Raw genomic sequence first — 51,708 nt, forward strand, 5'->3', positions numbered from 1 at the left:
TAAGAATCGTAGCTTAACTGAGGTCTACTAATCAATCTAACAGGAAAGTAAGATTAAGGATCATCAGTCACCGAGTCAATGCTGTCATCTCCAGAAAACGAATGGTGCATGGCAAAAAAGCCATTAAGTGCTAGCTGTGACTGCTTGTAATCAAGAAATCATAAGTTATTAGCACTTTGCGCATATGATAGCTCTAGATGACAAGAGGGAAGAACATGTGTGCTATGTTTGAGTGATGAAGTGGGCTAGGGTTGGTGTGACCCCACTAAGACGAGAGTGGCAACACCTTGCATGTTGACGTTAGCCGTAAGCCTCACAGGCACTCTCAGGCCACCCCATGCATGAATGTTTTTTTTATATATTCTTTTTTTTGCAGCGCTAACTCACGCACCAACAAACTTTAGAATCAATCCATCATTCCACGTCTCTCACCAAGAGCTGGCAGCCATCTTGTCCAGAAAGAAAGTCCACAGTGGTTTACTGACGACAGCAGGAGGCGCCTATTGTCATATAGGGTGCCTCAATTAACCAAATGTGTGTTGTGTCTGAGCGCAAAATGTACCGACGATGGTAAGTCTTTGGCAGAAATGCACTGGTCAGTACATTTCCATGGGCGCCGTTACAATAGCTAGCATCTATCTCCCTTACAACAGCCCTTCGTGGAAACAGACTGCATAGACATCAGCTGCAGTCGCTGTGGTTTGGCCGCTGACTGGTAATTGTTTGTCAACGCGCTGGCTGTTTCGTATTCAACGTCTCTTTTGGGCAGAGCATTCCTTTTTAAGCAATCGCAGTAAACAAATCCATTACATATCAATAATAACAATGGGTCTGTTTCCCAACTTGTAAAAGCATGCTAATAAATGACAATGATAAGGTTTATCCCCAACTTGTGGGTGGCACTACCCTGGCATGCTCCTGGCCACACTACCTGAACGCAGCAGACAAAAGCACAACAGGGAGGAAGGTTCAGTCAATGAGATGAACTCATCACGTGAAAGGCACACATTTTTGGAAACGAGAAAATACTGGAAGGATGGAGAAAAAGGTACGACTGGTCCAATGATGAAGCCGGTCGACTTGAACTAAAAAATTGAAAAACCGTTGCTAGCCATGAGTGACCTTCAGAGGCCGAGTAAATGGCCAGGGTCACAGAAAGCAAAAAAGCAAATGGCAAGTTTTGCCTCAAAAATATGGTTTACACTGAAACCGAATAGAAATCGGAAATCTCAGGATTTCTCATTACTAATTCTCATCAACAAACTCTCTACTAACCGAGAATCCTTGCGGGTATCTCTCGAAAGCCGAGAAGAGAACACCGTCCTCAGATCTCCATCCCAATCCAAATTACTCAGCCGACTGCTCCGTAGACGTAGTACCCCAAACAGCCACTCAATAGCTTGTTTGCGTTCCTCGGATGGTAGCCCCATCACAAATCCTGTCAACATAGCAGACCATCTGAACTCTTACTTCGCCAGCTGCTACTTAGCCCTCCCACCCAACTCCAAACCCTTACCCACCGCTGTTTACCTCCAAAGTGTGAACGGTCAGGGAAACCACCCTACTCTCAGTAACGTCACAATCTCCCTAGCTGATGTTTCTTCCCTTCTTCTTAAGATTAAGGACTCTGTTTTGCCAGGGGTCGACGGCCTTCCACCCAGTATTCTGAAACAAGGCGGCCGAGATATTGGAATACTTGCACTAAATCTTTTCACCCACTCCATAAACTATGGAGTCGTCCCCTCCCAGTGGAAGAAATCTGTAATCCGCCCTCATTTTAAATCCGGATCTAGGCAAACTCCATCTAACTACAGGGGAATCCATCATACATCCCTCCTTATGAGAACCCTTGAACGTCTGGTCAAAGGTCCATTAACCAAGTTTCTACTGACAACTAATGCCATAGATAACCGGCAGTATGGGTTCCTGTCTCAAAGATCCGTTAGTAGCTGCCAGCTCCACTTCTTCGAGACCATCACAGCAGCCTACGACGCCGGGAACTCCACTGTAACAATTTACCTGGATATTCAAAAAGCCTTTGACCAGGTCCCCCATGCATCTCTGCTGCACAAACTTAGTACCGCTGGCATCACTGGAACCTTATTTCAGTGGTTCGCCTCCTACCTATCTGACAGGACTCAAGTAACACAAATTGGGGACATACAATCATCACCACTATCGATCACTAGTGGAGTCATCCAAGGAAGTGTGCTAGGCCCCATCCTCTTCTTGCTGTACATCAACGACGACTTCGGTGCCGTATCCCATGGTAAAGTCTTCCTTTTCGCGGACGACATAAAAATAGCGTACACATTCCCCCCATCAACACCAGCTCTTACGTTTCACCAGATTCAGCAAGACTTAGACTCGCTGACTCGCTGGTCAAACGACTCCGGCCTAAGCTTCTCCTCCACGAAATCCTACATAACTTCCTGCCGCTGTTCCCTCCCAGCTGATGCTTTCATAATAAATGGAAATCCCATCACTCATTCAGCGGATATCAAAGATCTTGGCCTCAGATACTCCTGTACATTTAACTTCTCCTGCCAGGTGCAGTTTCAGGTTGCCCGAGCACGCAGGCCCAGTTTTTTAATCCTGCGCTCCTTTCACCTTCCAGACACAATGGTTGCAATTTACAAGCTATGCGTATGGCCAATCGTCGAATTCTGTCCCATGTTCTCCTCCTTTTATACTCAAAGCTGTAGGCTCGCACTTGAAAACGTCCAACGCTCATTCACAAAAAAGCTGTTCCCTCGGTCAAACCCTCTTTCTTACCGCTCTCGCTGTCAAACCCTTGGCCTCGGGCCTCTATGGCTCAGACGGTTTAACATAAATCTAACTCTCCTACACCGCCTGCTGCACAAAAAGGCCTTTATAGCAGAGGCTAGACCCAACGTTAACTCACGTCCTCGCTACCGATTCCGTAACTCCTACAACCTTTTAGTATCCCCCCCAGCTCGTACAAACATACGTCACTACTTCTTTTTAGTTTACTACGCTCGCATCTGGAACAGCCTTCCTGAGCAGCTGCGAAACATCGCGCATCATCACACTTTTTCTCAGTCCCTGGACAAATTCCTTACTTGTGAAACTGCTGCCGTCCTACTTAAAATCCAACTACCCCCCGACCCCCTATATGAAATAGGTCCAGTACACATTTGAGTATAGCGACGATAATGTTAGTAGGCAAGTAGAAGATCCAGTCATCCTACCTTCCCCACCTCAAGCCACTGCAGGACTTAAACGCTTACTTGATCTGAGTATGTTGTGTTACCGGCCTAGTTGTTTTTCTTTCTCAACCAACCTATACATCGTTCTAGTCAAATCCCTACCCCGGATTACCCTACCAGCTCTGTCTAGTGAGTGGTGCTGTCGGTTAAACTCTAACTGACAAAAACGAAACAAAAGTCAGCTTTTCCTCACTACTATGGCACATTGTACACCGATGTATTTACATCGAATCCACATGATGATTTGCTCCACAGTTCACTAAACACACACAACTACGCGGTACGCTTCTGCTAGACATGGTAGCTCACACCAACGTTCAGGCGCCGTTTAGCCATAGTGCACTCGCACTGAGTATCACTTTGCCGTCCCCACTGTCACATTGGCAACTGTCATTTCACTGCCTCCTCCGCGACTTGCCTCTGCCAGCGACTGTTTGCTGTCTGCTTGTCCAAATTGATTGAGCTGTTTTTACTGGCCTTGCTTTCCCCCGACCGAAAAAAATGGTAACTGGAGTAGTCTATTAATGCACAAAACCGCACTTTGACTGCTTGGATGGTTTTCCACCTTGCAGATCTGGTAGCATGCACGAGGGATGAAAACCTCGTGTGGTGGATGGGTACGCCCTGCAGAGAGGGTCGCTCTGTTACGTTGCACCATGGTGCGTTCGTATACCCACCACCCCTCCAGTAGCACGGGTGCATCGCCCATCGCCGGTGGTTCTGAGCCTGGCCTTTAAATTCGGGAAATAAAAAAAAGAGCACTGCTGTTTTCTGATTGTTACTGCTGGTGTTGGCCTCGCCTCGGTTGAGCTATTTGGCAATGCCATAAACAATAACAAAAACTGGCCTTTTCGCCTGTCCAAAAGTATTCAATAAAAAATCAATATACCTGGGATAGCCAGAAGAAACTCTGCGATGCCCATGGCCTACGTCGACGTGCGTTGCTGTAGCTGCCTTCGTCAATATCGAGGCTACACCGCGCCAAAACCTACCTCGTCAACCAAACAAAAATGACAAACCAAATTTGCTGCTCCCAGGAGTGGACACATACAACACATATAAACATACATTTAGACTCCCGACTCTCCACTATCAACATCCGAGGATAGCATCGAAAAATCTTCGTCACGCACCACTCACTGATTAAGGCTGATAGTAGTGCTTCGGGGACTGGGGACCTTCTCCCTCGCATCCACCTTCCTTCCTAGATTGTCCTAGTATTGTCCTTCTTACTAACAACCCCCAGGAATTTACACCCCCCAGTCGTTACGAGTTTGGTTTACCCTCACCACACCGCCTCTTAGCCCACATGCAGTAAACTGTCCTGTCTCAGGTAGTATAGTTATATTGACAATCTTAGCTTCACTCTGATGACTACACTACTGAGTACAGATTCATCCTTATCCTGTCTTGTTTAATCACCTGATGTCCTTCCATAACTGTGGTAGACGATCATTTTTTTCCCTATTAAAGGACTATATCCTGTCTGATAACCCCTATAACTCTCCAGACCCTATTGATCTCATCTCATTTCATTTTCTCCCCAAGCTTCGACCCGTGGTAATGCGCGCTATGGACTATCTGTTTGGCTGTTGTCAACTCCACCCGATTCGTGCATCACGAAGGAAGGGATCCCCGATCTGAAAATAAAAGGGAAAACAACAACAAGACTGCACATCTCAGCCTAACAACCTAATTCACGACGTCCACCACGGGGCTGTCCAGAAACCGAAGTACTTCAGTGCAGTGATGGTACGGCGCTGGAATACCCGGTTTGATAGCATACCCGCAATTGTTCCCCTCTTAAGTTTGTCCAGGCCCTCTCGCTCACTGGTTCCCATACCGACAACCACAATCAACCTTCATTGTTCCCGGCCACCACCGGAAGGCGTTCATTTCAATCTGCCGAACCTTCTGCCAGATGCAAAGATCTCGACGGCTTTTATTCGTACTCCTCACCGAATGAGTCAATTATTGCTCAGCTTGCGTGAACTCGTTTCCCAAGAAACTTTTACACTCGACCCTGCTTCATCTGCAACACTAGTGAGTCGCTTCACTGCACACTGTACTTCTGCGTTTCCTGCTACCGTTTGTCCGTAATACATTTTTACCCCACTACACCACCCCCACATACCTTTCCGTGGCCATCCGCCATAGCCCAAGGCCATGAAGCCCTAGTGACGGTTCCGGACTTTAGTTCAAACCGGCCTGCCATGTCGTGGCAGCTCTGCTGCATCTCCATATCCACTATTCCGGCCCTACACTTCCTGTAGTTTGAAGTTTTTTTGTTTTTCTCACGTTCCAGCCTGGAAGCTCTTTGTTATGCCCTCACTTGTATTGCTTTCTTTGCCCGCAACTTTTAAACCTCAACGTTCAGATCTCGTACAATTGATATGCTCTTATTATTATTATTATTTGCTGGGGTTGTTTTTGCAAGTAAGTAGGTTTATAGGGATAACATGATCGAAAGTTAGTTCTAATGCGTAGGTCAGAATGAACTCCGTAGATAAAATTGTTTAAATCTTGGAAGAAAAAAACTGAAATTGTGTTAGGAAACTAGTTCAGCTAAATCTGAAGGAACGAACTCGTCCCGTAGGCAGTTGGGCCGGCTGGAAAGTTTGCTCGTATTTGCGATTACAGGCTGCAATTAGTGAGAAATAACGGCCGAGGGTTGAAGAAAAAGAGCCGTCAGAATGCCATCATAATGGGCATGGCAGTAACGTGCCATAACTGCACTGAATTACCCCGGTTTTGGACAGCCTCGTAGTGGAAGTCAAGGTTGCTGTGGTGGTGGCTGTGTTCGGGTTGGACGAAATGACTGACGCGGCTAAAATCAGGCCTATGCAGAGTCACATGCAAGTTTTGTTCATTTGGAGGTCCACGCTGATACTAATCGCGTACTAGTCAAATTGAATGAACAGCGGTTACAAGATGCATTTGAAGCATCTACTGCCGAAGTTTGGAGTTTGGTGAAAGATGAAATGAGGAAGTGGTAGCATAAGGTCAGTAGCGTCTAATGAGTGCCGATAGGCTTCAGATAAAATGGCGTTCAACAGGAAAAGTCCGAAATGGGCTGGCAGCACGCCGAATGAACCTACAAAAGGGTTGATTTTTATGTTGGCTGACCTTGAACCCAAGGATTTGCTGAAGTTGCCGATGTGGTATGAGGACACAATATATCATTATTAGTAGGCTTACGCTCAGCGCGTACGCGGGGTATTTAGGCAACGATGCAAGAGGCTTACGTTAACAGTGAGGGTGGTGACACGTGTTCCCAACAAGCGCCAGTCGATTAGAAGACGTAAGGCCAGAGCTGGAGAAGTTGAGCAATTCAGGGAACGAGAGGGTAAATCTTGTGCGTTATGTATGGTTGATGAAGTGGACTTAAGTGACGCAACCGCAAATAAGACGAAGGTTGCAACGCTTTGCATGTTGAGGTTAGCCGCGGGCTGGCAGATTATCTTGAGGCTATCCCACGCATTTTTGGAATCAATAAATATGTGGTTCTCTGATGGTTTTATTTCTTGGTGTAGCTAGATAAACAACAGCCAGCACAATTCCAAACCAGCTACAGACATACAACAACGGTGCGCACTTATGTACTACCCGAATAAAAGGTCAGCCTCAGAACCACCAGCGTTGGGTGATGAACCCGTGCGATAGAATGGATAGTGAGCATACGAACGCATCATGGTGCAACATAACAGGACGACCATTTACGTAGAGTGTACCTGTTCATAACATGAGGTTTTTATCCCTTGTGCGTGCTAACGGACTCTCAGAGTCACAGTCTCCCAACCAGTGCTAATTTTGGCTTGTACAATGCTGATGACCTACATCGACCAAATATTTAATCTGGTAGAAAGGAGCCAAGCCAGCAAAAGGCTTCATTCACTTCGAACAAGCAAGCAGCAAATAGCAGCTGGAAGCGGAAAGTTGCGGGACAAATGAAATGTCATCTTTCTTTCCGGCCACTGGAGTAGAGTGAAGAATTTCGGAGTCTGTGAGCTGTGGTTAAAAGACAACGAAGCGCTGGTGCGGACCGCCTTGTCAGACAGAGGTACACCAAAATATTGTGTGCTCGTGAATTACTGAGCCTTGGAGCCAAGCAAGATTCTCGTAAATTGAGCATTTTCATTCTCAGTATTTGATATGCGAGCACCGTGCGTAATCCTACGTTACACAGAGCTGATAGTTATTCAGAGATCAGACCTGTCTGAAAAGAACGAGAAACAACGTATCTGGGCACAGAAGCTCAAGGGTGAAGTTAAGGGAATATAACAGGGTCAGTAGAGATGAGCATGAGAACTATTATGATGGTAGGCACTAGACACAAGTCAAGAGATACGCACTTCAGGGATCAGGTGCAGATTGGCCCTAAGGAGTGAAACTTTAAAGGCACTGCTAGCCACAAACAATGAGAACATTTGAAAGCCCTTAATGCAGGATATTACGTGCGCCCCAAAAATTAGATTGACAACAAGGGCGTTATACGGACGCCTGGAGATCACTTTGTGGTTTCATGGATTTACGGATTAGTACACAGGTTCGAGCCTTCGCCAAAGTTTCTCGGGTCGTTTTTGTTCTTGTCGTTCTGCGGCTGTCGTTCACCTAAAAGTCGTCGGTGAAAAAGGGTGAGATCTTTGAGTTCTCAGCGCTGGGCAGTATGCTTGCCAACGAGAGGACTTGGATAAAAAGTGTCTAGTAGGCTTTAACTGAAAAGTCGTCGGTGAAAAAGGGTGAGATCTTTGAGTTCTCAGCGCTGGGCAGTATGCTTGCCAACGAGAGGACTTGGATAAAAAGTGTCTAGTAGTGCTTTAACTGGGTTCTGGAAGGAGCGTGGACAACAGTCAGAGGAAGGTTATTCTACGCAGCTACTACCCGAAATGAGGGAAAAATTTGCCTAAAACATGTGCGCGCTCTGAGCCTGAAAAGCTTCTCACCATGTCCCGCCGTGTGCATGCTGGTTCAACGGTAAGAAACTTGCTGGCCAGCAGGTTGCATAAGTAAGAATTATGTCCCCTCACAGTCGGCGATACTCAAGGGGAAAGATGGCAAGCACCGCGGAACGGGTTTTGAAGTCCATGGATATAAAGCCGGCTAATATTTCCGTAGCAGCTCGCTGGACACGCTCAAAGAGGGTTACGTCGTTCGCGCGTCCTGTGTAGACTGCCTGGTTGGCATATTCAAGTAGCGTTCTGACGTAGGCCCAGGATAGCATTTGGAAGTCTATGTGAGTAACACGGGAGAAGGTGCGCCCAATCATCCGTAAAGCGGCGAATGCCTTTTGGGCCGATTTCTCGTAATGCAGTGAGAAGGACATGTCTGAAGAGAGCCAGATACCCAAATCCTTTTTGGTGTCCATCCTCATAGTGTCTTCTAGCTCCTCCTTACCATGCATGAGAGAAAATTCGCTGAGTCTCCTCTAAATGATACGTGGACACAATTTTTGTCATTCAGAGAAAGGTGCTAGTCCAGCGAATACTAGGTTGCAGCATCTACATCCATTTGGAAGACACTGGCATGGAAACTCCAGGATTTTAAGTCGCCCACAAAAGGAAGACATGAATTTTGGTGAACATCTGGAAGGTCGTTGGTGTATATCACAAACAGCAGTGGTCCCAGGACGGAGCCTTGAGGAACTCCAATAGAAACCGGGGCTGAATAATAGTAGGTCGAGTGCATTTTCACGCAGAGTGATCAGTGTGATGTGAGCACTTTGGTCCAGTGTAGGATCATCCCTTAAATCCCGTAAGACATTAGTTTGTGGAGCAGTGAGACTTCTGGGACTTGATCGAATGCTTTTGAAAAGTCAAAAATATGGCATCCGATATGAGTCCTTCGTCCTTGGATGGTCTTTCTGAAGCTGTGCTCAGAAACCGCCGAACTCTGGAAGGGTCAATATGTTAGATGCAAATCAAATACTTCCCACTTTTTATGATATTGTCCTCTTTTCGCGCAATCCCCACTACCCGTCAATCCCCCAGACATGCCTCATTCTGACTGCAAACGCATGATCATGCCAGACGGTATGCCACCCACAAGTTAGAAATAAACATTATTATTATTTATTCGTATTTTTGATTGGTACAACCGTTTGACCGAATAACGGCATTGAGTAGACAAAGGGCGATGTTGTGTCAAGAGCTTTTGGAATTGAAGCAATCCAATACACATAAGGCGCAAATACGGTTTCATCCAATCGGAAAAACGACATGAAATACACTTTCAGTGTTTAGCTCAATTAACGACAAAAGCAAAACCCAATATGCCACTCAGATCGGCAGTTGAATATGAACAGTTTAGTCGGTCCCGAGCAAAAGCGATTATTGGGTTAAAACCGCCCACTTTGACCTCTTTCCTAGAGACGAGGGGCCGCGTTACTTTCTGATGCATTAATATAGCTTCCAGCTCTAAGGGTGCATTGGGAAGTTGGCGCACCGCTATACCATACCAAATTTATAGGGGATCTATTTTGTACGCCTTTACTATGCCCCTGCGGTTTCTTCGAGTTAGTCGTGGGTCGTACCTGCTTCTAGCCCACCGTTTCAGCCAAAAAACTTTTGCTATTAAACCTATCTCAACGGGGCTACTGGCATCCTTTTTACTATGATGTGAGACGCAGCATTGATGACATCATCTGGGAGTTCGACTTAGCAGAGATGCACACAAAACCTCTTTGTAATATATGACGTGCAGGGGCAAACCACGCTCACCACAAAAGAGAAATCAGTGGTTTGGTTTTTAGCGGAAAATAATGTTTCCTTCGATTGGACGTACTCTTCATCTCCGTGCGTGCTTATTCTTGTCAAACAACAGGCTACAAAGTTCGGCTCATCGAAATTGCAAAGAACAAGTAACAGATGTTGATGGTGACAGCGAGAGGCCTATTTTCTCAAGATGAATAAGTTGAATCCGTTCAAAAGATTGAGTAGTTCTAAATGCACCCCCAGTGTGTTCCAGGGCCAAACATGCCCTGCCATATCGTGTGTGTTAACCGCTGGTTGACTGGATGCAGAAAATGGCCCCAATGAATTTCGCAATCATGAAGACGGCTTAATTCAGCCCGGGGAAAAACTCTCATCTTCCCTAACTTTCTTTTTGGGCAGATGTTTGAGAAAAAGCCAAGGTGAAGGAGTTCAAACGAAAGCTCTTCATTGATAGGAACATTTCAATGTTAAATGTGAGCACGAAATGAGTGAACTTTGAATGGTGCAGTCTACTTGTTGGCTTTATTGCTAGGACTAAGAGCAGGACCGCTTGGACCCCTGACCCCGGTTGCCTTGCGGTAATTGTTGGCCGTCTGTAAAATTAAGTTTGAGAAAACTTTACATTATAGCTCACATACAGTTTTGGATACGGAGGTATCCAACTATGCGTATTCGTCGTCTGACACGCACAGTCTCTCAGCCCACTCATTTTTACCGTCCTTCACTTCCAAGCTCTTTCACCGATTGATCGAAAACTGTCTGCTCTTGAACTGCTGTTTCTAGCTACCAAAGTATTCGGAACATAATACGGAAACAAAGTATATACGAGTTACATCGTCTCGTCCTCTGGGCCTATCTCGAGCAGATTATTGGCTCACAAACAACCTGATCGTTATCATACATCAACTTTGTAAACAGGCTGCATTTGCGGTGACCATGGATACCTAATTTTCGTGACCCCGAAACAGACTTTTCCCAATGGCTTGTTGCAAAGTACTGGAGTGTAACCTCGCCACACTATTGTTACCCTAATATATCACCGTTTTCGGCCGTTGGACTACATGAAGTGATCCTGGTCCAAAGCACAAATACTTAAACTTATTCCCAAAAAAAGCCGACAAAAGAGGGCATTTCCGTTTTCCTTCTGGCCCTTCAGCGGAGCAGAGCGATTCTGTCACAGTTTGTGACTGCTTCGCGTGTCCGAACCCTGTAGGCCCCTCCGGCCAAAGCATGACTAGGATGAAGTAAATAGTTTTAATTGGATAACAAGAATGTCAGTGCACTCTCCGTGTTTTATTTCATCCAGGTGAGTTGACCTGCCATTACCGACGTTTCTATGAGTATCATTAACTGTTTAATGCCGTTTTCCTAAATACCGTTCCCAAATTGGCATCCCTACGCAATTTTTTAAGTCACAGATGCATGGGCACCCGTGAAAATTCTCGCTCTGACTCTCTTCTTCATGGTCACGCTGCAATTTATTTGCCTCCAATGTACCTCCATTTCGAAACGAACTTCTTGAGTACATTGGGCTCATGGATACGCTGAATTAAAAGATTATTCAAGACTTCCTCCTAGATGTATAGCTTTGGCACGCTAACTGCCGCGCCGTCACCAAGTAGAAATGACTTCCACTTACCCTATTGGGGACAATTCTAGGGTCGCTCGCGGGATCTAGCAGCTTTTCTGCTGATTTATTCATTAAGCGTATTCATAAGTCAAATATGCCAAAGAATGCCTCATATTGAGATTTAGAGGGCAGTAAAGATAATGATTGTAGTTTAGTACCGTAAGCATGACTGCTGAATAGCCAGGACAACAAAATGTCTTTACCCCTCTTGGAACTCATTAAGAAGTCCTACTTCCCAGACCTTGAAAATAAGTAATATATATGAATTATTATGAACGAGAGATTAGTATGAATGTGCTCCCCAAGCAACACCGGTTTGACTTGAACACGTGGAGCCAACACAACCAGCAATTGATCTTCCGTTTTTACGATAAATGAGTTTTCTCAAAATGTGCCTGATATAAGAGAAACTGCCTTGGTCTGAGCAAAACCCATTTAGGTTTATAAATGTCTCCAATACACATACATGGCGTATGAAGTACATGAGTGTACCGTGTTGGGCATTCAGTGTCTGGTTGACACTTAGCTTCCATATTACTTCCCGTGAGATTCCGGGATAGAACAATACTGAAGGAAACATGCCACTCTTGCGAAACCCGCAAACTTCCTGATGCGCAATTGGACTTGAACTGACCCCTTTTTTCACGGCTCAAGCTCAGACCACCTCTATCCTTCCACACATCATGGAAGTCCGACTGGAGACACCATGCAACAAGACTATGACCTCTGGCCAACATCCCTAATTTCTTAACTATTCTACAGACCTTATTGTTTTCTGGATTCCCGAGGTCTCTAGAAATCTTCGAATGGGTACTGACAACATTGCAGGGGAAACTAGTAATCAGTGTGTTGTATTTTACGAAACAGAAGAATATATTGCTCGATCGATTCTATACTCTAGCGCCAGTTGAAATGAACTTGAGGTTGGATCAGTAGTTGTTTTACGAGGCTACGTAAATTCACCGATAAAAGGGAGCGGGGTAGAAAAGCGGCAATACAAACGGCTTTCAGTTTCGTCCAGAAACCCTGGCGGCTGGCAATATGTTATATTGAGTGCTCATAGAACCGTTTATCAAAATATTTGTGTCTCACGAATTTCGGACTTATATGATTCATACGTCGTATGATCATTAATCGATGCCTCTGGATATCATAAGCCGCACAGTCGAATTCTATGAGGGTGGATTAAGTACGTTGTCAGAACGCTTGAGAAAAAACTGGCTGCAAAAGCTGGATGCCGTTGACACACCCGATGATTCGCTGACAAATCTCACCTGGCTTTATGTAAGCGAATTTTGTAATTATGTCATTCATGGTCAGGATATGCATCCGGTTGGTTTGGAGTTAGATAATACTCAGAAGTCGTCTGAGTTCAATACAAGTACGTCAGTTTTTCTGTATAACGTTTCTGCGCGTAAAGATGCTACACTGAAATCTTCCGCTGGCACACAACCGTTTGCTGGAAGCCTGTGTGACCCCCAGGTTCGTATGGATTACAGGACAAAATGGACAGGAAAACCACCGTTCTCATATGCGACGCTGATTTGCCTTGCAATGCGGGAACTTGGAAAACCAAAAGTTACACTTTCGGATATTTATGGATGGATAATGAACAATTTTGCTTATTATCGTCATACAGATTCAAGTTGGCAGGTGAGTCTCTAAGGTGTTGTGCACCTTAGCCTATCAACTAAGACGGATGATCAACTCCCATTCGTGCGGTACGAAGCCCAGTCCTTTGGGTATGCCGATTTGGTGACTTTATAATATGGGCACCCTTCAGATTTCAGACCCATGACCGCAGTAATGGATATGATTATAGGTCATGCTTCAGTGACATATCAGCCTGATTTTATTCGCTGTGCCCTGGATAATTGAAAGACATTTAGGCACTTTTCACTCTTATATCTTAGTATGTAGCAGTTGGTGTTTACAGTAAAAGCGCTGAGGAAGCAAATTAATGAGTACAAAAAGCAATTCCTCATGAAACACATATAAAACATCGCCGATGGTGTGAAAAAAGGTCTGGAAAAGACTGGTGAGAAATGACGAGGGTTACTATGTTAGTGGTCAAGTTTGGGACAAAAACAAGGGTTAGTGGACTAGAAGTTAATAAAAACATCCTCCATTATGCTTGCATGTAGAACCAGTGATAAATGGCAGCAGTTTATGTGTTTCAAAACCTTGGCGTTCTTATAATATTGATTATCGAGTAAGTCAGGGGTTATAATGAGAATCTGTTACGGTGATGAAAATGCAGTCGCCTGAGGTTTGCCGAGATAGACATCACATAATGTAAAACCAATTTTTCGGTACGACCAACTACTGTTGATCTCAGGGATATCACGTTTATATTGCCAGCGTGCCATATACTCTACTCTGACTTTACTGCCGCGGTCTATCAGAGTTTTGGTGAATGAAACTGCGACCCGTGATAGAATTTTTATTCCAACAGCAACAAAAGCAGATGTTTAATGGCAGAAATATGCAGAAGAGGTACCTTTTTAGGTTCAGCGGCTAAGTTTTCTTGAAATTTATCCATAGACACAAACAGTACAGAGGGATTTTGAACCAAAGATGGCAGAAACAATTTGAGTGATTCAAAGCAAAAACAAGATAAATTGGTCTCCTTGCGGTAATTTAGACACACATCTAGTTACACTGAACACAGAAGTCTGGTACAAATTTAGAATAATGGCTAAATGTTGGGAAAGGTGTTTTAGGGTATTTTTTAAGCGCGAAATTGGGTCCCAAGAATTCATACTGATCCATTTGAGTTGTTAGTTGATCAGTCGCCAGTCGGCGTACAAGCCAGAAATTAATAGACTAACTCAGGCCAAAATACCCTGTAAATTTCAGTTTTTTTATTAACTGTGTTGCGTGTTGCGATAACAAGATACTTTAAAATAGTTATGATATGCACAAACCTTCCAGGATTACCTGACTCCGAAGTGAAAAGTTTCGACATGAAAACATTATTTGTGCTTTCCAGAATATGAGATGAAACGGATTAAAAAACTGACCAGTTTCATGTATTTAAGACACCTATAGTAATGCAGGAGGTCATCAAACTGATTGTTAATTATGCCCAATATTGTGGTTCATTTGTTTCAAACTTAACGAATCAGAATAGGCATCACAGCTTAGATGATATTATCCGGTGAGAAATACTGGTTCCTTGATGATGATGGAGCAACATGGTGTGATTTCATTTAACCTGTTGATTGTGTCTCCTTCCAACCCAGACACATGTAACGGATGAAACCGTTTAACAAGTTAAGCCTGTTGATCAAAGTAGAGGTCCATAGTAAACCAAGAACGCTATTCAGATTTAGTCCGTCAACCAAAAGATTCTATTGTACAGATAAGAAGATTTCAAACACAAGGGTGGCATCTATTAGTACGTATGCCGATGGATTCAGCAGTGGTTAAAATTCTGGATCTAGCTTATTTTTGCAGCTGTGGTGGTGCCCTTTAAACAAGGTGTTAGTATCTGGCAACCTTTCCACAAAGCACTTTCGTACTATTTGCCGCCAAAGGTTATGGTGCTGCAGACCAACAAAAGAAATTTCAGGGAGTGGGTCTCTGGCTGCCCTAAATCCCAATCAAACTGCTTACTTACTCACTTAGCTCGATGATGCTTTTGTGTCAAAAGCCAAACATTGTTCTGCAATAAATCGACCGAATGTTTGCCAAATCCCTCTGAAACAATGACTACCCAGTCGGTCCCAAACATTTTCCTGTTGATTAAAAAACGTATCCTCTTTGAAATGTGCCTATCTCAATGTTTTATATGTTGGACTTTCTTTTAACAAAAGCTACAGATAAGTAAGTGAAAGCAAATGACTACGTTCGTCAGGCAGTCAGCTTCGTTTTATGTAGACAAACTGACGCTTACCTCAACAGCGAATAATGTAAACTTGAACGAGGAGAGTAAGTCTTAATTCGTCACTTTATTGTCAGATAATAGGTCAGTGTTTGTTTTTAAGGATACGAGTAAAAAATTATCTCAATTTACGAACGTAAAAAGCTATGAATATTCAAATACTAACCAAGCCATGCTTGCTTCCTAGCTACATCCCTTTGAACTCCGTCTGCCCTTTTCAGTATTAACAAGATGTTCTGAATCAACGGCCATCTTTTCCGTGTATTTGTTACGTAAACTAAACGATAACTCAGAAGGAGTCGATTGCAAGTCGAATTTTTTCAATGATTTTCACCAACATTCAAAATGACAGTTATGATCAACATAGTTCATATGAAATATCATGAAATATAGTTCTTGGATCGTCGAGTTAAGACAAAAGCATGCACACTTGCGGTGACTAAAACAGCTACATCAGGGAAACATTTTCACAAGTTGACAATCTATGTGCACAGTTTTGTTTATCTTTTAAAATGCTGTGGAGGGATGTGCACGAATAGAGTATCCAAAACATCCTGTTTCTGGACAAAGTAAGGACCCAACAGCCTGACTCATTTGTATGAGAGCTAGATAATCCAAAATACACGATTTGACCTATTTATATTAATAAGCCGATAAGGTATAGTGTCTTTGGGAACCGCACTCACTATGCGCCAAATTAAGAAATGTCAATTAATAATCTACTACAGAAAACTACCACTAAAGTCAAACTGTTTTGTTTTGGAATCAGCTGGATCCCTCTCTGGTTTCAGACCCATTTAGGAAGAACTCTTGCTTGCTGCGTCTGGAGAGCTGGGGTAAGTGTCTGCGTATGGAACATGGGAGCTGATAAATTGGTGCATAAATACAGGTGGGGGGATTTGAAAGGGAGCTATGCGTTGAAGGCAATAGTTTGGATGCACCGGCGACGTTGAGGGCGCGACTGTGCTATATCTGATAGTGTGTATAACCACTGATATATCCCATCTTGTGATTCCCATCCAGTAAGATGGTGTTCCCATCAGACTCGGAAAATGGTTTGAAAATATTGTTGGTGGAACGCTAAAAGTGTTTCGACGTCCTCGACGCGCAGTGGCTAGGATATTGATCCGCATAGCAATATAAAGCGCACACGAGCATCGTAAACTCGACCCTTGACAGATAAGCTGATGTTAGGCCTACATCGCATGTAACGCAGGTTAAAAAAAGCTGCTTCAGTCTTCCGATTTGGCCAAAAGACCGGCAGATATCGTTTATTGATCAGTGATCAAAAATCTGTGATAGCCTGCTATTACGGCAACGACGCACTCAAGTCCCTCAGACGCCAAATAGCGAAGAGCCTAAGGAAAGATGGTGGACATCGAAAGCTTGAGAGATGAAGAAGGCTTTCTCTACGAGAAACAGCCATCCGTTTTATCAACCATTTATTAACGACTGACTTGCCCTAGTAATATAGCAGTAAGTGAAACTATAGCTGGAAATGATGGAACAATTATGAAGAATGACCGATATGTTCTGTGACTCGAGTAGCTTGTAGGACCAAGGAAACTCCTAAACCTAATCCATGCGGTCATTCTTACATGCTCCAAATGATTATTTAGATGATTTGACTTGCTAATAGAAATTTTGCTTATAGGCTGTTTCACTGTTTCATATCTAAAAGTAAACAGTGAAAAGGTGAACCGGTTCTCAGCAGTTTCGTCGGACATTATAGTGTTCCGTATATTGCTTGTCTGATATGGTGTGCTTTTGAAAAAAGGTAACTTGTGTGACATCCAACTCGAAGCAGAACTGGCCAGGTCCCTGAGCGATCTTGTCAAATAAGTTTATAATCCCAAATTTGCGCAGTTCACTTGACCATGACTACGATTCATCATCCTCCGTAAAAAACGCGTACAGTGGTTCCAGCTACCACATTTCGTTCACAGATGATTCAGAGAGGTGAGATAGGTAGCTGCGCGTTGAAGACAATAACCGACATAATTGATGCGGATATACAGGGTTGTCAGTGAACTTTACCTTGAGAAGAGTGGCAGGGACGCTGTGCATGAATGCCACCGAGGGTGCGACTGGGCTGCCAGAAAATGTGTCTACCCATCGATGTGTCTTGTTTCCGGGTGCCGATCCACGAAAACGACAATGACCGATGCAACTATGTTTTCTGGTATTTACCTTCATAATTCTCTGCCAGGTCATTGTTTGACCACCCCTGGCTCTTTTCTACCCTTCACTTGGTTGTCCAAAGAGATCCCTCTGAGGAAGTCTGTAAGCTGGCATGCGGAGCACGTGGCCAAGCCAGCGCAACATACGGAGTTTGATCATTCATCTGTCGTAAACGAGTTCCACCGGAAACCATTCGAAGAAGCTTAGTCTTACTAATTCGGTGTTCCGAAGAAGATTTTTTTAACGTCTGATGAGCAGAGGCCGGGTTTGTGACCAGTATAATAAGATGAAGCGCGCTGTAGTATTTTAAACTTGACAGGTAAGCTGATGTCACGCCTACACTGCATGCGGTGCAGGTTCACGAAAGCTGCCCTGGCGCGGGTGGAAATATCGTATCTGACTAGAACACCGGGACTGATACAACTGTCTGGGTAGACAAATATGCCTACTACCTCAATCATATCATTCGAGCTCACCCAGTCTCGCAACAGCACTCAGGACTTTGTGGGCTTAAAAAGTATGCTAAACCGTAAAAAAAATTAATTAGATTATTTGCTAGCGTTTGCACTACGATGGTGACAGATTCAAGAAGAGATGTGTCATCTGGGTACTCGATATAAGTAATACAAACGGCTTGAACTTCTCATTGAAGGTGATAGACAAGATCACAACAGAACTTTGGGTTGGATCTATTTGCAGTCACGTTAAATATCCCGTTACAAAGTATCAGGATGATACATATTGATGGATTTCACCCGTCAGTTCGTATCAGCACTGGTGCGACAACTATGCTGCCTTTACACTAAGGTTTTTACTGTTATCAAACAACCGTTTAGCGCTCTTGTGGCCTGGAGAAATTTGAAGTGCAGCCATTGTGAGAAGAAGGTATCAACTGAAGAAGACGTGTCTGTTTTTTTCTAGCAATCAGGAGTTCCGAGTTATTTCTTTCCATCATTTGAAGCAGTCAATCAAAGGGTGATCGACGAGTAAACTTCAGATCCTGTGGTTCCGATACCATGCTCAGCACAGTGATTCGTGATTGAAAACTCGAATAGTGTACACAAAGTAGGTATAGTTTCACTACTGGTTGTGATAACAAAAAGCCTGTTTTCCACAAAATTATGTATTGCTTTGTTTCTATCCTGAATCTTATTCACAGAAGACTATCAAGAAGCTGTTTAAACAACTTTCAACCATGTTGACTTTCCCAAAATTATTTTGGTGGATTCCGGATGATCACTCTTTATCACAGTTACTTTCCTCCTAATAAACTTTGTCTTCACCAAGCAGTTCACTTTTATGTGATCACACCTCAGCAAAATACTTTAACACGGATTTACCTAGTAAGGGTTTGATGGGCATGATTTCAATGTGCACGGCCATTTTGGAGGTTTTCTAATAGAATGCTGAACTTTGTTTGGTTTAGCGTGCATCTGGATTGCAAACAAAGGTGAGAGTAAGCACACACTTGAACAGGCGCAACGCTCCGACCATCCACAGTCTACATGAAGTAGTCAACTTCTGCGTCTTTCAGTCTAATGTGATTATCAGCCGCCTGTTGCCAAAGTGTTTTGCGGTCATAAGTTGCCGCAATTTGTTGTATTAGGCGGGCAGAGTTGCTTGTTGTTAATGACTTGTAGTGGTTATGCAAAATGAATTTTCTCCAATCAGAAGTTCATCTCCTTCCCACAAGATTTCGGTTTTTACGAATTGTAGACAGGTTGTCAAAGCAACATAAGTATACGCTGTACTTCGTTCCACCTCGAAGGTCTGGGACTATAAATTTTTCCTTGTGTTGTGGGTCCTTGAAGCCAGATCTGCTGAGGATACGCACATAGTCAGTTTCTGAACCAGATTTTGAAGCAACTAACCTATTATTGTAGCTGTAGCTCTTTGCTGCCTCCGTATTCAACTGGCCGACAGCTATAGCAGGCACTGTTGCTTTGCGTTAAATCTAGAGTAGCCAAACACATTCTTTTCCTGGTTACCTATGTTCTTTCTTGCGCAAAATGCTTAAAGGTTTCGTTTTTGCTCGTATTCCAACCCACAAAGAAAACGGCCAGCTTCTGCTAAAATGTTTTGAGGAAGACTTTGGAACCTTAAACCTGACAGGATCTTGTTTGTTTGAATTTTCTCGCAGACAATGTAGTTTTACGGATGATTCAACCATTGAGTTGGTTTAATGTGATGATTTCTCGGTTGTTACCAAATTTCAGCCCAATTTGGTTTCCGTTATCTCTACTTAACTGCCTACTTACGTCCCGTCCATCAGGTAGTTGTTATTTTGTGATAATATCTGAGCTACCCAACTCAGATACACTCAAGTAGTAGTGTAGCGTTTTACGGCCTTATAACATCGTGAAAATTTCTTTTGAACGTCGAGCCAACTGACCAACAGGGTTTTGTCTACGAATAGTGTGCTCATTTCAGGCCTTCTTACAAACCATCCGACATTCTTGCTGCTCTGTTCTACTCTTCGGCTTTCTAGTGTTCATTTAAGCAATCTGGTCTAAAAACGTGCCATCTACAATCAATCCAATTCTGACTATAAGTGCCAGCTGATTGTATGTATGTCAATTTGCACTGGCACGAGCTAAAGAACAGCAAGTGGAATGTAAAAAAGGATGTTTCCCACCAATTGATTCGGACGTGTGGAAAAATAACAGAAGTGTCACAGAAAAGATTGCGACGGGACCACTGGTGCGCCGTCGTAAAACATAGCATGGGTGACAGGTCAGAGCGGAATGCGACATCTGAGCTCGTCCCAAGTGGCTCGAAGTGCACAACTGTGGTGAGGTCTTGCGTAAGTGTTTCCGAGAGGCAGCATACATCAATAAAGAGAGAACGCAAGGATTCAACAAGAGATGCGTGTTGCCCAATTTGACGGAGAGTACCGATATTGAAGACTGAAACGTGAATTTTAGTGGGGGGTATTTTGATTCATTTTGCTGGGTGGTGATTTAATCGCGTAACAATGGTTAGGTGACTAACAGATGATTTGGTCACTGGCATACAGTAGCATATATTTGATGTGGGTGACAGGCTTGTTTGGTAGCCGGCACATGGAGTTTATGAGGTGTCAGATATGCTTTTGAAGAAGACGTCTGTAGATAGGACCCAGCTTGTGGGCCTGAGTACGCCACTTCTCCATTACTAATGTGGTAATTGTTATTTGATTCATATGGAAATTTATCATCTGATGAGCTTGCTCCTTTGCCTGTTCTATAGTTAGGGATATTCACTGAAAGCCTTTTCCACATATAAACTTAAAAATATCATTCGATGTAGTCGTAGGTGTGACTACCACAGGCGCCTGCTTTACCCATTAGTTGATATTTCTTATGTAAAAACAGTAGCAATGACCCCCAACTTGGTGGTCGTTAGGCATGTATTGAGTGGTTTTTCTTATCAATTCTTAAACGGAATATCAACGAAGACGTGATACACCCCGATCTCGTAATTCATTTTACCCCACTCCCTGTTCCGCATGATTGGTTTGCTTCCAGGTGCATCTGTCTACGCACTGAAAGTAGGTGAGAAAGGAAATAACATTTAGTTTTGCCCTTTTCTGTGAGAGAGTTATTTCATGCTGAACTAGACTTGAGTTTGCTTCGCTTGTTCTCTAGTTACGTTGCGTCTGTGGCATCTACTAACCGAGGCTTGTAAAATCCAGCTATCTAAGGCACCGAATGATTTTACCAACGGTTGGTCATTCACGAATTTCGGATACGCCCAAGCTGGGTTGCTCTAGACAATCCTAAACAGACAGTAAGGAATAGGAAGTAGTGTTTTTAATCGCTTGCGTCTGGCATGGCCAAGTGTGTTTACGCACTCGAAACTTCTATGGGGTTTGGTATTTTGTTTTTCTTATGAAAACACTGTGTAAATGTCCAGTTAACTAAAACGCTCTATTGATTATTTCTTACGAACATTTGGTTCTCCTAATGGTGTGGATGAGTGGAATTGTTTGAGTATAATCTAACGACCAGGTTATATGATGATGGGGTGGTGCAGGATGTTTGTGTTTCATCGTCCGTCATATACATATTCTCTGATTGCTCAATAGTTTGGTTTTCACGAATTTATCTTGCGGTTTTTTGTAGGTCCCAAGGCGGTGTAATGAGTCAAGTAAACTAGAGATTCTTCGTTTTCTGACATTCAATCATTTGTGGGGACTATTTCGACCGACCACATGGTTTTGTTCGCAATAATTATGTTCCGTTTATGTATTGCATCATGCTCACTCACTCTCTCACACGAACTCCACGCATGCAATGCATCAGTCGTTCGGACATTCAGTACCGTCAGCTTTGGCGTCACGTTGGTTTCAGACTAATATAGTCACTTGCAGATCTGAATTTTACGGACAGTCTCCTGTTCCACGATCAGAACTACGCACAACCTTGGATACTCGATTATGGTTAGTGGGATATAGTGCACGATCTCGATGAACTGCGGTCTTATCCTCATTACTGAGGAAGGACGTGATGTAACTAGTTTTTGATTTGAGATCGTGAGAGTCTTGTACGAAGAGATTATGGACCAGGATGTGAAGGTCTACTTTGCATGTGATCTGCACACTGCGTATCCTTGTCAAATTGACATAACGATATTAGACATTTATTCCTAATACTGCTGGGGCTGCTGTAGGGTGTTCTCGGGCTCACCGAATCAGTACTAATCTCAAACCGTCTCTGAAGGTCCACTAAACCAACACCTGTTGTATTCATCATCATCAAACGTTTGGAAACAAGTAGATTGTGAATAGCCTGCTGCAGTTCGTACATAAATTGCTTGCATTTTGCCGATAGAACCATTTGTTGGTAGTCATCAACGACATTTTTTTCGTGTGAATTTTGAAATGGCTTGTTTGTCTCATCGAAAATCTTGTTGGATATTTGTAATGGACGTAAAACTGCCCTGGGGACAGTGGTGGTCATCCGTTTGACCTCTTGGTATAGTTATCTAAAACCTGAAGAAGAGGAACATTCCATACACTGTTTTCAAGTATAAGTACCCCACACTATTCCATTATCTGATATTCCCGTATCATCGCAATGCACCAGGGCAGTAATGGTACAAAGTTAGTTTAAATGTCATTGTTTGGCGTGGATTTTTCACCCCGTACACAATTATTTAAAATCTACTTAAAAAGTGGAATGATATTCAACTCAACCTCGACACTGAGAAACAGGGTCTTGTTCCTGGTCAGTAGTTCACTTTCTACAAAGAGGAGATTGTGTTCATTTGTTCGGGTAAAAAATCACTATAAAAATTACCCCGCCAGGATATTTGAGGTTCATTTGCCTCGTCCCGTAAAATGTTTCTTATCATTGTATGGGACTTTAACACTCATGTTCATTAAGTTTAATACCTCGGGATACCGTTCAAAACACAAGTCACGAGATAGCACTAGAACCAGGTCTCTCGATATTGGCAATTCAGTCTGCGGATTATTGTTGTCCCTCTAGGTACCTGGTATTACGTATGTCCCATTCCAAGCTGAGCTTTGTCCTGTATAGTGAAGTTTATTTGGTTTCGATGGTCTGAAACTCCCATCTTCATTGTGGCTGAGGCTGATATGTTTTCTTTTAAAATGTACCTAGGTCAGGTGGGCGCTTACCGAAATTTGGAGGAAAACTTACTGGTGTCTAATCTTTCTTGTTTATTAGGCAGGCCAGTGCTTGTAAGCTGGTGTTCCTGAAAGCCATTTTTACTAAAGCATCCGCGTCTGAATTTTATGTCGATTATATGACCGTGGCTAAACTTGCGAGACTCAGCCTAGTTCTAACCTCCATCATGTTTTAGAGCATTAAAATGCATCGTACCGCGGAGGCGATGACGAATGCATTGATGATCATTTTCCATGCCTCTCGACCGTTAAGTATGCTTTATGTGGAATGTAGGTTACAGTTTTTCTGCTCAACCTTCAGCCTATCCAACTAATAGAATCGAGGGCGCCCGAGTTTGAATCACACTTTCCAGATATTACTTTCAACCTTTAACCCCAAATAGTCCAACCATTAGGCCTTGTTTAACAACATATTTGGTTAAAGTTTGTTCTAGCGGTTGTCTGAGATGTGAAAGGTAAAGCGACGTTCCATAGTCATTGATATGGGTCTTTTCTCAAGAAGTCAAAAGTTCAGAATGCGCCCCAAACCAGTGGCAAAAATCTCAAGTCTGTGGGCTTAACATACACGAAGCGGCCAAGTTTCACAACCGTAAATAAGGCTGGATGGATTGCAGTTTTGAATGCATGAATTTTTGTATGCAAGCTAGTTCTACTTCCAATCCATAGGGACCGCGCAATTCACATGATGACGTATGTTGCTGTATTCACTCACAGGTCAATCGCCTCTCATCATGACCCTGAGGGCGGCAAAACCCAAGAATCGAAAGACAGTGGTACGCAAAACTTTACTCGGTGACCATTGGCATGCAGGAAAGACTTTTACTTCGATCAAAAGCAGCTCATATGCGTTTTATGTTGTCACTAAGTTGAAAAAATCTGTTTATTCAAGATCTGCAGTCCAAGTAATTAGGCCAGGCGGATGCCAAAGTATTTGCATCACCTAATCACTTACAAATTTAAATAACGCTAGTCATAAAGGGTATTCTAGCCTAACATTTAGGACAATGTCAAACTGGGAATTTTCCTCGCCTTGAACCGAGACTGGGGCCCTCGTTCACAAGTAATATGCGCTGACGGAGCAACCACTTAGCTGGTTTTAGCAGCAACCGTGGATGGAGCGGAACGCGGCGTGATAATTGATGAAGCAGGCAGTAATTTGCTGTGAATTTTGTTCCGGTGTTTCAGAATTCAAATTCCAGAATAGCTGGTCCACACTACCTTTCTTTCGAATGGCAACCACCTTTGTCGGGTGGTGTTCAAGCTTTTTATACTATCAAAAACTGCTGGTGGTGTATTGAGATCTTAGACGAATTATCCAATAAAAACTATCGAAAATCTTTCTAGGAGTGCGGACGCATACATATTGGCGGTATTATGCATAAGGATGATTGCCCGATAATTCTCGTGTACTGCTCTGTCATCTTTCCTCAGGATTAGAAGAAAAATCGGGATGGTCTAGTTTGAGGGAACAGACTGTATTTCTCAAATGGAACAGAAGAGTGTATGTGGAGTTCATCGTAAAGTGCTTGCCCTTCTAAGAACTTAGGAACTTCAGCAATCCACTTGATTCGAAATATTATGCATTGGATAACACAAATTTAACCATTTAAATATTCGAGCACGTCTGCAGAGTTTCTGGCTTCCGCTCTTATACAGAAGTGAAGACAGCATGGCAACTTCGGTTGTTTCGGACGTGTTTTTTAGGTCAACCAAGTGCTGTACTGTCCGTGCGCCATTGGGCTTGAGATCTGGGGATTGTTCTTCTAAGGTATTTGATGTTTGTGCAAAAGCTTTCTCTCAACCTTTAAGCTGAATATTTTGTGTCTCAATTCGGACGCCTAGTCTTGCCTTATAATGGTAGATTTTTCAGAGTTTTATATTCAAACTAAAGTGAGGTGTCGTTGAGCCGAAGAACAGAGTCATCCACTGCAACCCAACTTCAGAACAGGAGGATAAAACGCAATTGCCCACAAGCGGCAGTATCTACATGCGTTTTGGTTAGCAAATGCCTCCAGTCATTACTGGATTGGTAGATTACCTTAGTTTTAGTTCAACGCTTCTGTGTAGATGGTTACTGTCTACGGAGGAAACAGGACTGGGGAAAGATACGACTCCGCCCTATTATTCCGTTCATTTTAAACTCAGCTAGAAGTATTTCGAAGGTCCAGATTTGGGCTTTCATCCTGGCCCACAGGCTTAGATGAAAAGACCAAGATTTCTTTTTCATATGTTTCTACTGTCGACTGCGTCGAAGGCTTTGGCGGGGTTCATAAACTGTCCATAGATCTGTTAGTCGCGCCCGTAACGATTTGGCTGTGTTCACGTTGCGTCAAAGATCATCCCAGCCACGCTAAAGTTACATTATTTTCCATACGTCTCTCCAGAAACCGCAATTTTCATTGCCGCAGAGCAGCTAGTTGAGCGGCATGTGTCCTAGAATCATGTCTGGTATACACCAAAGACTAATTCCAAAACATCTGTCTGAATTCTATCGATCTCTTCCTTTTATCAAAGTGTTTATTATTAATTCTCAGTTTGGAATTCCACATTTCTAGTACATGGAAGATTTGTTATGAACTATCGGTCTGTCCGGCTTGACAAGGGGCTCTGATCACCCGTTCTCCCAATTCTTAGCCAGTTAACGGCTGTCCACAGTTTCACTAGAGAAATTCTTCGTTGTTTACTGGGATAAGTGATCTATATATTTTGTCCAGTTAGGTGAAGGATACTGCTTCTAAGTTACCAAAACTCGGTTGGGCTTGTGGAGTTACCAGGTGAAGTTATTGAAATAGCGATTTTTGGGATTTTACCAAGATTGGCGCAAGCAGAGAGGTGTCCAAATCCTGACTTGACAGAGAAGTATGAAGGAGATTACGAAACACTTAGGTGCTGTCGGTGCTGCTCGCATTCCAGGATGGCGACCGCGCGATCTCTACTGCGGCTGGTTGAAGACACAACAAGATGTGGCTGCCAACCGATGTCAGTGGCGTTCTTGTTATCATTTTCTATCCAGATTGTCTTAGGGAATGGCTGGAGGTGTAGGCACCTCGGACTGATTTTAGTGAGCTAGCACTGAGTCCCTTCCCCGTCTACCTTTATTCTTTTCTTTACAATAAGGCTTTCAAATAAATCATGGCTGTACGGCAATGAAGCATCAATGTTGAACACCGATATTATGGTGTCGATGATGATGATGATAATGAGTTTATTTCATTGTAGTAGAAGGTTCCTTGTGTCAACAGTAACTTGCGTATTATTGCAACTGTTTGCTTTTACGACCCACTGTTACGTATTTGCGGAGTCACGGACCCTGGGTTCATAGGTTGCTTACAGAGTGTTGGATCTGTCATATCTGTTGTTGTGGATAACGACAGCTTACTCTTTTAAATTGAGTTAGACAAGTCTTTCTCCAACTGGTTTCGCTTCCGTCGACAGTTTAGTTTGAATATATCTGGTGGATGTTCTAACCCAGGGGTGGATGCGGTAAGGCATAAAAGTCTGACGTTTGACATTACTGCGTACTTCAAGTACTTTTTTATTAACGTCGGAATCTGGACTCTTCAGTTCTCTGAACCATCTCGCCAATATACCAACGGTTGCAGGCAGTCGTTCACTGATCAACGTGTGCTGATTTTAGAGCCCTTTTCCACCAACCCATCCATGGGGAGGTATACCTGCTTTCATACGTATGGAGAGGCTGACTTCTCAGTCCTGCTGAGGTGAACAATATTCTTACCTATCAAGATGCCTCGCCTCACTGTTTCCCGTAACGCTGGAAACCGCTGTCCGTCTTTGGACGTCCTAACATGGTTGAACCTTAAGGAACTGATTTTCACTTTATATGAACCACGCTCAAACAGTCCTCTCCGTGTTACACCGTTATTTTGGTGAGTAGAGAACATGCACTGGACTCGTTACTCTCTAATGACAGCTCATCAGTAGTGCCTGGATTTGAACTTGCCACCAATCTCCCATCAGGGCATTTTGAACGCACGTGAATTATCATGACTGATCAGGCGAACGTGTTGACACGTGGGCTGTGTGGTTGGTTCTTCAAGGCCTCGGGTGACAACCCAGTAACTGCCCTCAATGTGTCGAGGTGCCGTTGCACCTGTGAAGGATGCTCAGTCAGACATGCCATGAGAACTTTAAAAACACCGGACAAATTTGTGTTCGTTATGGGCGGTTGCGAAACCTGGAGAATCTGTATAGCATTACTCTTGCTCAAGCAGACCATCTTCTTCTTATAGGCAATTATTCTGGTGAGTTCACACATTTTAATTCATGTGTGCCCAGCTTATACAGGCAAAGTTGTGCTAACCTGGTCACTTCGCATTTCAAATGTTCAAGGTTCACCTCTCTATATGGCCTAAGATGTACATTACTGAGAAGCCTTATTGAGAGCCAAACTCTAGTTCAATGCTCCCTCCGTTTGGTGTAGATTTAACGGTAGACTTGCACAAGCACAGGAGTAGGGTTGTTCAAGCGATATTGATGCGAATGCAAGCAACTAGAACTAGACGGTCGGCTGACAACCCGCACCAGCGTCATGCTATTGAGGAATGAATGGAAGGGACGATTACACATCAAAAAATCTGCATGATTATTTAAAGAGACTTCTGCCAACCCGAGTTGAGTATGTAGGTATTTTGGTAGCAAAATCATTTTTACCGCAACTCTAAGATTTGGCTGTTTTCGGTCGGATTTCATTTTTATGGAACACCTCTTGGTTCACACCCTGGTGTGGTTTTAATTTCCTACCTTTTTACCATCTGTCGTAACTCGAGTTTAGTAATCAACCCGCATCGAAGGTTCATGCATTTCATGACCAGCTTGAGCAGCGTGAACAATGCGAACCCATAGATGTGGTCGCCTTCCGCGTGAAAATATTTGAACGGCGTTTTAAAATACGGGTTCCGGTGACAGAGGGCTGCAATTAACTGCAGCAATCAATCTCACATCAATTAGCCATGCGTGAATATGTCACAGACGCTCGGGATTAGTGAACAAAAGATGTGAGCCAGCAGGCGCATTCAATCTATCCACGTTTTTTCGGATGCATAAGCGGCGTATACAGGTTGAGAATGTCGTAGATTGGTTTTCTTGCGAAACCATACTGTCATGTATTTTTGTAAGCTGTCTTGCTTCAAGCCTAAGATTCACCACGCCGATAATGCAAAAGCGAAACGATGGCTTCGCTTGTTGTATATATTTTGAATCGTTAGTGAATACTTGTCTTTAGTGAACGATCCACCGATGAATTTCAACTACAGGTGTTTGCTACATTCCATGTTTGATATACCTGTTGTTCAATACGGATTACGTAATGATATCGGATTATCATCCTGTCTCTGACAGTGTCGTCAATGCACCGGTGTGGCCACAGTTTTGTAGACTACAGAGAAGGGATCACGAACTCCTTCTGCTTTGTCGAAGGAGACGTCAGGCGAAGTCGTTTGGATTGCCCTATCCAACTTTGTTTTCCTTCCTTGTGAGCTTCAGTGGAATAAATATAGTTATACCTCTTACCACTAAACTCAACCAACCAAGACCGTTTTCACTTTTACCCTATTTTAAGAGTGATGGTCACTGTCATTTTAAGACGCTTAATCCTCCTGACGTCCAAATCTGTTCTGTTTCACCTGTTTCATCTTCGTTGAAATTAACTTGTTTTTATCTCAACGTGCACGGAGAAGTTCAGGTGCTGGTGGAAGTAATCTAAATTTTCATAGTCCAGTCTGACTGGTGAGCCGACGTTGACTGTTCCATGACATTACATTAGACCGTATGGAGGTACTTTCTTGATGAATGTTGGCTTTAGGCCATCAGCTAAAGTAAGATTTTGTAGCATGGTCGATCTGCTGATCAGTACCGTCAGTCTTTGTACGTTAAATAAGGAACTAACTTTAAACTAAGAGAGATAGAGGAGTCCAACTTATCATGAGATGAATTTATTCAGACACAGCATGTTATCGGCAATATTGAGGGATAAGAGTAGCTTGGTTGGAAACACGACTTGTTTTTTGTTTGCTGGTTGAACTTGGCATTTGGATTGCAGGTGCTCTGCCACCAGTCGAAGTGCCGTCCGCGCACACTGGTATGACGGCGGTCGAACGAACATTGTAAACAACGTACAAAATCTGTACGAAGCCACCAACACTCCTGATGAAAGTAGTTAAACTTGGTTGGTGCTACACATGATGCCGCTTGATTCAGAGACCATTCTGATCTAGTTCATGTTGGCTAAGCGCTCTTTCTTTTGGGGTATGAAGTTGTTACATATTCAATAGTACTGACACAGAAAGGCATGCTGAACTTAGATCCATCCAACGCAGCACTCCTACTTTTTCTAGCTTATAGAAATAGGGCACATTTGGAAAAATCACTGCAATTGTGATAGGGCTAGCAAGTGAAATCTTAACACTGTAGTAGATCTGTGGTAAACCAATAATCAAGTGGTAGTTTGTGCCAGAATAGATGAATCACCCAAAACAGGAAGCTATAAATCGGACAAAAACAAGAATTACGCATGCAAAGTCCCAAAGAACGGTCGCGATGCCTTTTTTGTACCAGTGACCTTTATGTCCTTACCCACATGGCTATCATTTGCTACCCTTTTCAAGCCGATTCGTAAGTGAAATTCTAAAAAGCTATCGTAGTCTACTAAAAAAACTTTACTATGACTGTCTCATAAGGGTATGAACGGGTCTCTTTGGTGTCGCAAATTGCGGCGGATCTACCCCGGTGGTATGAAGCGAAAGCTGCATGTATGCAGGTCTACTTCTGATGCCAGTTTCGAGCACTGTAGGCCGATCATGGGTCTAACCGCTCCGCGAGGCCTAAATATACGACCATTCACTAATAACCTGAAGAGAAACTGACAGCTCTGGCGCCAGTTGTTGCAACCTATTCAGTCGGAAAATGAGGAAGTCCCAAGGTTACATAGTGGAAATCAGGTAGCATCAACAGCGCCCAGATTTTCGTAACTTTCAAATCCATGTTCCAGGGTACATTTAGTCTACGCTCACAAAGGAAAGCTCCAGTTGTATTTGCAGGTTCCCAGTTTAATAAGTGCTCATTATTCACCGAAGGTCTCTGCTGTCCTGCTTTCTGGTGCATTCCGTCAAACTCAACAAGCGGTTTTGGGTCCGAGCAGGTTAATATTCTGTCTTGGGCGAAGTCTTCTACTTTTTCAGTGACACTGTCTTCAGTTCGTAGAATCGGGTCTTGACTTTTAAAACTAACTGACATTATCCTAGAAACTGTTTTAAAATATGCTAACTAGGAACAACAGTTTGTTGAAGGATTCAGCTAGGTAGTTTTATATCAGGCCGCATAAATTCTGTTGATGGTGAATGCCAAATAGCTCAAATTAGCCAAATTAGGGAGGATTAGTTTTCCAAGGACCCGAGCCGCTAAGATGCTACGGGCGCTCAGTTTACTTAAGGCACCGATTGAGGTTACTCAGAAGTGAACATGCTGTTTTACTTCTGGTACGAATGGTACTCCATTCTAGTCGGATGTGACCAGTTTTTGGGCTTACTTTGGAGTCATTCTTCATGTCCACAATACATAAACTTCGTTTTTTCCATCTTGTTGTTGGTTTGTGAAAGGAAAATGAAATAAACTCCTGGGACTCTGATTCACATTAAGTGTGCTTTGTTGGTGGTGATTGTCCTGTTCAATTCGGTTGGCTTATTAAAACTTGGCTATTCTCTGGTTTAAGATAAATACAGTCATGTATCCTGTCCTATTACTGCGACGTTGCTTCATGTTCACAGTAAACAGTGAAGAGTAAGAGGTAAAGTTATTGTGACCTAGTCAGACCGTAATAGTGGTTACTAGTGTACCTGTTTAAGTACTGATCCGCTTAGTTCCTATCTTTAATTATCATACTGATTTCGACATCTTTATTTTACTTTTCTTTGATATCTTTTTAGAACTCTGTCAGGCACAACCTCTCGTTGAATAAATGCTTTGAAAAAGTTCCACGAGACAAGAATGAACGTGGGAAAGGTGGATTCTGGCGTGTCAATCCCAAACATGCTGACTGGTTGGAGGCCAATTTGGCCAAATGCAAACGGGTGGCTCCACCTCCGGGACCGGCGCCTCCTGTGCCCCGTTCAATGCTGCTGCAACAACGACAACAAATGCAAGGACAATTTGTGCAGCAAAATTTCCTCCCAGGAACCGCTCAGCAAGCGAATTTAATTGGCTCAGTTGGTCAGTCAGATGCCTATGGGACACCAGATTTTTGGAGTGTTGGTGGTCATAAATCTATTTCTCCATTATCTGGCTCCTCATCTTCCCTATCTTCCTCACCGCTTTCAATGAGCTCAGCACCTTCGCCTGCCAACTCGGCTGTCTACCGGCAGCAACCACCGGTCGTTTCACATCACCTGGTATCGCCTGCCGATCTGAGCCAGATAAGACCATGTCCTACCTCTCAGGAAAGAGATCCAACCTACGCCACCCCATGCATTTCACTTTTTCAACAAGATACAGTTGGTCCGAATCAAGGCTCACAATCCACCCACACTCATCGACGCAAAAGCCCTCTTTATCGTCACACGGTTTTGTCAGAACACGAGCAACTCGATCCAATGTGTGATGAACTACCTTTCGAAGTCAGGACACAAAATGTCCTTGGAACCCCAGAAGACCAAAACATTCTTGGTGGAATTCAAAACAGCACAGCCAGTCCTCCGGATGGTAAACGTCGAAACCACACTCCACTGCCACGTTATATCAGTCCAGCAACTGACCGTAAGACATGGGAGGCGAAATTTCGACGTCTTCATTGTCCAGAGACAAACTTACAATCAGCCGCTACCGATGTATCAAGGAAACAACGTTCCAGTTCCTCACTTCCTTCTATTGAGAGTTACGGTGGGCGTGAGGGACATGAGAGTTTCATTGGCTACCTAGATAACCCGCAGAGCAAGGCCGACAAACGATTACGCCTGATGCGTCATCAAATTAAGGTTAAGCAGTTTCCCACAAGAACACTACCGGTGAGTTTGGTCTCTTTAGTGTTCGTGCAGTGTTTTGTTCGACTGTAAAACGGTCCGATTACGAAAATGACCTGTTCATCTGATACCTCCATGTCCAAAAGCAACCTTTCTGATGACACAATGGTTTTAACGCAACAAAACGAATATTTCTGCTGTAATGTATATATATATATATATATATATCCTCACAAATTTTAGTTTTTCACAGTCGAACCCTTCCGTCCCGCAGGTAGTTGTTCCTCATGACCTTGAACGTTGTACGTAAAAGAAACATTCAAATTGAAGCGTAATTCCACTTTTGTCATCAGTGTGCAAATATTGCACAAACATCGCACAATTGCGGGGCACAGAAGATGCTCGGAGAAGAGTGAAGCAATTTTTTTCATTCGGTGTCTTAGCAAGTCCCTATGGCATATGAGGAGTTTCAGGCAAGCCGAGAAAACTTGTCAGGTAGTACAGCATTTTAGCCATGCATGCTGTCAAACGCATGCCACTTAGTCGCGCAATTGTCTTCAACGACAAATGCATTCCATGAAACTTTTTCACCATTCATAAGGTTATGTGCCTGGAGCTGATACGGGTTGCATTTGATACCTATGCACTGATGCACTCTTTATACTAATCTGAACAGAGGAAAAGTGTTTGGTAAATGACTTTCTTCATATTCAAAACATATGCAGGTTTACTAGCCCCCTTCAGAAACAATATCGTGGACGCTGTAGAAAGTTGGGTTGTGTACGCTTTAGAGATGAACAGCTCTTGCAGGTTCTGATGGAAAGACCTGTTGTAACCTATTTTGTTTACTCGTCACCTGAAAATTCAACATTTGGACGGACTGAGAACCACTACTCTTTGGTTTGAGTCCTCAGTATTATTATCATTATGGTAGCTTTCAGGGGTAGACGGCCCTTGAAAACATAATTACTAGATTATGTTTGGCGGTAACATTTGACTGCATCGAAGCATTTGTCGAACACAGATGTTATGCTGCCGATGATGTGGTGGTGATAATGTTGACATTTGTGGATGGTTATGGTGGCCTCTATGATGAAACAGTAGTTATGTAGGTAGCCTTCTAATGATGGAGGGGATTGGCTGCCTAGTTTTTCGTAGTAATTAGATACTGATGTGGATTGGATGTCGAAACGTGTTCGGTAGGTACGGCGGTCTCCTGAGAGGAATCGTTTTAAAATAAGACCATTCGAGACATTTTGCATGACTGATGCTTATTTAGAAGTCAGGTGTATCTTATTTTCAGGCCAGGTGTAGAAACAGGGAACAAATTTATCAGCTATTGTCACCTATTCTCGACAGACGTGTTTTCAAGCGGTCACTGTACTTTTTATGTTTTAGCCACGTAGAAGGCAATCACGCTGGGCCATCACTCGTGACTCGGGCAACGAGACACCAGATCGTATGAAAGAAGAAAAGCTAACATCCGCTTTGAGTGTCACTCATCCAAAAAGACCTCCATATTCGAATGGCTATAATAATGGGGCACACACCCATTTTAAGGCGAGTGGTAGTCCCAGTTACCTGATACCTCTAGTGGATGAAGACGATGTCGGTTGCAGCTGGCCTCCAATTACCAAACCTGGCAAAACAGTGAGAGTTTCTGATGTTCGAAACCCTCAGTCAGATTCACCAAGCAGCCTTCCTAGACTTCTACCGAGGGCAAGCACTCGAGTCACACCACCGTATGTGCCGGCCGGCCTGTCTCCTCGATCTCGAGGTTTGAACAAACGTGAGTGCTCTTCTTCAGCAGCCTCCTCCAGTTCCGTCGGTTCCTCTCTCTCCGGGACCAGTATTACTGCCCATTCAGATGGTCATTTATATCACTCCATTCCTCCCCAAGGTCATTCTACACCGAAGCGCGTTGAAACTCAGACGTGCAAACAATCCTCTTTTAACAATTGCCGTGGTGATAGCGCCGACAACTCTGTGCACTTTAGTCGACTGTACCCAACTTCTGGTGAGGCTGAAGCCCACTTAGGCACATCACCAGATGGATTACGTATGCCAAAATGGGCTTCAGTTTTTCTATCAGATGGAGATGAAGCTGAATTGCAACCAGCGTTGTGGACACAGACTGAATCCGGACAAGATACAGTTGATATATTTGCACATTTGGAAACCAGCAATTCCGACAAAGTCATTCCTGGCATGTCTGATTCAGGAAATAGCACGTTACATCAACCCTCACCTAATGAGTCATGCTTTTCCTACATGAGTGGTTTAACGGATGTGCTTCACCCCCTGGAATCCGGCGACTCTCAGTATTCGAACTCAGAGGAACAAAAAAACCTTGAATCAACTTTAAACTCATCCCCAGTTACCTCTAGTCCAATATTGGATGCTTTCAATTTAGACTCATCTGATCTCGACTTCCAAACACTCAATGGATTGGTTGAAGCGAGTGGGCCTATTCCTCTTGATTTAGATTTTTCGCTAACCGCCAGTTTGAACACTCCCTATTCATCCGCTTCATACGAGTCGGTGGGTCTATCGAGTGCTCTTTTCTCCCCACAACCTTGGTCCAGTTCAGGTGCAGCAGGTTCTTCAGAAACAATTACTTCGTCTTGGATTGGTGATTCTACACTCTTTTCATCTTCGAACTGTTTCCTTTCAATTCTCGACGGTCCTGAGGGTTTTTTCAGTAAAACAACTGTTTTGCCAGAAGATGGCGAGAACGCACCATCTGATCGCTTGTCCACTCCGCCATCACGTTGAATGAATCCTACCTGTTTGTACATAACTGTAACTTAGACATACATGGTTCAGTGGCACGCTACAATCGAAGACAGCTTGGTTTTGCAGCCTGTATGTCGTTCGCTGTGAACGATCGTTGTCTTTGCTCTTTATAATCAACTATCCATTATCCCCCGGATCCATTTCACCTCCCGGATGATTCACTAGTTTGCGATAATTTTGTTTTACGAAATTTGCTAACAATTTTGTACTTTTCTAGGTGCTAAGTATGTATCGGTCCTACCATTCTGGCTCACACGTCCCCCAACTAATTCGCACCTGGTTCAACAAACTCAGTTTGTTTGACTGATTGAAAACAACCGGCATATCAAATCCGCATATTGAACGGGTGATCATCTTGTCTGTGCCACCTTTTGGCCAGCCGAATTTATTTGAATAGTTTTATCTCCTATTATATAATCACCCTTGTCGTGATGCAATGCGGCTGTGAAGTTGCTCTCAAACACAAGTACCTATTTTGCACCACCTTATAACTGTGAAGTTTTACTTCACTTACAATGACTTGGGTATTTTGCTAACAATGCACATGATCTATCCATTCCTGTTGGCTTCCGTCATATCATTTTTATTCCTCTATCTCACTACCCCCTTACTAAAAATGTTTCCGAACCTATTGCTTCCACTCACAAATAATATAGAGCTTGCCTCAACAAAATTAATAATTCATTACTGCCACACTTCGGTCGAGACTTGAACTGATATACTAAACAGAACACTGTTCCTGCTCTTGCCAGAATGCTGCTGGGAGTATACTCTTCTATACGTGTTGCATATTGATTTTCCTGCATTGTTTCCTATTCGACCAATGCGAGTAATTCTACTGAAGGTGTTTCCAACCCATCCAAATGGCAGCTTGTTTGTACCGTTTAGTTGCTGTGCTGGAACAATCAGTTTTGTCCTATCTTTGAATTAAAAACGCTCCATCGTATCATAAAGGCTCACGCAGTTCTCTGTATTATTCGATGGCGTGGTTGCTATGGCAAATGGAATGTTTAGAACGTGATCTATTGGTCAGTCTGTGATAGAGTCACGGGTTTTTTGCCTCAAGTGACATTCGTCTTCCATTTGTTGCCAATTGCTATGGGATCAAGTTCACAAATTTTCCTACTTCATTAAGTTCATCGACTCTAACGTCGACACATTTTTTTGCAAGAAAATGATCGTTAGTTTCTCAAAGAACAAATAAAGCACTCATACCAAATGTCACCAAATTGCTGCTCTAAAGTTTCTCAAAGAACAAATAAAGCACTCATACCAAATGTGCACAAAATTGCTGCTCTAAATAGTGCAGATACCCTGATAGAACGCTACCTACTGTGTATCATTTCTTTAACCGGTCCTAAAAACAAATAATTTCCAGCTCAACAAGTACACTCACTGGCTTATCAATTTGATTTTTATGGGAGCTCACATGAGACTCGGCTGAATCTCTCGGTTTTGATGTTCTTCAGCTAGGCTGCCTCATGTTTCAGCTCTTACAGCATCCGATATATCATAGTAGGTCGAAGAGATCCCAACTGAAAAATGAGGTAGCCTGGGGCGGCACATTCATTTGAAGTGGAACACTGTGAACGAAAGCCTAACCTGGGTTCAGGTGAGTATCCTGTTGAAACCAGGTTTCCGTGCATATAAGAGTATCTGTCGTATTCTGTTCAATTTGGGCTCAAATGGAGCATAAGTTTGACAGCAACTCGGGGACTAAGCCCACTTGACGAGCCCCAAGGAAGGCGAAACAGATAATGAACTGTCCAAGTTTTTCCAGTAAATGTATTAGTATCAGGTTACGTCTGTATAATTTCCTACTAGTTTAATGGGTGTTGTTTAGGCTTGTGTAGAATAATCACGGAGATGGTGATAACAAAAGTGAGAAAATATGAAGTTTATGCATTTTTGAACTTTTCTAGTGCTCTCATTTTCACAGTGATGGCATCGAAGAATGCTGCTGTGTATGCAGACTTCTGATTGATTCGTTCAGAATGCTGCTGTGTATGCAGACTTCTGATTCGTTCGTCAGGTAAGCCGGCGATCGCAGACTAGATTCTTACCAAAAACGCCTGTTCTTCAGCTTGCGTAATCTATAAGTGGGTTCACAACTAACGTCATCCAAATCCCACTCTTTTACATCCGCTCAAGTAAATGCTCCTTGTGTGTTTAAGAGACCGTAACAATATCTATCGTAGAAGACATGAAGGACTGAAAAGTGCCAATGAAGTTGCCGGGTTTTGAAATTTTAGGCAAAAGTCCGGTGAAACATGCTTGAAGTGAAGTGCATGGGTAAGCATCGGTTCCAGGTCACCTGGTATGACTCCCGTCCGGTGAGCGGGAAAGCACGGGTTGGAATCCTGCTCAAAGACGACAGTCTTTTCGTCAACATAACACGTGAATCTATATTTGCAAGTTGCCGCAGCAATCACAACAGTTGACAGTAATTGGGCTGAACCGTTACAGCTTGGACCTTAAATGAGATACCACGCTAACCTTTTCGGGTTGCATTTCGAATGGTACAATTTGCTGAATATTCTATTTCGTTCTGCGTGGCACAAAAGTTTGTTGGCTTAAACACGACTCATCGGGAAATCCGGTAGTCCACTTTGAGTTACCCTAATGTACGGCTGACCACCGATGGTGGGGTGGGACGTTTCTGTACAACTGTTAACAGGACCGACTGGAAATCACCTAATGTAGAGCGATAAAAATAGCAGCCACCGGTCATGTGAGGTGACCGTTTTAGACAGGATGAACTGCAGTTATCTGCTGGTCGTTGTCTCTTTGCACCGTAACGGTCTCAATTCTGCTTTTCTCGGGCTTATGGTGCTGCCTCAGAAGCTATGGAGGTGAAAATCGTTTGCCATAGAGAAGTAAACGACAGTCGTTCTGTAGGTAAATGCGGCCTAAGGCTTCCTTCTCACCACAGACTTTGTGGCTCCTCTAGCCATTTGTTCGTCCTGGGTGATAGATGTGGAAAGCACTTCAAATACCAAGCTGCATGCGTTTCATGTGTTTTCAAAATATTTGGGAGCAAAATGAAGTTGATAAATTGTTTGGAGTGGAAAAATCACTTCTACAGGGGGAAAGCGTTGCTATTTCTTCAGAAAAACGGATTTCGGTTATTTCGATTTAGTTGTCGGTGATATTGTTTGATAGCATGAGTATGAGGTTTCGTCGAGATAAAACTTTGATAGTTAATTTTTTTCACGGATAAGAGGTAGATTGACTGAATTTATGATAAGCGAGACTTTTTCAGATTAATAGCCGCTGCCTAACACGTGTAGTCTCTTGATGGAACCGTCATTCATTGCGTGGTTGCGCTTGAGGTGCTATGTTCAGTATCAGACAAGACGTTTTGTTTCCAAACGCAATTACAGGTCTCAGAAGCCTTTAAAATGAGTAAAAGTACATTTTAATAACGTGCGAAAATCCAAAGATAGGACCTTGCTCATGTACACATGGAGCTACTCGGAGCGAATTTTGATACACATCAGGTTGTACTGGGTACTTTGAAAATCAGTCACGTGTGGCTGGCCATCATCGTCATTCACAGTGTGAGCAATGGAAGTAGTTTTTGTCTGTTTGACGAGCGGAGTGATCATTTTGTCAGCGATTGGGGAGGGAATTGGTGGAGAACAATGGCTACAATCCACGGAGTCAAACTTTTTAATAAAGAGGTTTTAAGTGGCTGGTTAATAATGCTGTGAGCCATGAGTTTTTTACAGCATGGGTTAAAAGGCTAAAATCTCCACTCAGAACGATTGGCTTCTCAAAGCAATGAATCTCTCAAAGAGTCATTTAGCTCCGTTATTTTACAAAGAAATTCATCAAATCACCCAGCTCTTTAACGCGCTATACGACTTTTTTATTTGATGACTGACTGTTGTTCAAAACGTCGTTAAACTCTCCAGTCTGTTCAATCCCCATACTATTCTACAGTTTTAAAGTTCATGTTTCTTAAATTAACCAATGGGTTGGTCCTACGCTTTATAGTGAGTGTTATTGGAGAGTTCACACAGAAAATCTTGATCGGCTGCATATAAACCGAAGTTCATCTTGACCTCCATCTGTCAGTCCTATTGCTAAACATTTGTTAGAATAATAGTGATGAGAAAAACGTTCTATTCAGTAGGGGAATTTTAATGTGGTCTACGGAAACCTGCAGCGTGATGATTCACCTCCTAGGTTCACATCTCCACGGTGGACAGCACATTATCTATTCACATGCGTTACCTGATTGTTCGACATCAACAGTATGCAATTCAGAGGAGAAAATAGTATCAGATATATCGCGGGTTGCTTGGAATATATTCATTCATTGAGGGTAACTGCGGCGCGGAGAGCACAGAATGTTAGTTAGTTTTACCCTTAACCGGATAGGACCAGAGGTAAAAGGTTTGATGAACATATTCAACCGTACTTCATACCCGCACTCCTTACGTTTTATGGGAGACGAGATGACCTTGTTCACGTGACATGATGCCTATCGTAATAGGGGTCATCTTGAGAACGCATGTCAATCAGTGACCTGAAGATTCCTGGTTATGCTCAACTTCACCAGCGACTACCCAGAGAGATGAGAAGCAGGTGCTGTGTTTGCGGACAGCGTGCGATGGGTAATTTTGGCTTAACAATCCCGAAGTCCACCTCAAGCAATGAAAGTGGTCAAATAACACGAAGTTTTCCCCTCATAATGGATAATGCAACGCCACAGATATGACATAGCGTCAGTCTTTTGCGAGGCAGTCAGAACTTTGGTTGGAAAGGTGAGATCTGTTACGGCTACTGGATGGCTAAGCAACACGGTCAGGACAAAACCCTGAAGCTACCTCAACGAGATGGGTCTAAACAAAAACCTTATCAAACATCTCGTATAAAACAGTTGCAACACAACCCATCGATTTGTCATATTTGCAAGACAAGGTTTGCTTGCCATGGTTTTCAATACTTTCGTTTTTTTCAGCCTCATGTGTTGTTTTGGAAGCCAAAAGCCGAATTTCGTATGGCAGGCCACAAAGGAAAACCCAATCCGGGAGACTACTTAGGCAACCAAGTAAACTGTATGCCAAACTATATCAAGCACCGTAAAAGTCCATATTGTTTTCAGTCGATGAGAAACCATTGCTTGCTACTGAGTCGTTCTTTGGGCTCATATTACCACTCAGCCATGCTGTTGCATCCTGCATTTCATCTTACTGTGCTTCCCAAAGATCGCCTCATCTTACAGTCGGAATGGTAATCAAGCCATCCAAGTTAGTTTCAGCTTAGGCACATTATAGGCGAGAGATCCAGGTTGAGATTAAGCTGACTATTTTGTTAACGCCAAGTTAGTTTGTAAGCGAGTTTTTCTACCCGTAGATACCATTTTCTGACTTCGAATTTCACACCTGACCCTATATGGCAGACATCTTGCAACTGACATGCAACTCTTGACTGTGCTAGTACATACTGCATCTTGAAAAGTAACTTTTGTTCTTTCTGCAGTTGCTGGTCATTACACGTGTGTTTGCTTCCTAAACATTCTTACATGCGTTGGAAATCATCTTGGCTGACTGGGAACTGTTGGTGGCACGCATTCAGGTAGAATGTTTCTCTCGTTTTACCTAACATTCTCCTGTACATCCCTCTACACCTAATGCTCGAATTCACATTTTATAAGTTCGGTCATGCTTTTCAAAAAATAAACAATGGTAATGGTATTAGATTAGATAATTTTGGGAGATCGTGGAGTCTTTAAGTTGTATGACCTCGATCATCCCGTCGTTAGTATTTTGTGGTCGACACGTCTATATTCAGACTGCCAGCCATAGCTCCAGGAACTTGTCATATCTTTCGGCCCATTCGCATCAGAAAACTTACTTTAGAACACAAAGGTTCACGAGCCTATATCTTAGCAATTGGTCGGCAGACTGACCTCTAGCATCCGGTCAAAAACCAAAAATACACCTGTCCAACACAACAGCTTTTTATTCTGCAAATAAAACAGTTTTTAGCGATCCGAAATCATGAAATACTGTCGGTAGTCCAAAACAAATCCGAGTGAACGGTGCATTTGCCTGGTTAGATAATTTTGATCTCCATCTCTTCAGTCATAAAAGTGTTAAACAGAGTCAAACTGGATGAAAAATGATATGTTGCAGTGCGCAGACAAAACGGTTGTAGCACGATCACTTGTTCAATAAAGCTAGAGCTGTCTCACGGTTACTCTAAGTACATTTCGAGTGCACCGACTACATCTGACGTGAACACTCAAAACGAATGTGAACAGTAAATGCGGTGGCTCATCCATGTGCCTTGTCCAGACTGAATATTTGTCAAATGAAGCAACCCCACAACAGATTCTGCAAGCAGTCCAATGTAATTTGGTCTACTTTAACGGAATCCAGCTTTCCCGATTTCCATATCTCTCTACCGAGTTCTACCGAAGAATGTTGCGACAAAACTCTAGATACCTTGGCATAGGCAATGTTTTGTGGACAGATAAAGTTAAGTTCATATACACATGGAGTGGGCAAAACACGCTTGGGTTCGTTGGTGATTTTATGCAAGCCGCCATTTTTACTAAGATACTGAGACAACTTAGACCGGCTGAGAACAAATGGCCAAAAGCGCCCCGTCGCACATCACTGACGAATCAGACGTAGAATAAAGACTTGGTACTTACCATGTTTGATATACAAGGGTGCATTGCAGTTTATGGTGTAACCTCCGAGTCCAATCGAAATTTTATTTCGCAAAATCGTTAAACCCTTAGCAAAAATGTTGAGACATAAAAATAAACCAATGCTTTTGGCGCACGTTGAAATAAACTTTGATTGTGTCGTGATCCACTGTGGTGTTCATTCGTCACACACAAACCATCAACGTACATTTGGATGTCTGAGGCTTTATTTTTGCTTATTAGTGTTTTTCGGGATCTAATTGGAAAATGGGTCGACATACGTCTTCAAACTCAAAGGCCTGTTTAAGCTTTAGGGGACCCTTAAATCTTGATGCTGTAAGAGCAGCTGGTCAGTTTATACTAGAAAAGAAGTAGAAGTTTGCAAAATCCGTCTGTTATTCAGAGCGACTTCATCTACTTAATATGTATTTCTTTAGAGGACCCTTAAACCCTAATGCTGTCGGAGCAGCTGGTCTGTTTATACCAGAAAAGAAGTAAAAGTCTGCCAAATCCGTCTCCTATTCAGAGTGACTTCACCTACTTGGTATGTATTTCCCTAATGTTTCAATTAGAACAATATACAGCGAAATAAGCTGTAGCCAGTAATCACTTTACCGGATTATGTCCTCTAGTATGCTTTAGGCATTTGTATCTGTCTGGCAAAATAATATCGAACTAAATGCTTTGTGCTGCTAAAAGCCTGGTACCGGCTCAGCAACTTTACTTCTGGTGCCGTTTAGAGCGCGTGAACCAAAATACTTAGTCATTCGTAGTAGCACATTCTTCTGGGAATTGCACATATTTCACGTCTTCTCTTGAAATTTCCCAAAAGGATTTGGGAGGCAACAGACTTCCTCACGAACACCTATTGTCCATTCGCCACACACCAATTGCCGCACGTTTTCAATTCCATCTTCGGAAGGCTGTTTGTATGCCTGTGTACTCTGGGATGCGTGTGTCTGTATGCCCACCAGTTGGCATCCACAGTCGATTGTCAACTGAATAGTATTCACACTGCCCACTAGATTTGCTGACGATAGTGCACACATACCCAATTGTCGTCCCAAACAGGGCAACTGGCCACTGTCTTCTTTCACAATAGCGGAACGACCCACGAAGCTGCCACAGGTTGAGAGCACAGCCGTTTGTATGGACTATCAATACACAGGCAGGTGGTGTTTTTAAGACCAAACTATACTGGTCCATAGAAAATGGGCGTGCTTCGATTAGATGACTTGAGGACGGTTACACCCGGATGAACCGGAAAAAAATGAACAAGACTGTTGTTTATCTAATCAACGGAATGTCATCTCTTTTTTGAGCATCGTGTGATGGTAAACTGGAATCGGAAGTAATTGTCCAAATTCCACGTATGTAGCAAAAGTTTTCTCCTCAAGGCGTATACTTCTCAGCCATAAAGTTCAACACATCGGGACTCCATTGAGAAATGAAAAACCTTTAGCTTCATTGTGGTATTCACTCTTGGCGAAGAGCCAACTTTAGAAGAACATAGCTTATAGTTACTAAACTTATTCCTCAGAAGGGTTTTCTTTTGCCTTCTTTCACCCAGGTCTGTTCATAACTGTTGGATGTAATGCCTGGTAAAACGCAACAAAAAATTCCCAAACCATTATTATTTTTCACGATGAATATCCAAAGTCCATGGTTTTTTCAATAAATACAATTGGTACGTGAGTTAGTTATTTTTGCATCTCAACTTCCATTGGTTTATGTCACACCACACTTCCCTGAGGCCTTCTCAAGCCTCTGAATAACCGAGTTTCAGTGCGCTGTTCGGTAAGGATTAAAGCCCAAAACACGTACTCATTATGAGACAGATTCACAAGGTTTGTACATGGAGTGAATTCGGTGCTGCTCGCAATTCTTTTTCGCTGATGTAGACCCAATGGAGTAAGACTGGTGAGAGGATATGCAGCGGCATCTTATACGTCACTAACCGACCTAAATATGATGGCACAACAGTAAGCATAATACCAGCTACTTGTTTGATGTTAAGGTACTGGAGCCTTGCGTCTTTTCGATAAAGCACTGTCAGAATGGTAATCTAGCCCCATTTTACTAACCATCTGAGTAATAAGGTTATAGTCCTCATGTCTACAATGCTGTTAAAATGAGTCTGAAATGAGGTTACATCATTCATCCACTCATTTGCAAACGAGAGATTTAACCAGGTTCCGGGTGAGTATTTCGAAAAACCAAATTTGTTTGCAAATGAGTGTATTTTGCCAGTTTTGTGCAATTTGGTTTCAGGTAGAACAAAAGGTCGACGGAAACTCGGGGACTGCGCCTACCTGACGAGACTCAAGAAAAGCGAAACCAATCGTGGGCTGTCGAAGAATTTTCAGCAACCTTATGAGTAGTGTATTACGAATTACATCTTTCTTATTTCAACGTAGAACATCAATCGTTTTGGTTGAACTTGTGGGCCATGATCATAGGCCTCATTACTGAACAGTACCTAATTTGAGAGGTCTCCGAAGCCGATTAACCAGACTGCGTCACTCTTTCTTGACCATCGAACCATTTTAGCACCCTATTAGAATAGTGGATCAAGTCATTCACATCGTGTCATTTTGAACACATGTCCGCTGAAATACTTAGTCCGCGTTCGTTTAAACAATCTGAAAGAAGCATCAAAAACCTGAACAAAAACTGTCGACAGGTGAATTGGATATCCTTACATCCACGTCTGTCCATACTGGAAATATTACACAAAGAGCGGTATGGAAGTGATTTAGATTTCTCACTGGGAGGCTTTGAAAGCCATACTCACGATTCAGGTTGAGCCGGACGATTCCTAGTTCATCATAAATTCTTGGCTAGGTAACTCATTAGAATGCTAAGCTATTTAACTAAAAGATGTCATGACTGGTGATACTCCGCAATGCGGTCCTCTCGCACAGTTTCTAGAGAGGCGTAATACTCACTAGTGATAATTTATTTCTAAGTTACTTTGATTGCTTTCTGTGGTCGATAACTTGAGCTGCATAATGACCCTGCTAGGGGCATACCCTCAACGTTTATTTTGAGGGAGGAAAGTTTTCTTGTAATGAAAGTTCCATAGAAATTTGGCTAGAAAAATCCGAGACAAACGTATTTTTTGCTCCTTGTGGCTGTGTGCTCTTAGGAGTCACTCCAGAGCAGATTGTTGTATTAATACCTTCGGAATTGGCTCGAGATTAGACTTCCAAATCAGTGTGTCATGATCTCATTGAGGTGAACAGAAGAGATATCTTCCATTGTCGCGTACTTCAGGAAGCGACCAACACAACACAGTGCAGACAACTCGAATGTACCACGTAAGTGTTGTCCGCAGCAGAATCAGTGAAATCGGTACTGATTCTTTCGCTTCATCGCACAGTCTGGTTGCAATCCATTCACCACCAGTCGACTTAGCATTGCAATTACGCTGTGAGTGGAAGAAATTGGCAGTTCAACCAAACGTAGCAACCCACTGAAGAAAGTGCATCAGGAGAAAATGGATTTTTGGCAAAACATATTCATTTGAATATTAATTTGGTTGTTACGGGGGAATCACCTGGAACCCAGCTAGATCTCTCGTTCATGATGTTTTCAAGCAAATGAATTTGCTGCGCCAGGTTTTGGGTATGCTTTGGAAGACAGTGTACAGGATATTAAATCAGTATATCAGGTTCTATGGTGGTNAATTGATTTGGTTTTTTGAGAAACTCACCTGGACCTCAGCTGAATTTCTCGGTTTTAATGTTTCCAGGCAGTTTCATCAAAAAGGTGCCATAAAACCAGATGTAACTGCCTAGTCAGACCCCGATCAAGGATCAGACGGTATTATGCAACAGCCGTTCCAGAACACTTTCAGAAGGCTGCTTCCTAGGATTATTTTAGGTGCACAGTTTCAGAAAATAGGTAGACGTGAACTCCATACCGACTTGCAAGGTTAAATTCCCTTATGTTTATTTATAATAAAAACCAGGGATTATTGCCCGGTAGCATGGTAGGATTTGACCGCATACCCTTCTCAAGCCTCTGAATAACCGAGTTTCAGTGCGCTGTTCGGTAAGGATTAAAGCCCAAGACACGTACTCATTATGAGACAGATTCACAAGGTTTTTACATAGAGTGAATTCGGTGCTGCTCGCAATTCTTTTTCGCTGATGTAGACCCAATGGAGTAAGACTGGTGAGAGGATATGCAGCGGCATCTTATACGTCACTAACCGACCTAAATATGATGGCACAACAGTAAGCATAATACCAGCTACTTGTTTGATGTTAAGGTACTGGAGCCTTGCGTCTTTTCGATAAAGCACTGTCAGAATGGTAATCTAGCCCCATTTTACTAACCATCTGAGTAATAAGGTTATAGTCCTCATGTCTACAATGCTGTTAAAATGAGTCTGAAATGAGGTTACATCATTCATCCACTCATTTTCAAACGAGATATTTAACCAGGTTCCGGGTGAGTATTTCGAAAAACCAAATTTGTTTGCAAATGAGTGTATTTTGCCAGTTTTGTGCAATTTGGTTTCAGGTAGAACAAAAGGTCGACGGAAACTCGGGGACTGCGCCTACCTGACGAGACTCAAGAAAAGCGAAACCAATCGTGGGCTGTCGAAGAATTTTCAGCAACCTTATGAGTAGTGTATTACGAATTACATCGTTCATATTTCAACGTAGAACATCAATCGTTTTGGTTGAACTTGTGGGCCATGATCATAGGCCTCATTACTGAACAGTACCTAATTTGAGAGGTCTCCGAAGCCGATTAACCAAACTGCGTCACTCTTTCTTGACCATCGAACCATTTTAGCACCCTATTAGAATAGTGGATCAAGTCATTCACATCGTGTCATTTTGAACACATGTCCGCTGAAATACTTAGTCCGCGTTCGTTTAAACAATCTGAAAGAAGCATCAAAAACCTGAACAAAAACTGTCGACAGGTGAATTGGATATCCTTACATCCACGTCTGTCCATACTGGAAATATTACACAAAGAGCGGTATGGAAGTGACTTAGATTTCTCACTGAGAGGCTTCGAAAGCCATACTTACGATTCAGGTTGAGCCGGACGATTCCTAGTTCATCATAAATTCTTGGTTAGGTAACTCATTAGAATGCTAAGCTATTTAACTAAAAGATGTCATGACTGGTGATACTCCGCAATGCGGTCCTCTCGCACAGTTTCTAGAGAGGCGTAATACTCATAATCTCACCAGTCATAATTTATTTCTAAGTTACTTTGATTGCTTTCTGTGGTCGATAACTTGAGCTGCATAATGACCCTGCTAGGGGCATACCCTCAACGTTTATTTTGAGGGAGGAAAGTTTTCTTGTAATGAAAGTTCCATAGAAATTTGGCTAGAAAAATCCGAGGCGAACGTATTTTTTGCTCCTTGTGGCTGTGTGCTCTTAGGAGTCACTCCAGAGCAGATTGTTGTATTAATACCTTCGGAATTGGCTCGAGATTAGACTTCCAAATCAGTGTGTCATGATCTCATTGAGGTGAACAGAAGAGATATCTTCCATTGTCGCGTACTTCAGGAAGCGACCAACACAACACAGTGCAGACAACTCGAATGTACCACGTAAGTGTTGTCCGCAGCAGAATCAGTGAAATCGGTACTGATTCTTTCGCTTCATCGCACAGTCTGGTTGCAATCCATTCACCACCAGTCGACTTAGCATTGCAATTACGCTGTGAGTGGAAGAAATTGGCAGTTCAACCAAACGTAGCAACCCACTGAAGAAAGTGCATCAGGAGAAAATGGATTTTTGGCAAAACATATTCATTTGAATATTAATTTGGTTGTTACGGGGGAATCACCTGGAACCCAGCTAGATCTCTCGTTCATGATGTTTTCAAGCAAATGAATTTGCTGCGCCAGGTTTTGGGTATGCTTTGGAAGACAGTGTACAAGATAATAAATAAGTATATCAGGTTCTATGGTGGTCCAGTCCGGAAGGAGTGATGTAAGCATCTTGCAGTTTCTTTTTGTGATGCATTACCCATAATGTTGCTGGAAACTCGACAACCCACGACCGGTTTCGCCCTTCTTGGGGCTCAGTAAGTAGGCATAGTCCCCGAGTTTCCGTCAACCTTATGTTCTACTTGAAACCAAATTGCACGAAATTAGCGAATATGCACTCATTTGCAAATTGATTTGGCTTTTTGAGAAACTCACCTGGAACTCAGCTGAATTTCTCGGTTTTAATGTTTCCAGGCAGTTTCAGGCAGTTTCATCAAAAAGGAGCCATAAAACCACATGTAACTGCCTAGTCAGACCCTGATCAAAGATCAGATGGTATTATGCAACAGCCGTTCCAGAACACTTTCAGAAGGCTGCTTCCTAGGATTATTTTAGGTGCACAGTTTCAGAAAATAGGTAGACGTGAACTCCATACCGACTTGCAAGGTTAAATTCTCTTATGTTTATTTTTTTTAAAAAACCAGGGGTTATTGCCCGGTAGCATGGTAGGATTTGACCGCATACAAGCAGATTAGAGCCAGATTGGAGTGAACTAGGTAACGAATTCGTACACAAAGCTTGCTTTCCCAAGAAAACTTGTGCTTACACTAAAATGTTTCACCACGTTTTATAGGATGAAGCACTGTTTGCCATTCCGATTCCCGCTAGCGAAATCTCTGCAGAACACAGGCAGTGATTAGATAAAGAAAAACAAGGAAATTTAAAACGCTCTGTTTGTTCTTCAAAATTTTTTGACTAGGATACACATGATTCCTTGGTTTGAGCCACCGATGGTTGCCTTCATAGACAAGTGGTTTTCGAAACAAGATCCTCCGTGAAAGTAGCTGGGTTCCCCATGGATCATCACGTGAACTGATACTGCCGGCTTTTTCTTGACAGACTGCTTGTATAAATTTTTCTTTCAACTGCACACTCAACGTATTTTAAGTACGACCCGTATGACTATAACCAAAGCTCTTTTACTGTAACAAGAATCTCAAATGTGTTTGTCCCATAAATTTTTGAATGTGTAGGCATGATATTCCGCGGTCTTTTTCTCAAAAAACCTAATGTGTTTGCACCGGGTCTCACTCTGTCTTTTCGGCATACTAATAAATTATTTTTGTATTACTGTGCGGCAGTCATGCGGCAGTTTTAGTGGTATCGTATTGTTGTCGATGGTGATTATGTCCTCATCAGCACTTGCTCCATTATTTCTTTAGAACTACCAGTGATGGATAGATATTTTAAGATGACCAGCGACAACATACTACGAACAAACCGGGAATCAATGAGCCTGGAAGATAGCTGTAAAAAACAGATAGTCCCAGTGAATATTGCCCTTTAGAGTGCAAACGTACGTTCAACAAGTACCAAGTTGCAAAATTAATTTTCCAGATTTGAGATTGCCCGACTGTTTTGTCTAGATTGTCCAGTGACTAAGAAACCACAGAGGCTTTGGCTGTTGTCTCAACCTACTTCGTTTAGAAATGCCATCCGGCCCTTGAAAGTGTCAACTGTTTCTCTAAGGCTTTCAAAATATCACGAAAACAAAATCGCTCCCGGGAGAAAGGAAACTACAGATCCTGGTGAAGTTTAGCCTATTCGGCTTTGAGATATCTCACAGACACCTAAAGAAAATGCTTATTCACCGTTAGCTCTCGTAGTGACGGATTTTCATTGAAAAACCTTTTTTTGAGCATTACTGTATTTGACACTGGAAAGCTGGATGAATCACAAGTGAACTTACTTTTATAACGTATGAACACGCCTCCTTAAGATAACCAACTTTATGTGTCAGAGCAAGATCATTCAAAGCACTGTAATCAATGTAAAATATGGATGTTCCATTCATTAGCTGAGTTTTACAAGCCAAAGCACTTCTGATGATTAACTACACCCATGCGCGGGCACCAGTAAACAAGAAAACCAAGAATCTATTGGTTCAATCATCTCACAGAAAAAGTCGATAATTGTAGTCATTTGACACAGGGGTCAGAAGCCAGCTTTCCAGACTCAGATGAAAGAAGTTGGTGATTCTACCAATCTGCATGTTACATGAACTAGCATATATCCGTAATATCATTCGTTTCGAATCTGAACTGATAAACTCGAACTACGTTGCGTTTTAGTGTGTCAGTTTGTGCATCACCAGTACCAAGTTCGCATGCTTTTCAAATCAATCTTTAAGCAAAGGGAATGGGGCAGCTGAGCTCAGTCAGTTTATGTAGAGAATGTTACCGTAAAATGTGACAGAACGATAAAATCCAAAGAACAGTTCGTGAAGTTCCCAATTTTTACGCAAGCAGCTGTCTCTTATTGTAGCTTTGAGTGGCAGACACAGCAAGTTCAATATTGCGACAAATAAACTCATTTACAAATCATTTTTTTGCGGGAGACTCAACTGAACTCTCGTTTATGATGTTCTCCAACTAAATGTGCTGCACACAGGTCGCCTCATGTTTCAGTTGGAACGATGTTCGAGATATCGCAGTACATTTGCACAAGGTTGCTGAAAACTCTTCGACAGCCCACGGCCGGTTTTGCCCTTTTTGGGGCTCACCAGGTAGGCGCAGTCCCCGAGTTGCCGTCAAACCTTATGTTCATGGGCTGTTGAAGAGTTATCAACAAACGTGATTATTTCAATATTCTTCGCCTATTTAAGAAACTCTGTTCAGAATTAGCCACATTCTCTGATTGCATAAAGATATAAAATGTAGAATTAGCCACATTCTCTGATTGCATAAAGATTATAAAATGTCTGAGGAGGAATCACGTATTCTGAAGCAACCAAGCTCCGGTGTTCACCTTATCTTCCCCACCCAATGTGGAAAGCTTGTTCCCTTGCTAGCTTCAGCGTGTGAAGATTAAGGGTAGCAGTGCAGAACGTCTTAGGGTTTGAAAACAGACTTCGAAATGTTTGTGGTCGTTACTGAAGTCAAAAACGCAGAAACTGTATTGCAAGCAAATAGGTCAGTCCTAGTACTGGGACCAACGGATATAGTTTTAAGCTTTTGATGGGTTAGGGTAGAAGAAGCAACGTGTCGACAGTAGAATGACTCGCTTGCTCGCCCTGCAGAAAGTAGGGCAACGTAGCAGGTGACACGCAACGGCTGTTATGGCATAATAATAGTTTTGGTTTCAACGTTCATGGTTATATTTGGGCTGAGATACCGTCAGGACATTCACATCTAGACAAGAAAATGATTATGGTTCTAGACCAAAGTCGAACTCAAAAGCCCAGCCACAAATGAGCGGTTAGATTCTCGTATGTCATTAAAATAAAGCTAGTTATTTTGAGGAGCGATTCGGCGTGAACGTTCCAACTTCCAACATGGAGCAACAGAAGGCTGTATTCGTCAGCACTCTGTCCACTGACCAACATGATATGATGAACTCTGAGTATCAAAGTAAAGCTTCCAAGAATAGCTCAGCGGGTCATTGGGGCACAAGGAACGTCACACTGGGCTAAGTTCCAATCACTTTGCAGCGGATGTTTTCTGTACGCTTCACAGGATTTGTTCTTTTGTTTCATTCAATGTAGCTGTGACATTACTTTCGAAAGACTAAACTCATTAACTTTTTTCTGTCAGCTACAGCCTTGTCCATCCATTAATTTTAACAGATGCGGTCCGTGACCACAGTCTGGACCGACAGTTTGAGCCGACTAACTGCAATTTATCTCTGTTTCACCGAATCAGTTTGGTTGGCTAAACCTCATCCCTCCGTTCTTATTCTGACTGCGATGTCTCAATCGTATGTGCTGCATATTTTCCTTCGGTGGGTATATAAGAAAATTTGAATTTCAGTTGTTCATTCGCTGCTCCATATTTTAATTCGTTTAAGTGTCGCTTCTTAAAAGAAACTACTCAGAAGGTTGCTGAGAACGCTTCGACAGCCCCACAGCAAACTTGTGAGTAGTTTCCTTTATGGAAACATACAGCGGTACCTCGAATATCGTGCCAACTGAATCATGAGGTGACCTGTGTGCAGCATATTCAGTTGTAGAATATCATATACGAGAGATTCAGTTGAGTCT

The 51,708-nt window shown here is 42.8% G+C and overlaps 1 protein-coding gene across 1 annotated transcript; it reads left to right on the forward strand.

Moving 5' to 3' along the window:
• Positions 1–12,707: 12,707 nt before the first annotated feature.
• T265_06415 (hypothetical protein) lies at positions 12,708–35,681 on the forward strand (the record flags this gene model as incomplete). Its single annotated transcript, XM_009171673.1, has 3 exons — positions 12,708–13,223; positions 31,210–32,283; positions 33,637–35,681. The coding sequence occupies 3 exons, from the start codon at positions 12,708–12,710 to the stop codon at positions 35,011–35,013; spliced, it is 2,967 nt and encodes a 988-aa protein (XP_009169937.1).
• Between the last annotated feature and the right edge of the window lie 16,027 nt (positions 35,682–51,708).

This window comes from Opisthorchis viverrini (genome assembly GCF_000715545.1).
Source record: "Opisthorchis viverrini unplaced genomic scaffold opera_v5_132, whole genome shotgun sequence".
Taxonomy (NCBI): Eukaryota; Metazoa; Platyhelminthes; class Trematoda; order Opisthorchiida; family Opisthorchiidae; genus Opisthorchis; species Opisthorchis viverrini.